The following is a 72,089-nucleotide window of genomic DNA, read 5'->3' as shown; positions in this document are numbered from 1 at the left end:
GTTGCTTCAATTTCCTTTTTCGGACATTAAAAATGTATATAAGAAATGGCTTCTCCACTGCAAGAAGATATGAAGCTATTTTAAAAAAGAAAAAGAAAAAAAGCCAGAATGTCAAGTTAACCAAAGTGTGCCTGAGTTCCTAAAAGTCACAAAGAGTTTGGGCTGCAATGCTACTTGCTTGCAAATGGAGTGAGGCTCCGAAATCCTTTGATAACGAAACCCGAGGTTCTTCGGAGAAAAACCTATCAACTTCGGAAAGAAATAACTCTGGGCAGGAGTCTCTTTTAAAAAAGGCAGGAATGACTTCCTTGATAAAGTCTAAATCATTCCTTAGGTTATGTAATAGAAACGGTTGTGGTTACAAAATTAATCAGTCCCTCCTATTACAGCAAATTGGTGAAGATTCTATTGACATGTCTTCATCTACATGTCTCATCGGAGGTGTCCGTGCCATTTAGCTACAAAGCCCCGGAGGGTTTATTCTTCACAGAATCTTATAATACTTCAATTAAGGGACACCAAGCTGCCAACCAGACAGCCGAGCGTTTATTTCTTGATGACTCCTTAAGTTGTGCCACAGGCCTATCATTAAGAGAATATTTTTCACAGCATGCCGCAAAGATCCTCGCGCCATTAAAAGGAATTGAAAAAGCATCCAATTTGTTGTTTCCACCTAACACAGATATTTTTCATTGCTGGAACAGCCATTAAAAACAATCTGTTTTATTGCCTTCTGAAAAGATCACAGGAAGTACACACAGTGATTTATTTCAGGGGTGACAATAGTATTAAAAGCACCATGAATCTGTAGGATTTGGAATAAATATTCAGAGAAAACAAAACATTACGGAAGTGTGGTTTTTATTGATATCCATTTATCATGTGCTGCACTTGGCCTGGCATTGCTGACACCCAGGACTGGTCCAAGATATGTCAGTGTCTGCCGTGAAAAAACCAAATGGTTACCCCATCCAGAATGTACACATTACCATAGGGTACAATTCACTGGCACAATCGACCGAGGGGAGATGGGAATCCTTTTTTGCAAGCCCTATGTGTCACGGGGGTTTATGTAGGTGTCCTTCCAACTGGATTATGTTCATACTTCAAATCAGCCTGGCTTGTATCCAGTGTAGCATTAAGTAACTTGTTCCGTTACCACAAGAATTTGCTTGCGCAATGTAACTTTAGCCCCTTCTCCTTCCACCGTGCACACTTTAAATCTGATCTAGGGCCTGATAGACCTGGAATGGTCCTTGTGCTCACACAGGTGGCCAGGAATGTGTTACAACCCAGGCAAAAACCATTGGGAAACAGTGGTTAGGCTCAAGTCTGGTGGCACAGGAGTGACTATGTCAAAACATGGCTGCTGGGACCCCTGCTTTGAGATCTCATGCACCTTACACTAGGCAAACCCGTAACACCAGCAGGGCATGTCTTCAATTGTTCTCTCCTCAAAACCCTTTAGTGCCGTGGATATTTTGCGTGGATATTTTCCTCCCCCGGTTGCTTCCATTTCCCCTCTTATGTGAAATTCCTATGGCTTTTGTAACGAATATGCCTTGTTTCAGCAAGATTGTGCTCACATACAAGTTTCAATCAACATTTGATTATCTCCTTCTACCGGCCAACAATAGAAAGTATCCTTTCATACTGCATCACGGTGTGATACACTAGTTTGACATCATCTGATAGGAAGTGCCTACAGAGGGTGGTGACTACAGCACAAGATATTTTGGGCTGTCCTGTGAATCTGCTGGATGAAATAGCAGAAGAACGTTGCCTCAGGAGAGTGAGGAAAATTCTCAGGGATGATTCACACCCTTGCCGGCACTTTCATGATCTCTGGCCCTCGGGCAGAAGATATAGAAGCATGATTAGTCACACCAACAGGGTAAAGAACAGCTTCTATCCGTGGGCTGTTAGGCTGCTGAATGAAAAGATAACAACAGGGCAACTGACTTTCGGGTTTGGTGGGTGTCAGTAATTTAAGACTAAGAGAGCTGAGTGGGGGGTGTTCGTGTAATCTCACTGTATACAAGTTGTACAAGTGACAATAAAGTATTTTAATTTCAGTTTCAATATTTCTTCTTCAGTAGCTTTTTACACAGTTGAGCTTGCATAATGTGGTCCAGGGATGGGGAACTTGTGGCCCTCCAGGAGTTGACCGACTCCAACTCCCGTCAGCCCCAAGCTGCACTGCCAATTCTCAGACCTTGTCAAACTTCTTCTTGTGCTGTGCCTAGAAAGCGTGGGTCAGAGTGGTTTTCCACTGGACCCATGCTTTCTAGGCATGGGTCAGAGTGGTTTCCCCCCAGCCCTGCTCCTTTCCAAGGGAAACCCCGGTCTTTAGTGATAGATCAGAACAATGGGAAATCCAGGAAAAACCGAAATTGCTGTTTGCTCTGATTGAACACTAAAGAGTAGTTTTCCCTGGGAGAAAGCAGCAGGAAGTGTGAATAAGGTGACAGGAATGCAGTTGAGAAACATCTGAAGGCACACAGCTTCTCCAACCCTGTAGCAGTCTGAACAAGAAAATCTTGATACTAATGAAATGGCTCTTACCTTAATTTAAGTTGCTGCTTTATTTCCCATACTAAACATGTGGGAATGTCAGCATTTATGGTATTTTTCCTGGGTATGTGCCAGCTTAACATTAATTAAATGTTATTGTGATATTTATGCCATCAGTGACATTTTAAAAGATGCTTGGAGGATGCTGTCAAATGGTACTTACTTCGGCTATCAATTAAAAACAAAAAAAGCTTCGGTTTTAGTCATCTTCAACAGGAAAGGGAATCTTCTTTCCCTGATACATTTAGGGTGTCAGTTTGCACCCTCTGAAAAGTCAGCCAATACAATTTTTAAGATATTTCCTAACATTAAGCAAAATTAAATATAGATTGAACATAAAACTGATATTTTAAATTACCTGGCTGACACAGAAGTAATCTCAGTTTTGCACTTCCGACAGTCATTTTGATATGTGAAACTACCCCCACCGCCATACACTTTTCATTGTATTTCATTCTGAACTTCACCCTGTCCAGTAAAGCAGCGCGAATGTATAGCCTTGTGGGAGTGGGAAAAAGTCATTCGTGTTGTAGGAGGAAAAATTAGATTACAGTGGTGCCCCGCAAGACGGATGCCTCGCAAGACGAAAAACTCGCTAGACGAAAGAGTTTTCCGTTTTTTGAGTCGTTCCGCAAGACGAATTTCCCTATGGGCTTGCTTCGCAAGACGAAACGTCTTGTGAGTTCTTGCGAGTTTGTTTCCTTTTTCTTAAAGCTGCTAAGCCGTTAATAGCCGCTAAGCCGCTAAGCCGTTAATAGCCGCTAAGCCGCTAATAGCCGCTAAGCCGCTAATAGCCGTGCTTCGCAAGACGAAAAAACCGCAAGACGAAGAGACTCGCGGAACGGATTAATTTCGTCTTGCGAGGCACCACTGTAATTTGTTTACATTTTTGAAACTGAGCACTTAATACCCTATATACCTGAAGGAGTGTCTCCATCCCCGTCATTCAGCCCGGACACTGAGGTCCAGCGCTGAGGGCCTTCTGGTGGTTTTCTCACTGTGAGAAGTGAGGTTACAGGGAACCAGGCAGAGGGCCTTCTCGGTAGTGGCGCCCGCCCTGTGGAACGCCTTCCCATCACATGTCAAGGAAATAAACAACCATCTGACTTTTAGAAAACATCTAAAGGCAGCCCTGTATAGGGAAGTTTTCAATGTTTGATGTTTTATTATGCTTTTATATTTGTTGAAAGTTGCCCAGAGTGGCTGGGGCAACCAAGTGAAATGGGCAGGGTACAAATAATAAAATATGCTTTACATGGATAGATCTCGTTGGGAAATATGAATTTACTATCATGTCTGATACCCTGAGGATATTTCGTGCAGCAAGCACACACATGGAATCTTTGTCATCTTCTGGTTAAAATCTCCCAGCAAAGAACAGAAATGCTTTGGCCACCCCACTAATGGTACAGTAAATTGCATTTTCTCATTTGGAACAATGTAATAGATTTCTCTACAGAGTGATTTATCATGCAACAATTAGGAGCCCTGGGGAATTAGATGACCATTTAAAATTTTATCAGCTTGTTTCAATAAACTGTTAATGTGACCCTAATGTTTGGGAAGCACTTTAATATAATCAGATTTTAGTTGTTCAATCTACTGACATTAATGGCTAACTCATTAATCACGGGATTCTCACAGAGACCTCTGAGTCTGTGCTAAGTTTAGTGGGCCAGTTCTTACAATAATAAAAACAACAGGCAATTTTCTAGACAGCTTTTTTCCTCACTTTCACAGTAGAATATTGTGTTTGTTAGCAGTTGAATGGGTCACTAAGTAATTCATTAGGGACTTGGAGTGGAAGGGGAATCCTTTAATGTTTGTAGCTCTCTTTTTTAAAAATAAAAAAGGCAACCTCCATTTTATTTAATCCAAAATGGTGCAATTAAATACATACTTCTAATAGATCAATTTCCAGTAATAAAATGAACATTGGGAGAGAAGACGGGAGGCAATTATGCCTTGGTGTTAGGATAGCCGCACATTGTCAAAAACCAAGAACTGAATCACCAAAAGAGGACAAAAGAGGATATAGATTTGCATAAAAATTGCACATTGCATATGCAAATTTAGAAATAATTACTATAATTGAAACATAATACAATACATTTTGCCATAGTGGGGAAGACTGTGACCAGATAAAAAACACAAGCTGTTCTTGGGGTGGCTAACCAAAAGCCTAGGAGAAGCCCATAAGTAGGACTTACAACAAAAGAGAACACTCCTTTTAATGATCTCCACCAATGGACTTTGGTTGTACATAATCATCATGACCAGTAGGATGCCAAGTCTGAGACAGATGACTCCTCCAAACTGGAGACTGTTGCTGCTAAAGTAGAATATGCAGCCACCACAACTGGTGCACATTTCTCTGTGACTACTATGAGCAAGCATGTGAAATGAAACAGCCACTCTGAGTAAGAGGGGGATGTGATTTCTCTAGTAAAAATGCTATTGTGGTGTTGGAGGAGAGCTGCACTGAGGAGGAATGGTGGGAGCCACCTCTTCCCCTGCTCCTGCTCCTGAATCTTCCCAGAAGCAGGAGGACAGTATAGATTTGGAACAGTGGCTTGCAGAGGGGCATAGTTCAGATGGCAGATGCTGGGAAATACTGGATGGGGAACAGCTGGATTAGAAACACTGGAAGAGAGAGGGTTAACAGATTCACAGTCATTGGACAGCATTCCTTCGCTCTCCCCAAAGTCAGGAAGAGCTCAGAAAGTCTCAGAATAGAGAGCACAGAGGGTACAAACTCAGATTACAAGACGTAGGAGTGACATAGATTAAGAGGGACGGAGGGGATGTGATCCTTAATTGGGAGCACCGCCGTTTCTATAAGATATGTTCTTTGTTCTCTTGCTGTGATTATTAAAGTTTCTAACTGGTAAGACGTTCCTTTCTTTGATCTTCTTATCTACTGCCATGGGGGGGAGGAAGCCTATTCCCCGAAGCCTGACAACTGAGCACAGAAGCACTGGCAGAGGAAGAGGCGTGGGGGGGGGGAGCGCACTGCTCCTGGCAGCACGATCCTGGCAGGGAGCTATCGCGGCTACCCCCCCGTCTGTGCTGGGCGCCACACCCCTACAGGTGGCATGCCACGCCCCCAGGATGTGTGTCATGCCCCCAGGACGTGCGCCAGCTCTGCCCCGCCCTGGTCTCTGCCCCTCAGTGCCAGAGCATGAAGCTCCGCCACTGCACAGAAGAGCAGATAGACAGCAATAGTTTGTAAAACATTATCAGGGACTAATTCAGCACGACAGAGGAAACCACATTTTGGCTCAAGTGTCTGCCTTGTTCAAGAGTGACACAGTAGCTTGCAAAGTTTCCCTAGGTAAGGAATTCCACAATGCAGTGACAGCACCAACAAGCAAAACCTGCTTCTTGTCCCTCCTCTTCTAATTTCAGAAGGCCAAGGAGCTTCTAGTAAGGAGCGAAGTGATCTAAGTGTAGATCAAAATTCACATGAAGACATTCTGTCACATATCTATTCTAGACCATTTGGTGACTAGGTTGATATTGCCAGGATGACATAGGCTGGAGTGTATTGGAAGGTAGAATTGAAGAACAGGTGCAAAACAAAGCCAATGTTATGAGCAAGGCCATGCACCAAGCTCATGTGCCACAAGCAAAATTTGCCACACTTTGTTGCCACTCAACCTATATGGAAGAGGTTTGCAGCGGAATGCTCAATGTATAGTTCAGGCATAGGCAACCTCGGCCCTCCAGATGTTTTGGGACTACAACTCCCATGATCTCTAGCTAACAGGACCAGTGGTCAGGGGTGATGGGAATTGTAGTCCCAAAACATCTGGAGGGTTGGGGTTGCCTATGCCTGGTATAGTTTATGCCCATAATGAATGACTCAACCAATCCATTTAGTCAAAGAGGGAGCAGCTGGGCAGAAAGCGAGACACACTCAGAGAGAGAAACAGTCACTGGAAGCAGAGTAAAGATGTGTAACAGTCCTTTCTTGTCTCTTATTGGTGTTAAGAGCTGTATCCATATACAGTGTAAGCAAACTTTTATTGACCTTATAAGCTCCATGGTTACATGATCTTACATGGTTTTATTGACAATTTCTTGGAGAGTGTATATGCCCATGGACCTCTCTTTTATAGACCACTCATGTTATGATTGCTAATATAATACACTAGTCAATTCAACTAGAGTGTCCACAAGAGTCTGTACCTGGTGTGCAATTGTGAAGATAAGACCACTGTCTTAGTTTCAAATGACAACATACAGGGTTAGCACACTGTGGCTTGATGGTCTCTCTGGCATTGCAATTAAAATCTTTGATTCATTTGTTTTGCAAGTTATGATCTTGCAGACTCCTTTTGTGGTCCGTGGATGGGAATACCCCAGTGTTGAACTGCTCCAAGGGCAGAGCTATGCATAAATTCAAGGCACGGTAAATAACAGGACTGTTGACTTTGTTCAAAAGTCAGACTTGGACTTAACGATTCGTATTGTAAAGAGAACAAGGCCAGTTTTTAAACTGTTCCAGTTTATTCATTGGTCGATGCTGTGGATGCTCAACTGAATGGTGATTAAATATTTATTTTTGTCAATAATTATATACCTTTTGTAAATGATACAAAATCATACTAACTTAGAGCATCTTATACTAATGGGATCTAGTTCACATTTCAAGCATCTCTGACAGCAATGAAGGATTCATTTTAAAAATTGATTTTTGATAGCTTTGGGTTTTCTATAATGATATTGCAATCTAAATTATGTAATGCAATATATAAATTATTCACGGTACTGTCAGCATTGCTTAATGCATATTAAGTTTATTTATAAAACCTGTCTGTGGGCTCAATATATTAAATAAGCAACCTGTCTTAGAGGGAATATGCAGTATTGACAAGTCACATGATATATAGGGTTCAATAAAATGAAAGTAAGTTAGGTCATTCTTAGTTTAATACATTACCAAAACCTGTGTGCACTTTGATAGTCATTTTGTTTGACTGCAAAACTGAACATTCTAAAATAATGGGTATTCCACCAATTAAAACTGATCTCGATCCTCATGTAGAGATCAGCAAATCAAAAATTGGGCTCAAACTGAAGTTGGGTTAACATGGGTCAGTTACTTCTCAGGGCTGATATTACTCAAGCTTGCAATCCACTGCTCTTTGCATGCAGATTTTAAATGCATTGAGTATGTTCAACATGTCAGCATCTAAAGGGGGGGGGGGACAAACTCAAAGAGATTATTGTACAGTAATTCAAACAAGATGGTGTAACTGACAGTTCAGGCTCAGTCCTGAATTAACCATGGTGTTGTCATATGCGGGTTGTATGTGAACATTTATATCCATGAAAAAAACCCATATCACAAGGGCAAGATGGTTCCACATCTGGGTGGCCAGAGCAAGAACAAGATATTATTATTACTATTTATTTATTAGATTTGTTAACCACCCTTCATCACAAGATCTTAGGGCAATTCACAGGATAAAAACACAAGGTAAAAACACAAGTAAATAGTTAAAACGAAAACAACAAAACAATTGCTCCCCTCTCACAAACACTTTTAAATGGCTGTAGACTATTACCCAGCCTTATAAAACCAACAAATACAAGTATAAATACAAAATACAAAATACCATATAACAATAACAAGTTGAAACAGCTCACCCTCCAAAAAACAACACCCACCTGCCCTTTTACCACTGAGAAGAGCTCTGCTAGAGGGTGTTTTGCTGGTGCAGTGCTGGCTAAGAAGAAAGAAACTATCCAGCCATTCAAGTAAGCTCTATGCTGTTCTTGAATTCCATAGCCTGTGTTTTGAGTATACAAGTACACTGGTGTTGTTGTACAGCTGAAGAGGCAGGGTGGTTAATGAGAAGATATATGTGAAAGCAGAGATGGACTGTGCTCTGGGGAGGAAGAGGAATTTTAATTTAACCTGTAAGGCTTCCTCGACTTTAAAAGAAAATCCTCCTCTGTAGCAATGGCTTGACTGGGTTTCCAACAGAGGACTGACATGATGAACGACTTCAGTGCAATACATGACAGTTTTAGTGTACATTATCTGCAGTCCATCATGGAATAATGTGTCACATTAGCCGCTGGAGCCTTCCTGGTTTGATTTAGGTGACTTCATTTGTAGTTAGTTGACTATTTTGAACTACTTTGGTCAAATGGCTCCAGGATTGCTCTGTGACGGGGCTTAGCTTGTTGCAGAGGCAGAACAAAGCCTTTTCTTCACGGGGCACAGGTGCTCCAGAGGTGCAATTTTCCTGCACTTACTGAAAATCATAATAAAAGCAAAGAAGAGCTAAATTGTAAGAGTAAAGACAGACAAACCTTTGCAATTACACATGTAAAAGAGTGACACTATTCTAACCATAGCTGTCAACTTTTCCCTTTTCTTGCGAGGAATCCTATTCGGAATAAGGGAATTTCCCTTAAAAAAGGGGAAACATTGACAGCTATGATTCTAACATTAGCATTATTAATGAAGATTGGCTTGGGGATGTACAGGAAATGCAAGAGCACGATGGCAAAGTTATATTTATTGTGTATATGTGTGAAATACAGTGGAACTTGGCTTTCGAGCATCTCGGAAGCCAAACATTTCGGAACCTGAACACTGAAAACCCAGAAGTAATTGCTTCTGTTTTCAAACGTGTCCCAGAAGTTGAACGGCTTCCACTGTGTGTTTTTCCATTTTCTCAATGGAAATTGCCAGCAGCCCTTTGCGCCTCAGTTGTCGAACGTTTCAGAAGTCAAACAGTCTTCTGGAATGGATTATGTTTGACAACCGAGGTTCCGCTGTATAGATGTTCTATCCAAATTTTGGATGCTGGAGAATTCTGGGAGAAACAGAAATGGGAGTGATAATTGCAGACATTCACTTATTCATTGTACGTCCAGAATGGATATTAATCCAGTGAATATGATCAGTATTCATTGTTTGTTTGTTTATTTATGCCATGTTTTTAAAATGTATACACTGCTTGTTTGTTAAAAAACCTCAAAGCTGCTTCCACAAATGATATGTAATTGATTTCATTCCCGGCACCCTGAAATTCACATTGCATTTTTTTGGCATTGAAATTAATGGGGCGGAATAACGTAATGACAATGTAACATGTGTAGTGTAGGTTGTTTTGACACCGCAGACAAATACTGTAATGTAGTTTTTGGGCGGAAGAGTAAACTGCAGAGAAATGGAAACATTGCTGCATGCGATGAATACAGGGCAGAATGGAAAATGATACTTACATCCAAGGTCTTAATACTCATTAGCTTTCACACAAAGCATGCACATAAATAATCCCCACAGCATCCACAGAGGAATGGATTCCATAATATCTCCAAAAGAAATGGATTGATATTGTCATAAAGCATTTATGAAGAGGAAAAGCTGGTTTAATAAAGCACGTTTACCAGGGGAGTTATACTATGGTTAAGTAGCATATACATTGCATGAACAGATATAAGAATAAAATAATTTCAGCACTGGATCAAAATGAGATCACAATCCAACGAAAGGTGCACAGTTGTGATCCTATACACCAGGAGTGGAGAACCTCTGATATGTCAGATGTTCTTCAAGTCTAGTTCTCACCATCCCTGACCATCGGCCATGATGGGTGGGGCTGATGATTTCAGTGTCCATTGATTTCAATGTCTTAAGCATGGCAAATCCTTCATTGGCTATGGATCCTAATTAATATATTAAGGTGTTAATAAGACATGCTAAATTATAAAAAAATGCTAATGTAAACAGATTAATTTAATTGTATTGCACTGTCGGTTATTGATTGATACAAAAATGCAAATCTATTTATTTAAGTACAAACTGCGTCACAAACTTCTTTCATCCTATGATGTCTAGCATGAAGTCAGCCCCATTGAATTCAATAGGAGCTACTCCCGGGTAAGTGTGCATATGTCAAAATGCATTTTTGCTTATGACATACCTTTCAGTGGTGGATAGTATCTTCAAGTCTTAAAAAAAAGCAATGAACAGTATGTACAAAACTCACATATCATGAGTACAATCAGCTCCACTTCTTGAGGAAATGTTAGAATGTTCAACATCCATGTTCTCAACAAGTAAATAACACATTCTTTGGCTACATTATGACCAGATTATATCTATTAGTTACTGCTGTGCACCATGTAAATCTCCAGATTCCCCTGGGAGATGAGAAAATCATTTCAGACTTCAATAACTAACAATCAGTTATTGCTCTGGGCAATAATAAAGCTGAATGCAATTACCTAAAGTGAAGTTAGCAGGGTAACAAATGAAATACAGATCTCTCTCTCTCTCTTAAAATAAATGTAGCATCTCCTCATCACACACTACCGCAGTGTACTAGTGGCTTTTTAAAATGCATTGCCTGAGCACTCTTTGAGGTTTGAAATATATGTGATTAAAACTTACCGAAAGTTACTTTTTATGATATCACTTGCATGATTAACACAGGGGTATGAAAGGCTATGGGCTATAAAACTGCAACAGTAAAAACATTCATTCTAGGAAAATAGACATCTTTAAAGGCTATGCACTTGGCCCATAGCATCGTCTCCTATGTATAAAGGCAATACACGCGCACGCACACGCGCGCACAAACACACACACACACACACACACACACACAAAATAAAAAAAAATTGGAAGAGGGTGGAGGGATCTGGTCAGGATCCAAAGGTTCATACAATGATTTCCACACAAAATGAAGGCATTTTGGGGTACTTTGCTTTTCAAATAGGAGCTCTGCCATGCCCTATGGCAAGCCACTTTTGGAACCAGGAAGAGTTTCTGCCATGCAGCTTGCAATATCACAGGATTCTCCCTTCCCAAGAGTGAATATATAGACCCACCAGGCATGTGTATAATTGCTGATTTTAAACAACATATTATAAGGCATTTCTTTAAAAAAGAAAAGAAAAAGAAAGCAGTATTTTTGTGCACATGCATTTTTCTCCTCACACTCCTAATTAAGAACTTTCACATTTCAGACTGTGACCAACAGAGCAATACTCTGTCTACACATGATTTTTTAATATGAGAGTCAGAAAATGTGAGTTGTTGCACCACCTTTTCCCCCTGGCAGGGCTCTTGCACTTTAAATAGCCACATAACAGGCAGACAGGGAAAAGCTTCAACTGTGGAATTTCCAAACGTCAGGAAGCTGTTTAATACAAAACCCACGGCAGGCGGAAGGAGGGGATGCCAACCCTGTACATGAGTAGTAGATGCTTGGATACTAGGGGTTTTATGGTCCGCATTAATATACACCGGTATACCAGGAGAAAAATGCATGTGCACAAAAATACTGCTCTCTTTTTCTTTCTTTCTTTCTTTCTTTTTCATACACATGCCTGGTAGGTCCGTTCTTAACCTGAAACTGTTCTTAACCTGAAGCACCACTTTAGCTAATGGGGCCTCCCGCTGCTGCTGCCGTGCTGCCGGAGCACGATTTCTGTTCTCATCCTGAAGCAAAGTTCTTAACCCGAGGTACTATTTCTGGGTTAGCGGAGTCTGTAACCTGAAGCGTATGTAACCTGAGGTACCACTGTATAGAATTCTATGATTCTGTGCATTCCATGCAAGATTGGCTCCCAAAGTAGCTTACAGTTAAAGTCTGCACAATCATGCAATATATTACAGATATGTGTGTGCGTGTGAAGCCCTTTCTTCTTGTCAGAACAGACAAGTCATTCCAGAAGAATGGAGCAGAAGGATTTGCAGATGAGCTCCAGATCTGGCTGACAGTAAAGTTGCCCTTCCGTTGATTTGCAGCATCTTCTGGTGTCTGGCTGTTGGTGATGCAGTCTGGCTTCCAGGCTTTTCCCTCCAGAGAAAGGGGGCAGAAGGCACTGCAGGGTCTGGCAGCTGGTAAAGATGCCAACCCACAAACACAGCCTTTCTGTTGAACTGCAATATTGGGATCTAGATGCAAGAATCACCTGGTTCAAACCCCTCTTCAGTCGAGAGGTACATGGGATAACCTTGGGCAGATAAGTCTCTCTCGGCCTAACCTATACTGTTTGCTGTGAGTCAAAAAAACCACTGCTCTAAACCTCCTTGGAAGACGTGTAAGATGTTAATTTATAGTAATGGAACACATTTCTGCCACAAATGTTTTCCAATCCAGCTAGACAATCAATGGGCACCTCCAGATGGTAGCTTATTATGGTTAACAGGTCATTGAGATATTGCAAATGGGCTATTGGCAACAAAGTTTTTTAACAATGGATTTTCCCAAGAAAGTGTAAATCTGGATTAAACTGGAAGGGGGGAATACAGGCTGGCATATTGATGAAAATTGTGTTGTGTAGACAGGTCAAAAACTTCAATGTGTGGGGAACACTGGTCACTTGATAAATAACCACCTAGAAGAACCCTAACGCTCTTAGCCATGCAGACAGGGAGGCAAAGTCTCTTTTGATAATGTTTGGGGAATGAAGAGATAAGCCTTTCCTTCCCATGTGCTGCTTTCCCAGTAAGAAACAGACACTCCTGCACTTATAATTATTTAAGGGAAAGCAGATACATAGCTGCATCCTACACAATGAAGCAAATGTCTAGTTTAACCCTAATTGTAGACTTTCATTGGTTGCATCCCAGTCTTCTAGAATTAGCTCTGGCCAAACCTTTGCTTCATAATCTTTCCACTGATACTGCAAGGCTTTGAATCCAGCTGTAAAACACAATTCTGTCAGTACTGGCATGAAGAAAGAAGAAGAAGAAAATAAATTAAATGCTTCTTCCAGTGACACAAGTCTCATGAAGAATTAACTAGGATAAGCACTTATTCTATCTGGTGCACTGACAATCTGAACAATGCAGACAAAAATAATAATTAAAACATAGCTTCATGCTGAGATGAAACTTTCAAGAGTCTCAACTGTGTTGAGCTTATGATTTTTCTGTTTTTGTATTTGTGAGCATAATTATGTCCCCGAGGCAGCAGGAGCTAGTGCTTGTCATCTCCCATTTCCCCCTCCAAAGGAAGATTAATTTCTTTACATAGGAATCCAAAAGTTGACGCCAGAGCAATAATAATAAATGTAAACAAAACCTTTTATTTTTTTATATTCTAAAACGCATAATTTAATGGCACAGTCACATAAATAATGAAAACACTACATATACTTTAGCCAATTAAGGGTAAAGCTGAAAGGTAACATTTAATGAAGTATTGACTCGCTATGTCAACAAAATGATGGCAGACATCTGTATGGATGATAGCATTTAGCAAAATGCTATAAAATCAATAGAGAGAAAGTGGGGAGTGGGCAGGAGCAGACTTGATGGCTCAGAGTCCGGGTAATGGAATACGGAGCCTTTTGTCCTTCCCTCACCAATGGAGAGAGGCCGAGGTGGCTGAACAGGACAAGTTTCCAATGCCTGGTTGGAAGCCTACATGGAATGAGCTTCCTTTCATAATAGACAGGTGTTTGCATCACAAAGTTAACTCATGCTTCTTCAAATTATCCAGAATCAGTAAAGATAGAAACCTTTTCACACAGTCGTTGAGGTCCAGCAGATACTCACGAAGATGTAAGGAATGGAATCACAGCAGTAGGTGCAATTTCAACGTCAACAGAACCTACACATGTACAGTGGTGCCTCGCAAGACGAAAAGAATTCGTTCTGCGAGTCTTTTCGTCTTGCGATGTTTTTCGTCTTGCGAAGCACGGTCCGTCGCAACTGCGCCTCTTCAAGCGGCTTTTAAAAAAAAGCGCAAGACGTTTTCATCTTGCAAAGCAAGCCCATAGGGAAATTCGTCTAGCGAAGCAACACAAAAACGGAAAACCCTTTCGTCTAGCGAGTTTTTCGTCTTGCGAGGCATTCATCTTGCGGGGCGCCACTGTACCACTGTACAGCATGCAAGGCTGTCTCCAAGAAAGCAGAAGCCCTGGGTTTTCCCCCACCTTGAAATAAACTTATGTAGGTCAACGTATATCCTCAACATGACTAATCAAAGTCAATGCATTTTAAAAAAAACCACCCCAAAAAACTTGTGGTGAACTCTACCCTGACACCAAACATGAAAAAATCACACTTTTGCACCTAGAAGAATAAGCATCAGGAGTGGCCAGTATTCACATATAGATTACAATGCTCATTCATTTAAAAGTTTACACTGAAGTTACAAGGAGCTCAGAGCTTTTGCCATCCAGTGGGTGACAGGGTGGTTAAAGGATGTTAAGCGGTAGCTAATTTCTCAGATGATCTTGAGTACTGAAACCAAAGGCTCATCCATACACTTCCACTTTCTTGCTGCTTCCCCCTGGGAAAACCTGCTCTTTACCACTGAATCAGAGCAAACGTCAGTCAGTCGGGTTTTCCATGGACTGATGTTTGCTCTGATTCAGCTGCAGATAGGAGGTTTTCCTGGAGAAGCAAGCAGAAAACTTATCGGACCCATGCTTTCTAGGCATCAGGCAAGAGAAGTGTGAATGAGCCCCCAAAACCGAGACAGCATCTTAAAAAGCAGAGACATCACCTTGCCGACAAAGGTCTGTATAGCTATGGTTTTCCCAGTAGTGATGTATGGAAGTGAGAGCTGGACCATAAAGAAGGCTGATCGCCGAAGAATTGATGCTTTTGAATTATGGTGCTGGAGGAGACTCTTGAGAGTCCCATGGACTGCAAGAAAAATAAACCTCTCCATTCTTAAGGAAATCAGCCCTGAGTGCTCACTGGAAGGACAGATCATGAAGCTGAAGCTCCAATACTTTGGCCACCTCATGAGAAGAGAAGACTCCTTGGAAAAGACCCTGATGTTGGGAACGATGGAGGGCACAAGGAGAAGGGAACGACAGAGGACGAGATGGTTGGATAGTGTTCTCGAAGTTACCAGCATGAGTTTGACCAAACTGTGGGAGGCAGTGGAAGACAGGAGTGCCTGGCGTGCTCTGGTCCATGGGGTCACGAATAGTTGGACACAGCTAAACGACTAAACAACAACAACAGGAATAATCTTGTATGGTGTTAAAAAAGAAAATTTTTGTTTCATGTATGCGTACTAATCAGGCATTGGAGAGTGTCTGTCTCCTAGTAATCACAAGTGAGCCCTCCAACAGAATGTGTGTTGCATCCTCCCTTCTAAAAGGATCGTTCCTGTTCAGGGTTCCGCCTATTTCCTACAAACACAGTCATTCTCTTCCATTTTCCTTTTCCAATTATTACTCATTTCTTGTTTTCGTCTTCCCCCTCCATCCTTTTTGCATTGTGTTTATCAAGTCTGCAAACCCATGGGTAGCGACTGTGTTGCTTTTCATCTCTCAACAGTACAAAGAAAATTTTAGGTATACTCTGTATAATAATAATTATGATGATGCAGCCATCATTATATAGACAGCTGTGTGTGGAGATATTGCACAAAAACATACCATTTGTATCTCTACACAAAGATGCACTGTGTACACCCTCATCGACATCTGTATTGGCAAGGACCAGACCATCGAGTGTCAGGGCTGGAGAACCATTTTTGCACCAAGGCATTTCCCCCCATAGGAATGAGAGGTAAATATTCACTGATATATGAGGGGAAATACATGGGGCACTTTGGGAAGGCTTCTGCATGGTGGCTGCGGTCATCTGGTGAGGTTTCCCCGATGTGGCTGCCCAGAGCAGGGTCTTTAGTGTAGTGGCACCTGGTACCTCCTCTAGAATACCATATCCAATATACAATATACAACGTACTTCCTCTAGAATACCATATCCAATATCCAATAATTAAAACCATACATTTAAAAATAATAATAAAAATTATTAAGTGGTTTTATTAATTACATGTTTATATTACATTGTTTCTAAATTACTATGTGCTGTGCAATATTTATTTTCATACCATATTGGCATCTTTTAGATTAAGTAGTTGATACATTTTTTTAAATAAACAGAACAAAAGCTCCCCCCACCCCGGGACTGTAGTGATCATAAAAACTCCAAAACACTGCTGGACACCACTTTATATTATAACGTTGATCATTATAACTTCCGGCTGTTTTCTACGCCCGCCAGCCTGCTCTCCCTCCAAATTACTTTTTGCCGACTTCAATTTTCAAAAACAGATGTCTGGCAGATATAATAGAAATTCTTCAAAACGTAAAACAGAAGTGAAATCTTACTAGATATTTATGGGACATGACCCAAGCTGATCTATGTGAACGCCCCCCCCCCCCGAAGCCTGAGCCCTGGGCGACTGCCTAACGATAGCACCGGCCCTGCCCGGGGCTCTCTTCTGGCGCCGGCGAAGTGCCTCTGAGCATGTGCTGAGGGCCGTTTTTCTTACAACGCTGCCCACATATTTGGGGAAGGTGTCTCCATGTCTTTGGACAAGAAATCAAGTTCTTTTGGGAGGCCGAGGGGGTGCTTAGAAGAAAACGGTTCGCAGTAGAGATGGAGTTGCATGTTTTATTTCTGTCCTCAACCTGCCCCGTTTCAGAGCAAAAGTCTGCCGCCTCCTCCATCGGGCTGGGTTGACACGAACGGGAGAGGCGGACCCGTCCCCGCCCGAACGAGGAGGGGGGCCTCCCTCGGACACGGAGAACCCGCCCGCCATTAGAGGAGGAGGAGGCGGAGCCGACACGTTCAGTAAAGGTATCGAGGCGGTGGCCGGTGTTTGGCGGGATCCGCGCGGGGTGGGGGGTGGGGAGGAGGGGACAGAACGGAGGGAGAATTGACAGCCGCGGCGCAGCCGGCCCCTCCCACACTCGAGCGCACGCGCCTGGCCAGCCCCCAGCTAACGGCCGACCTAGCAGGAATTCGCGCGCCCGCCCGCCAGGCTGGCGAAGGCCGGGGCTTGCTCAAGGGACGCTTTGCCCAGCTCGATTTCCTTGCTTCCCATTGGCCACAGCGGAACGGCTCGGCTTTGCGATTGGCTAGGCCCTGCTGCCAATCTTGGTTTGTTTCGAAGTCCACGCGTCCTTTTGTCTTCGGAGGGGAGGGCGTTGAAATGCGCCGCGGTGGCCATATTGCTTTAGGGTGGTGAGGTAGCCCGGGGGGTGGGGGGTGTTAGAGTGGAGAGGAAGAAATCTCAGCTGAGGAGGAAGAGCGACTAGCTGTAAGCCAGGGAAACAAAAAGGGGAAAGATGAGGGGATGTGTGTTGTTAACCTTGCCCTTCAGCATCATTTGTAAGGGTGCGCTTGTCCCTCCCCCCCCCCCGTTTAAAGTCATTACAGGTCCAGTTAGCTGCTTCTTGGACACCTAGCGCAGGTCTCTTTTGTCAGATCCCGTGGCCCATCATCGACCTGCTTAAGCCGTCCCTGCTTAGTTGCAGGCTTGCCTTTGACGCCAAGATTGTGGAGAGGGGAGGAAATGGGGACTGTATTTGGAGTGAAGGCTCTGGATCATAGCTGTCAACGTTTTCCTTTTTTAAAGGGAAAGTCCCTTATTCTGAATAGGATTCCTCGCAAGAAAAGGGAAAAGTTGACAGCTATGCTCTGGATGACAGGGACGCGGGTGGCGCTGTGGGTTAAACCACAGAGCCTAGGGCTTGCCGATCAGAAGGTCGGTGGTTTGAATCCCTGCGATGGGGTGAGCTCCCGTTGTTAGGTCCCTGCTCCTGCCAACCTAGCAGTTCAAAAGCACATCAAAGTGCAAGTAGATAAATAGGTACCGCTCCGGCGGGAAGGTAAACGGCATTTCCGTGCGCTACTCTGGTTCGCCAGAAGCGACTTAGTCATGCTGGCCACATGACCCAAAAGCCGTATGCCGGCTCCCTTGGCCAATAAAGCGAGATGAGCACCGCAACCCCAGAGTCGGCCACGACTGGACCTAATGGTCAGGGGTCCCTTTACCTTTATGCTCTGGATGATGATGGCTCTCTCCCTCCTGACCTAGAACCAGTGCTCCCCCCCAAAAAAAAATGTTTAGGGGTACTCTCATTTTCCTACTCATATTGAAATACTGCCCCTCAATGAGGCCAAACTCAGATTCACAAAATGTTTATGTGGATCCCATGAGCCCCCCCCCCCCAGAAAAAAGCACTGCCTAGAACCAGTTGGATCTCCCAGCCATGCTCATGTCACTCTGACAATGCAATTGACCTGTAGACCTGCCAAGTCTTTTGGCATAGTTAGTGCTCATGTACCTCTCACAATTTGAGGGAATGCTAAAAAAACAATACAGCTGAGCTGGAATGGGCTGATCTCTTCTGATTTGCTGCAGGGATGCACAGAGGTTCCACATACCTGCAGAAGATGCACATTGTCCACCCCACCTGATGGATCCCTGGAACCTAAGGGTGCTTTGCATTTATGTCCTAAAAACTGGTTGGTGGTGTATAAAAAGAAAGGCCAAGTTCCTCCTGGTGAATGACACTGACTAACCTTTTTTGATTGTGTGTGTGTGTTTGGCAGCTTTTTCTCACTGCAAGGAAATTATTAGATTTCCTGAGGCTAAAAGGCTTCTTTCAGCCACAAGATTGTCGTGGACCAAACTGGTCAAATATCAGTGGTGAACCACAAGAAATAAACTATATTCTAGTGACTTGTGTGCAGTATCATATTCCATACAAGGTGCCACATTTATTTATTTTTTCTACCTATCAATACGATGCCTCAGAAAGTGGCACATTCACACTTCTCACCCACAACACTCAGTCCTCTGCCATCTCCGTTGTGTAGGTGCACAGGAAGCTGCTTTCCTACCAAGTCAGACCACTGATCCATGTAGCTCAGTATTGCCAACACTGACTGGCAGTGACTGCAGGATTGTTGTTTTTAAGGCAGGAGTCTTTTCCAGCCACATCTGGAGATGACATGAGTTGAATATGGAACTCTTTGCATGCAAAACATGTGTTCCACTACTGAGCCTTGCCCTGTGGCCTTTCTTCCTCATCCACTGGTACTGGCCGGTGCTGCTGCTGTCAGTCTGCATGGTGTTGGCTTGGCAAAACCTCCACACTCCTATTGTTGGGTGGTAGCCCTTGATGTTGCTCCTGGACCAAGCTGGTGGTTAGGTTGTTGGGCTGGGCAATGCATGGCTAAGGATGGAGCGGTGTGCAAGTTCGCTGCTAGAAGCAAAGTGCTAATGTGTGATAAGTAGTTCCACACCCATTCTTTCCCTAAGATATTTGTCCATGCACCTGGAAATGAATTTTTCATAGGATTAAAGTTAAATTTTAATATTGTGCTGGTAGCTGGTCTGGCCATTAGAAAAACATGCAAACTTGTTTTTTTTTAAAAAGCCAGCCTGCTAGTAGTCCTAGAAGATGCTCCTCCCGCTCTGTGCAAATTGTGAACGTTCAGCTGGACGTCAATGAAAATAAGAATTTAAAACCAAAGTAGAATAAGAAGGCTTAACTTTATTACTCAGGATTAACACATGCAAAGATAAAAAAGCTTGTGTAGTGTGATCCTAAGTAGGTTTAGGTTCCATTGATTTCAGTGAAACTTACTGAATCAAACAATCCTTAGTATACTGTAAATAAGACTGCAGGCAGCTGTAGTGGGTTGTTTGTTTTTTTAAAAACAGAGAATGAAGTCAAATATTAATATAACTAAGCTGGTTTTGTTAACGTTACTTAAAACATAGGTCATCTTGGTTCTCCAAGGTATCAGATGGGGCATTCCCAGCCTTAACTGGAGATGCCGGGGATTGAACATGGGACTTTATGCATGCAAAGTAGATGCTCTACTGCTGAACTATAGCTTTACCCTGGGTTAAGGGCTGAGCATCATAGTGGCAATGAATTTCTAGGTTAAGGCAGCAATTTCTAAGAGGAGCCTTTCTCCACTTCTTTTCAGGTATGGGCATAAGCATACCACTCTGCATCCACCCTGATTTGTTTGTTTTAAGAAATACCTAGTTTGACCACACAAAGCAGTATTATTATTGGCCAAGTTTATTTGCTCTTGTGCTCATTCTGTATGATCTGCCTACGTGGAACTCTCTGAGATTAACATTGCACAGAAAACTCAGGTCAGTATCTTCAAATATAAAAACAGTTAAAAATGAAGAGTAAGGCAATGGTGCAGATACAGTATACAGTCCATCTCTTGTTCAGTGGCAAAATATAATCTTTTTATTTTGAGATTTTTTTACTTTGACATTAATGAGAACGTGCAGTACTAAAAGCACTTTGAGTGAATTTTTAGGGGTGGATATTTTTCAGAATCTGTGAATGAATGCCCATTCAAATTGAACATACTATAAGAGTATCAAGCTGTACTGTTTTGAAATGCTTTTGTAGCTGTGGAGGTAAAATATGTTGTGTTAGCTGGATTCCATGTAGTGCTGTAGAGAATGCCATTGGAACTGATAACCATAGATTATGATAAATTTGTGTCTATTCATTTCTGGGTTGTATGATGGAAATGCCCCAGGAGTCCGATCGTGGATTCAGTTACCAAACATTTAGTGTAGTGTTTTGGCTGTTCCTTGTTTCTCTTTACAAAGCCGATGATCTTGGCAAATTGTAAATAGAAACCTGAGCTGAAGCAATTTTTCAGCACATTAGCAGCAAATTTAGTGCTTATGAAGATGTGATAGCGAAAGCATTAGCTTTGACAAGGAAGGGGGATGGTATGAAGTTTAGAAGTTTTGCATGAACCTTTGCTATTTCATTTTAGCTCCAAGCGGTAACATTTGCCATTTTGCTCCTGGGTGTCCCAAGAAAAATATGCCAAGCTGTATGTGAGGTGGACCGGGAGGAGGCAATCATTAACTTTTACTGTTCTAGCTGCATCAGGATTTGAATACCTGCTTGTGCAATTTGTAGTACAGTAGACAGTTTCAACAGGGATCTTGGGTATGGTGATTGGTATAGGTGTTTGTTTGAGTTTAGATTTTATAAACAATGAATGAGACAATAACATTCATTGAACCAACTAGCCCTTAAAGTAATGTTAGTGAGCTCTTTGGTGTTCAGAAGTAAAAGAAGCCACATCCCTATTCCTCACCTTTCTGTCTAGAATTATCTAGAGGAATAGGAAGAAGAAACATTGATACAAATCAGACCTTGCTTGAAGGAAAGCATTCTGTGAGGTCCCAGAAAAAAAGAGTGCAAACATCTAATAAATGCAAAGCATTTCTTCAGTATCATCTTGCCTCACTGGGGTCTTGCAGGATAAACAGAGAAGACAAAACAAAACAAATCAGCAAATTGTTGCTGATCTAAATGTTGTCATTCAGGACCAAACAATGCACTACAGTGGTGCCCCGCAAGACGAATGCCTCACAAGACGGAAAACCCGCTAGACGAAAGGGTTTTCCGTTTTGGAGGTGCTTCGCAAAACGAATCTCCTATGGGCTTGCTTCGCAAGACGACAATGTCTTGCGAGTTCCAGATGGTTTCCCCCCCCTTTTTCTAAGCTGCTAAGCCGCTTATCAGCTGATCCGATCAGCAGATAAGCCGCTAAAAGCTGCTAATAGCGCTAATCCGCTAATCCGTCAATGGGCTTGCTTCGCAAGACAAAAAAACCGCTAGACGAAGAGAATCGCAGAACGGTTTCTTTTTGTCTTGCAAGGCACCACTGTACATAGAAACACATGTAATGGTATGGGGGTTTTTTTGGCCTAGAAGTTGCTTTGAGATGTGTGTCTTATTGAATCAGCCAAAGGCCTATCTAGCCTAGCTTCATATTTCCTGCAGTAGAAAACCAGATACCTATGGAAAACCCACAGGCAGGAGATGAGCACAGTAGTGATTATAAGCAGGGAGATGAGGGCCTGTACTTAATTATTTCTGCTCCCAATAGTGCCTTACTAAACAGCTCCCCCCTACCAAACTGGTATTCCCAGCAGGTGTTTGAAAACTTCAAGAATGGAGGGCTTTTGGGGGTGGGGAAAGGGTTAATCACGCCCTGTTTTTCAGTCTCCAGTGCTTCCCTCGTGAAATGGCTTTTACAGCAAAATAAGAGCAATAGCTATTAGGCGATCATCACACACGTTTTCAGGCAGCATGTAGTTTGGCTGTCATACATAAAATTAAAATGCTGTGTTTCTGCATCACTCTGGAGTGCAAACCAGTTTGTCTATAGTTAGGTTTGGCAGATCACAGTTTTAGTAACAAAACACTCTTGAGCTGTTGTGCCTGGAGTAAAGGATGTGTGTTGTTTTCTATAGGATTGTGATGTTTTGGAATAAGAGATAATCCTTCAGAATAAGGCACATCTGGCAGCCCAGTCTGTCGTCTGCAGCAAATCTATCAGCCTTGACTTGGAGAGCTGCCATGAGACTGTTGTGAACTGAAAAAGCATTCTGTGTACAGCTGTACTGGCACACCTGAGCTTCATCAACCTCCCCCCCTTTACATCAGAATGATTTCCCCCAAACACAGCAGTGCGCAGGCTTCCACTAATTGACTCACAAGTGGCAAGTGCCTTTTCTTGTGACTCCCCCAACACCCACACCTGGTGCAAAGGTGCCCTCTACTAAGTTCTTCATGATGCGTTCTGAAGTTGATGGAAGGAGTTCTTTCTGGCATCTGCAAGAGCCCAACGATATAAGTACCCCCGCTCTAATTCCCTCTGAATTCTAATCAGTTTATACAACAGTCAGGAATGGGTTGATGTCAGTTTCAGACTCCTGTATTGATTAGGAAGGAAAAAGTATTATAAATTTCACAGGTTCCAAATAGCTAAGTGGATTACTGTTTGGGATTTCCCCCTCTATGTCTTTTTTAAATACACATGTATCTTGGTTTACGATTAAGTTGTCCTGGTCAAAGAGTGCATTTTTTGTTTTTAAACAGAGATTGTATGGCCATCTGTCATGTATGATCTAGTTGAGATTCCTGCATTGCTGGTAGTTTGACTAGATGACCCTTGTGGTCCCTTCCAACTCTACAATTCTAAGATTTTTTGTTTCACTTTACTGTACCAGAAAAGGCATGAGAGCATGGGAACACTAGGAACAGGTTTACTTACATCCAATAAAATCACACAGCATTCCTTGAAGGGTATACGATCAAGTGTTGGCAGCATAAGATCAGTGCGTCCAACAATGTCCCCACCTGAGCATCCATGATGGGACTCCACATGTGTAGAATACTACTCATCTGTCATGGATGCTTTAGCTGTGATTCCTGCATTGCACGAGGTTGGGCAAGCCGACTCTCGGGGTCCCTTCCAACTCTACGATTCTTTGATTCTACACATGGTCCCATTAATTCATGCCTTCAAATGGGCTTGGGGACTTGGGCAGATAATGGTGCTATGACTTTTTAAAGTGTTTTATAGTTTAAACTGTTTTCATGTTATGCTGGTCTGCTATTGGTGTTGATAATTTTATTGTGGGATTTCAGTGTTGTACAGTGTTTTGATTCTGATATAGGAAGCTGCCTTAAGGGAACAAGCTCATCTTGCAGGGTGGCCATTTGGGTACACAAGTGTGAAAACTGTTCTGGTGCAAAAGCCTCAAGGGGTCAGATGAGGCCTTCTTCTGATTTAAATGGCAATCCATTACAGTGCTCTGCTGTGCTCATGGCAACGCCCACTAAACCACTCTTCTGCAGTTTAGTGAACAGGATGTCATATGAAACCTTGGGGAAAGTTTTATTAAAGTTAACTTCTTAATCTGTAAGGAAATCCCTTATCTGTCAAACACAAGTGGAAATGGATAACCACTTACCATGTGATTGGTGCTTAAAACATGCCACATGTTGTTTTTAGAAAGCTGCATGGGGGAAGGACTAACATGGGGGGCAGTCAGGAAGTCGGGCTTGTATATCTCATGATGCTGTCGCCAGAACTCAAGCATCGTCTTGCCTATAGTCTAAAGTGGCCAAGTCTCCTGTCCTCGATGTCTTCCACCTCCTTCTGCATATGTATACCATGCGCAGGGCAGGTGCAAAGTCACCATGAGTGACAAGGAAAGGACTGTAGCTCATTGGCAGAGCATTTGCTTTGCTTACAGAAGGTTCTGGGTTCAATGCTCATTTCCAGGTAGGGCTGGGAATGCCTCTTGTCTGAAATGCTAGACTACTGAGCCAAAGCTCAATAATTCAGTAGGAAACAACTTCCTATTTCTTTCCATGTAGTTAGAACTGTCACGGGAGGCTTTTAAAAATAACTACCTGGTAGTATGATGCCTTTGACTACCAATGGTGGTCAAAGAATGAACTGGATTGTTTCGGCCAGCTTTTTTAAAATAACAACAACAACAACAACAACAATAATAATAATAATAAAGCAAAGTTTTGTTAACATTCCACAGCATTGGTTAACAAACCATAAATTTCAACACAACCCACCTACCTTCCTCTTTTGACTCATCCCCTGATGTTAAGCAAAACAATAAGTGAAAAAGAAATGAAAACAAAAGAAGAAGAAGAAGAAGAAGAAGAAGAAGAGTTTGGATTTGATATCCCGCCTTTCACTCCCTTTAAGGAGTCTCAAAGCGGCTAACAATCTCCTTTCCCTTCCTCCCCCACAACAAACACTCTGTGAGGTGAGTGGGGCTGAGAGACTTCAAAGAAGTGTGACTGGCCCAAGATCACCAAGCAGCTGCATGTGGAGGAGCGGAGACGCGAACCTGGTTCCCCAGATTACGAGACTACCGCTCGAATATTGTGTGTGTGATGATATAATTTTAAAGCTGTGTTTGTTTAATTCATACAGTGGTGCCTCGCAAGACGAAATTAATCCGTTCCGCGAGTCTCTTCGTCTAGCGGTTTTTTCGTCTTGCGAAGCAACCCTATTAGCGGCTTAGCGCTATTAGCAGTTTAGCGGCTATTAAAGGCTTAGCGGCTATTAAAGGATTAGCGGATTAGCGGCTAAAAGGCTATTAGCGGCTTAGAAAAAGGGGGGGGGAAGCGAAAAAAAATTGGAACACTTGCAAGACGTTTTCGGCTTGCAAAGCAAGCCCATAGGGAAAATCGTCTTGCGAAGCAGCTCAAAAATGGAAAACCCTTTCGTCTAGCGGGTTTTCCGTCTTGCGAGGCATTCGTCTTGCGGGGCACCACTGTATGTAATTTTCCAATGTGGAATGAATGCCATGTGAAGAAAAAGACAAAGGGATTGTGTGTGTGTGTGTGTGAAAAAAAGTTATGCTATTCCCAGTGTGTAGTATACAACGAATCACAACTCAAAAGAGCTACAAAAATTTATCTTCTCTCCGTTAAATAACTTGAATGATTACACACTTTCTTTTTGATGTTTTAAACATGGTGCGATGTGTGCACCTTGGCAGCCTTGATGACCCATAGACTGGAACCCTGCAAAAATCATTATGATAACGGAACTGCTTTAGAAGCCTCAGATGATTTTGAAAACATGTGATCGATGACCTTTATTGCTATGGCTTTTATTTCAGTTATTTCCCCTCCTGCATCAAAGGAAATAAAATTCAAAAGGGGTTTGTGAGTGTTAAGGATAAAAGAGGGAATTAAACCGTTTCCATATCATGTTTGCTGCTGATCTCCTTAATCACTAGGGCAGAAGAAATAATTACCTCTAGTAGCTTTTATTTTTTTATGTATATACATGGAAGTGTGCTGTATTTTTATATTGCCTAACAGTGGCAGATTCCTGAACTCTGCCAGTTTAACTTTTAATAATACTCAACATGGCACAGTTTCTGTATTTGTGCTCAGGCTGTTTACATAATATGATCATCCTGCTGGATCTTCTGTCGCCTGGTATTTTTTCCACCAAAGCTGGCTGCATGTACTCCATCCCGTAAAACCCTGAGGGGAGCAGAACATGCAGAAGAGCTGATATCCCTCCTACCCCCACAATAGAAATTTAAGTTGCAGTAAGAGAACATGCAGTCCTTGGGTTGTCCCAAGGTTAAGAGTTCCCACAGCATAGCGATCTTCAAAACTATTTTGCTTAACATGCAGCCTTGCCCGGCAGAAGGGGGAAAACGGCATTGCTAACAAGTGGTGAATAGTCATTGCCTTTGTGACTGCTTGTAAGTTTCCCATTTGGTTGGCCAAGGTGGGAAGCAGGATGCCCGACAAGGTGGACCTTTACTTTGATCTAGCAAGACCCTTCCTACATTGTTATGAAAGCCAAAGGAACTGCAGGGTGTCCACAGAGCCCGTCACTCTGATCCTAAACAATTGCAGTGACATGTCTGGCAGCAATGCTGCGAGGCATGTTGTTCACAGATTTATACTGATGAAGCCTAAAGGTACATTCGCGTACACCTCCTGTAAGTCAATGCAAAACAGCAAAAAGAAAAAAGGAAAAAAGATCAATATGTTTATATTAGCAAATATGCTTGTCACCCATCCTAGTAACCCTTGCAGTTCTTTGCTCCAACACAGGGATTTGGGAGTGGGTTGTTTAATGCCGAACAGTTGGGTAGACTGCTGTTTGCACATTTTTCTTACTTTTTTTGTACAGACAATTGGAAAACTAACTTTTTTTGTGAGGAGGGGGATTAAAATGGAATCGTCATAGAAGGAGCTTTTAATATTGCTGAAGCCCCCCACAGCTGTCATTGCAATCCAGAATGTAAGTGTGGTAGATGAAATAATCTACAGTGAGACATATGCATGCATAGCAAGTCTTTGGATCAAGCCCTTCCTATTTCAATGTAGCAGATGTTGAAAACTCTAATATTGCTTTGCAAAGAGGAAACGACAGCTAAATAACATTTATGAATGCATCAACCATGCTTTTCCTGTTAATGGAAAAAGCATAATGTTTGTGTTGTTGGCGTGCAAGCTGTGTGTGTATATGTGATTGATATATAATTACACACAAAACACGCACACACACATTCTCCCTATTTATAACATTGTGGATGTTACCAAGAAAAAAACCCCCGTTGCTAAAATATTGTTTCTTCATTTTAGGCACATTGTTTCCTATTTTTTATCGATGCACTAGAACCTTATTAATTAAACTGTCTGGAAAAGGTTAGCTTTATTTACACTCAGGATTATTTGGTAATGCACAGCATCCTGCATATGCTGTGCCTACTTCTCATAGCTAGTTGTTTGTATATGACTGTTTCTCCTCCTCCACAAAAAAGCAATGCTCAGGATGGTAGTCTACTGTGAGGCTTATCGCTGATTTCCACATCATTGAATAATGGGGATTATCTCTGATTCCCACAGCCTAAATGGCATTCACACAGCATTCACATAATGCTCCACGGCTACTGTCTATCTTTTATATGGAGTCGAGGAAGATGTCTTACACCAGGTCAGACTCTTTGTCCATCGTGACCTATATATAGCTTACTTGGATTGGCAGTGGCTCTCCAGGCTCTTGGAAAAACAAACGAAAGCTCATACCAAGAACTAACTTAGTTGGTCTTTAAGGTGCTACTGGAAGGAATTTTTTTATTTTGACATCGCCCCTTTGTTCCTTAAAAAAAAGAAAACCGGAGACATTAAGAATTGAACTTGGTATCTTCTGTGCCCATGCTCTGTATCTAAGACGTGGTAGTTTCCCAGCAATATGTTCAAATTGCAACATGATATGCCTCACATTTGCCACTGTTGAGCTCCCACAGGCAGTCTTTTACCTATCTTACTGGTGTATTTAAATACACAGAGTTGGATACTCTACATGGACCACCAAACCCAACACTTTCCCTTGACAATGAAGTAAGAGCATAATAGTTGTGTCATGTGGTGTCAGGCTAAGACCCATCTAGTCCAGCACTTGTTTGTTTTGAAAAGTGTCTTTCCAGATGTTTCTGGGGGTTCCACAACCAGGACATGATAATGTTTTCCAACCCCTGCTACCGCTGCTATTGTTTTTCATTATATTTGTATACCGCTCTTCATCCGAAGATCACAGGAGGGTTCACAGCATAAAAATACAAAATGAGAACACAAAATACATGATAAACCGAAACCCATCCAAATAACCCCCATCCCACAAACACATTTAGAATGTTAATCAGCCAAATATCTGGTTATAGAGAATCATGTTTGCTTGGTGCCTAAAGATATGTAATGAAGGCGCCAGGCGAGCCTATCTGGAGAGAGCATTCCACAAACTGGGAGCCAGCACAGAAAAGACACATTCTTGTGTTGCCACCCTCTGGACCTCTCGTGGAGGTGGCACACAAAGAAAGGCCTCCAATGATTACTGCTGTTCATTTCTAGCATCTGATAATCAACAGGCCACTGCTTCTAAAAATGGAGGGTACACTTAGTTAAAATGACCAGTAATCATGGTTAGATTCCCATAAATAGGTCTAATTCTTTTTAAAGTATGCTAAGCTGTTGGCTACCATAATAGCTTGGAATAAGAATGATCTGAGTATGAATTTCATAAATTATTTTTTCTATGCTGTTCTAGAGGTTAATTACACATAGATGATAGCCCAACCTTCTTTTGAAATGATCGGAAGAAAGAAGCTCCATAGCTCACCAGGCAATTTATTCCCTTACTGACCTGCCATTGTGGTTAACTAAAATTGATCTTTCTGCAGAAGAGGGAACAATGGCTTGTTCTATTGCATGGGATAAGCTATTGTTCTCCCCTTATTTCTGCATTAGCTGCTGGGCCATAGCCTAAAAACTTAGCTCATTTGGTTAGCGCAAATTCTTAATTCATTTTCTATATAATGAAGGACTGCCTTCAAGATTTCATTATCTTTATGATCAAAAAAATATTTCGTATTAATATTTAAGTATCTTCCACTATTGAGGAACCCAAATCTATTATAAAAGATCTAGTCTAATTTTCATGAAATTTTGTGTGCCAGTAGATATTGCTATGTACACTGGAAGTCCCGTTGGACCTTATTATTCTTATTAATCATTTATATGGGACCATAAATGTGTAAAGCACAGTGCCATGTAGTTTATAGCTTTTATATTCATTTTTATTATATTACTCATTCACTGTATATATCTATATATATGAATGGGAATGTGTGATCCCTGAGATAGTGAGGAACAAGGTGATAAATTTCCTCAAAATGTAAAAATAATGGGTACTTCATGAGTGGCAAGCTCAAATATATTCTCCTAGAGGCTGTGCATAAATTATATAACTTTTTCTAAAGTGAACCAAACTCTATTCTTCCATTTGCAATGCTGGGGAAAAAACAATCTGCTGTGCAAAATTAAAGGGTCTCATCATTTCTGGACAGACTTGCATCACTCACACCTGATTGGACATTAAGATTTCACCAAGACTGTCCCAGGCTATTGAAATGAGAATCCCAATAGGCTGTCCCAGGCTATTGAAATGAGAATCCCAATAAGGTCAGAGATATATACTTGAAAAAGTACATAGGTCATGATTCAATGTATCCATGTCTAAGCTGGTTATAGAATTCACCATCTGACATATAGGTCCTTTAAAATAACCAAAGGGATTCAACAGTGAATTATGCGCTGCCACATGTTGAGGAAAGCACTTGGCTTTAAAGGAGTGTGTGATGTTTCAGAGCATGATTCATGGGGCGCAAGTAAGAGACAGTGCAGTTTTCCTTTTGTACCTGCTGCAGATTCTGTTGCTACCACCATAGGCAAAATGGCAGGCAGGGGTGGGAGATAAATTACTTGGAAGGTTAAGCCTGGGCTGCGGGTCAGCTGTTACCACTGCTGCTATAGTGTTTAAATGACTATGGTCCAGGTACAGTGGTACCTTGGTTCTCAAACGCCTTGATACTTAAATGCCTTGGTTCCCAAACGCCGAAAACCCAGAAGTAAGTGCTCTGGTTTTCAAACGTTTTTTGGAAGCCAAATGTTCGATGTGGTTGTTGGCTATTGTTTCTGGGCCACCTGCACCAATCAGAAGCTGCTGCTTGGTTTCTGAACATTTTGGAAGTCAAGCAGACTAACGGAACGGATTAAGTTTGGCGCTTTTGTTTTTTGCTATTTATTTTACGTTTTTGTTTTTGAGGCTTTTTCGGTTAATTTGTTTTTGTGACTGTGTGGAATTCAGTTCAGCTACTGATTGATTGATTGATTGATTGATTGTTTGTGTGACTGCAAAAATGGATAAAAGCCCCCCATCCAAACAATGACTATCAGTGCAGCTAAGAAAAAAATTAATTTTAATTTTTATCATCTACAATACAGTCTTACGTATTTTATAGTACAGTACATTGAATGTTGCTTTCGTTTTATGGCGCAGTGGTCTCGTTAGATAGTAAAATTGATGTTAAATTGCTGTTTTAGGGGTTGTTTGTAAAAGTCTGGAACGGATTAATCCATTTTACATTACTTTCTATGGGAAAGCATGCCTTGATTTTGGAGCGGACTTCCGGAACGGATTAAGTTTGAGAACCAAGGTACCACTGTACTGGATTATAAGGGGAACAGGCTTTCACAGCCATGTGACTTATCTCCAGTTAGGTCACCCCAGGAGGCGAAGAAGAAGAGTTTGGATTTGATATCCCGCTTTATCACTACCCTAAGGAGTCTCAAAGCGGCTAACAATCTCCTTTCCCTTCCTCCCCCACAACAAATACTCTGTGAGGTGAGTGAGGCCGAGAGACTTCAGAGAAGTGTGACTAGCCCAAGGTCACCTAGCAGCTGTGTGTGGAGGATTGGAGACATGAACCCGGTTCACCAGATTACAAGACTACCACTCTTAACCACTACACCACACCCAGGAGAAGCTTTTATGTGGGGAAAGCATTGGCAGGCGAGATTTAGTTTTTTGTCATATTTGTAGCCTTCCTTTCTTCCAGTGAGCTCATGCAGTGGTACTACGGGTTACAGACGCTTCAGATTACAGACTCCGCTAACCCAGAAATAGTACCTCGGGTTAAGAACTTTGCTTCAGGATGAGAACAGAAATTGCGCAACGGCGGTGCAGTGGCAGCGGGAGGCCCCCATTAGCTAAAGTGGTACTTCAGGTTAAGAACAGTTTCAGGTTAAGAACGGACTTCCAGAATGAATTAAGTTCTTAACCCAAGGTACTACTGTACATGGTTCCTTCTCTCCATTTTATCCTTGAAAAATAGTGACTTTCTCAAGGTCACCCAACAAGCTTCTTGGCTGAGTAGGGATTTGATGCTGGGTCTCCCCAATTATAGTCTGACATTAGTTCCCCCTGTGCTGATAATAGGACACTCAGGTTCAAGAACAGCATGTGAAGTTTTTCCTACATGACCCCACATCAATGTAAGAAAATCACATGTCTTCATGGGAAGAGTGATCTCTGCCAGTCAGGGATCATGTAAGTGAGAGTGATAACAGAACACTATACAACTGGTCAGATATAGCCATGTGACAACATCACCAAGCCTATTCAGAGGATAGTTATGTTTCCTGAACTGACATTGCCATCACTCTGAATGGGCAAGCCTTTTCATTCCCTATAGAGACCTTCAGGAAGCTTTTCATACCTGCATAAAGCTTTCACAAATAATGTTCCTATTATATTTTGACTCAGGCCTTCCTAAAGCTGCTTCTCAACTCTCCTTTGCTAGAAAAGAAAAAGAAAGATAATTATTGTTTCGGTTTCAATCATCATCTTTTTATTACTCTTTGGTAATAGTACAGCGGGGAAAGGATTGAACTCATTTCTTGTTTACTTAAAAAAACAACCCTCAGTGGTTTGCATCATTTTACGGAAACCATTTTAGTTTAATGAAAGGCTGACAGTTTTCTTTTCAAAGTATTTCATGAGGTGTAAAAAACTGATACAATGAAAACCATTCCTGAGCAGGATTCATAAATAATGAATATATTTTCTTATTAATCCATATTTTAGTTTAACTTGGGCTCATAGCAAGTTAGTTCCTCAGGGAATGCAGGTTTTAGTTTTTGGTGTGGTTTTTTTCTACAAGGGAAGGTGATGAGCTATGGTCCCCTGGGAATTAAATTGTGAAAACAATCTCGGTTTCGTACATGCTAATATAGATCTGTTATTCCCTTTCCACATCTATTGCAAGACATTTTAAATTGTGGCTGATCTTTTATGCAAATAGCTGTCTTATTAGACATTGTGGCTGTATGTGCTAATGTCTCTCTGGGTTTCTTGGGAGTTTGCTATCTAACCATCAAAGCAGTCGAAATGAATGATGATTACTGCACAGCTTTGAAGAACAAAGAAAAGTCACAGCAATTTTAGAGGTCTTGGTTACTGCAAAATCAGTGACAGCTTGAACCACACAGACATCCAGGAGGGTCTCTGTGGCTCATATTAACTAGGCCAAACTTTTTTGTTTTGTTTTGTTTTTTTAAGGAACAAAATAGATATTATTTTTTCGCTTCATAGTTTACTGGCAGCTGCAAAAAGTGCAGTCTTTTTTCAGTGCTGACATTTTGTTGCAAACGTTCCAAGGGTATTGAATTAGCAAAAGGCAAATAAAAAACCCTATTTCTTCAAGCAAATAAAGTAAGCTGCGAAGTGGATGTTGCACATAAAAGTTTGTGTATCATCAACTTTACTAGCCTTTGTTCCTGTTTTGTGTCATCTGGAATATGGCAGCATTGCAGATTCGACGGGGGGGGGGGGGGAGACAAACACATAGGTCTCTGTGTGAGGTGTAGGATGGGTGGGTGAGGAGGTTATCCTTATTGCCTTCATTTTATTACACGGGTCACATCTACATGATGAACCTGCATCAGTTTCATACCACTTTAACTATTATAACTTCCCATAAAGAATCCAGGGAATTGTGATTTGGCGGGGATTCTAGCAGTTCTGTAGCCCCCCCTCCCCTGACCGAACCACATTCTTAGGTTTTCCTGAGAAAAGGGGGAGGGAGAGACTGTTAAACCCGTTTTCATAGAACCGTAGGGTTGGATAATCTCGCCCAACTCCCTGCTATGCCAGACTCTTTCGCCCAACGTGGGACTCTAGCCCACAGCCCTGAGATTAAGAGTCTCTACAATTCTACCAACTGAACTATCTTCCAGTATCCTTTTAAGCCTGTAGTGTGCATTTATAGAGATCTGATGATGAATAGCCACGTAGTCTATAAAGTTATTGCGAAGGACTGTGTCACATTTGTTGATGGGAAACGCGTTGGGTTAGATCAAGAATGGGGAATTTCAGGCACCGTGAGGGGAAATGTCACCCTCTAAGCCTCTCTGACTGATCCTCTGGACTCTCCCCAGGCCAGATCCTCTCCCCAGCCACACCTACCTGCTGTCTCTCTCACACATCCTTTAGTGTTTTCCTCTAGGTGTGCCCCTGGACTCTGATAATGTCCCTTGCTTCCCCAATGGAGGACTGTGAGGGGTGTGTAGGAGCTAACGTACTGTACAAAGGTGAAATTTACATTAATTGCTCCACCCACCTGGAATCATAGAATCGTGTGTGCATCTGTGTAGTTATTTCTTGAGTCAATTATTAGATGTATTGGTATGCTGACCTTCTGCTGCAAGGACAGCATTCAGGATGACTCACACCACTTACAACCATAGATATTGATAAACTCTTTGCCTCTTTCCTTACAGAGTTCTGGGACACATAAAAATGGGTAGAAAAGATTCTTCTTCTGCAAGAGCTCCTGTTGAGCAGCACAGAAAACAAATAGGTAAAACATTTCCCTTTTAACTTAATATATTTGTTTCTCTTTTTAGTTTTTGTGAGTGCTACATTCATGTAGGAAAGATAGTGAGTTCTAAAGCTGATTACTTTAACTGCCTTCTAACAACAAGTTTTGAATGGATTCAACTTTCTAATGCATGTTGCTGGACTATCATTCTAGACTATTCGCCATTAGTCTCAAGCCGATTAGATTTGGAGACCACCAACATCTGGAGAGCCACAGGTTAACCACCCTTCTGTAATGGTTTCACTGGATATGATGTACTCTCAGATTAACTCAAAGTATTGGAGGCAAAGTGAAACTCAGTGTAATAACGTGCCTCTTTCGGTTAAAAGAAGAGTAGTTGGATATAGCACATACCAAATTGATTAATGGTGAGGGTGGCTTGAACTGTGGGTTGTTTGAATATAGAGAATCTGTTGCATTGAGGCTGCATTCACATTAAGTCTGGACCTGTGGTGAAGTGAACATGTGATTGCTTCACTGTGCATCCAATTCTCCAGTTTCCCATGTGGGCATTATCCTGCATTGCTACAGCACATTAGCCAGAGAATCATATGCTGCTGCTCTCGGTGAGCTGTACCACATTAGACTGAAAGCTGTAACTTGGATTATCATATAAAAAATGTACCTGCACATTTAAAAATAGTTGCCGGGAAAAAGACGGGGGATTGTTTTGCATTTGTAGAGAAGCCATTGTATATGATTGAGCATTCACAGTGTGATTCCCCACTTGCAGTCGGAAATGGTGCGACCCAGCATGAGCCGAATCAGCACAGTGAGTTGTTCAGCAAAGGTGTGCTGGGATGTGGACTATAACTGAAAAACAGAGGTTTGGGTGCAATTAATCACACATGTACTTCACTGCAGGCCCAAACTCTGACACTGTTTTTTCCATCTGCATCTGAATGAGAGTTGGCCTTCAGTCTGAAACCAAATAGCTTCTAGGCCATTCCAGAGGGTTGCCTTAGTTATTTGCTTTAGTTTGTTGCAGTGACGAACATCAATTACTAGATATTCTTCTTCTGCCTAACTTGCCCACACTTAAGGCAAGTCAAACTGCAAAAAGAAAAAAGAATGAATGTTCTGATTCAGATAGGGGGAAGACTTCTAGATCAGGGTAGATTTCATGTGGACCATTGCTTTTCCTTCTCCTGTATGGACTGTAGAGCTCTGCTTCAATTTTCTATCAGGAGAATTAAAATCTTTTTTTAAAAAAATGGACACAAAACTTTCCTTTGTTCTCACATTACAGTGGTACCTCGGGTTAAGTACTTAATTCATTCCAGAGGTCCGTTCTTAACCTGAAACTGTTCTTAACCTGAAGCATCACTTTAGCTAATGGAGCCTCCTGCTGCCGCCACTCCGCCAGAGCACGATTTCTGTGCTCACCCTGAAGCAAACTTCTTAACCTGAAGCACTATTTCTGGGTTAGCGGAGTCTGTAACCTGAAGCGTATGTAACCTGAAGCGTATGTAACCCGAGGTACCACTGTATCTGTTTAGGTACCTCAGTTACCATAGGTTTCATCTGATAGAGTTTATATGGCATGCACACACCACCACCTTGGCATTTTTTGTGTGTGGATAGCAGAGAGAAAGGGTTTCTGCACAACTACTCCAAATATCCAAACAGCATTTAGTCTCTGTGCATTAACTCCTGCAGGTACCTCTTCAGTTACAATAGTGGAATTTAGGGATATAGTAGAGACTGCAGAGTTTTCATTCCCATTGCATCATCTCCAATATGGAAGCTTTGTAGGGTGTTTCAGATTTCTGTGGAATTTACCAATGACTTCAAGTATTTTTCCTCCTCCCCACCCTCCCACTTGGTTGTGCAACGGTTTGCACAACCAGCAGTCAGTTCTGGAAAATTCAACCCTGATTGCTCCTTATCAGGTTTGCATACAATACTTGCTTCCTGCCTCTGCAATGAATGCAAGGGGTTGCCAAATTGGCTCAAGCTAGTTAATTTCACCTCTACTGTGAAATGACTTCTCTGAACTCAAGCATGTCAGTTTCAAACTGTCTCTTTGCAGCCCTTGTAGAACTTTTCTGGGTTGTTACATAGCCAGCTGCATCTATTTTTTCCTCTGTCTGAGCTGCATGCTCCAGAGCTTGCACATCCAGCCACTGATTATTTTTATTTCCTTGTGGGAATTATATTGAATAGAATTAGACACCACAAAGCATTAGGATACTTTCCCGTGCTAACAGAACAGCAGTACTTGCAATGGAGATTGAATCAGGAGAATTCATGTGTCATCCCTAAGTAGAATATCATGTTTGCACACAGTAGATTGGGGACAACCTGAAGCACAAAATTCCCATGAGCATCAAGCCCTAGTTTTCTGGGCATCTGATGGCCGAGCTAAGGACTCAGATACCTTGGGGGGGGGGGGATTTCTTAAGCTGAAATGCTGCTGTTGCAGTATTCATTACAATCTGAAATGGAGAAGAAATTTTTGGGGAAATAGGTGCTTGAATTGTCATTCTACCAAACATTACGAACAGTCCAGGTTCATATTCTGAGACAGGTAAGTATAATGATAATTTATTTAATCATGAACTTCACTGACGTAACTAACAGCAACACAAAAAAGGCTAACACAATAGTAAGGTATTGCTGTGGAGCACAGTAAGGCAGACTTGCTGGTTCTTAGTGAAGATGGCTGAATAAGTACTTTTGCACTGGAGTTGTATAGCAGAGGGATTTGCAGCCATTAATAATTTGAATTCAGAAAACATAAAAGAGGCTTACCAAATTAGTTTAGACTTTGGAGAGTGCGAAGTTGTGAATCATCGCAAAACACCACAAAAATAGTCTGTTAATTGCACAACACTTAAATGCACCACAAGGCATTCAGAATGGAACCAGTTGCCTGCTCTTACATTTTTGCACATATTAGATAATATCAAGGCATATTGTATGCTTGGGGAAAACCTTTGGATCAAAAGGGGGGATATATAGTATTAGTATCTCAATTTATCATTAATTGATGGGTTTTAGCAGTCACACCAAAGCAGAAAAACTACGTAAAGAGAACCAAAGCCTGTGCTGTCAGGTATTTATGTTAGGTAGCACAAATTCATATTCATTAACTACTGAGAATCAATTTACAGACAGCCGAGGCTTGTCTTTAATCCATTGTTTCAAATCAGGGAAGTTCTCTCCATGAACTCTTCTTCATTACAGTTGTTCTAGTTAAGCAAGTGTGTTATTTACTGGGATGCCGATTACGTTCTATGGTATATTATTATTAATCTGAAAACCACCACCGCCATCACCAGTGTAATGGGGATGCAAAATGTGGACTCCAACTGCTCTGAATACATAAATAGCTTCCTTTCTTTAAAAAAGAACTTCTGTTTAAATTAGAACACATATCCTCCTGAACAATCACTGTCATGTGGACTTTCTGCTTCTACCTTAGAAGAAGGAGAGAGCGATTGTGTCGACAGTGTTTTCTCCTCCCATTGGAGGTGGGCTGTCACATATTCCAACCAGCAGTAACTCCATGCTCCACTGGTAACATTCAGCTTCTCCAGAAAGATTAGATAAGAGCAGTGTGTACTTGGTCCCAACACCAATTAAGAGCATGACCCATGTAGGAAGCTGCCTTATACCAAATCAGATCATTGGTCCTACTAGCGCAGTACTGTTGACACTGATTGTCAGCGGTTCTCCAGAGTTTCAGAGAGGAGTCATTCTCAGCCCTTCCTGGAGAGGCAAGGGGTTGAACTTGATGCATTCTGCATGCAAGGCAACTGGTTTACCATTAATCTACAGCCATTCCTTGTAGACATACATTACCAACATGTGGAAGAATGAGCCATGGAGCTCCTGCTCCCTTCCCTTCCTTTGTGTACAGTTGTGCATGAAAGCAGCACATTGGGGCATTGTGAGGATTGGGGTGACATGAAAAAGAGGGTGCTTACTGCCCCTTCCTGATTCCTTCTGCTCCTCAGTGTTCAGTTTTGAAAATTCGTAAAAGCGAAAAAGGGCCATGTCTTCCACAAACCTGGACTATATTCCTTGCGCTGCAAATGAACACATCCGAAGTTCCGAGGTATTTCTGCCATGTGTGTTATTCTAGTTTATTTTAAAGAGAATGGATGCTATTTCCATCACAGCCAACTGTACAATTCAAAAGAATGGAAGAATACGATCATGAATTAAACAGGTTGTTTCCTTTTGTTGAAGTGAATAGGAAATTCATGCTGAGTGACTGTAGTAACTATTAACCTTTGTCATGCATCCCTTGAGCTCCCAGCACAAAACAGTAAAACCATCAAAGTGACACAGGTTAAAGAAGCAGAAATGTGCTTGTTTCCAGCACGGCACTTTTTAACAGTACAGTATTTTTAACCTGTCAAATAAATACCTGATTGTCACTGATGTATCTTACAGTCATATAAAACTTATGAACCACAATATATATACTTTGAGCTTTTTTGTTTTTTGTTCGTTTTTTAAGTGCCTGATGCCTCTTGCTAGTTTCCCACTCTCACATTGGCTGAAGCTGCTGTGATGTCACAAATGATCCTGACTGCTGTGGGGGAAGGACTAGTTTATAGAATGCTGGAAATCAGTAAAATTTGGAGAGAAAATGGAGCATTAGTTTGGCTTGGCATGTGTGCATCCTTCACACGTGTAATACACACTTTTTACTGCATGGGGGTTAGAGAGATGGATTAGTGGGTTGCATGCAGGGGCTTGAAGGATAATGTGGGACATTAAGAAGGCAGGGATATATAATCCGCACAAAAAGGTTATAGACAAACGGGGTGTGTTGTTACTGGGAAGAAGTACTGAGTATGTACTACCTGCACCTTGTGACTAGTGGTCGTATGACAAAACAATAAGAAAGTCAACATGTGACATTCATAGAGCACAATTTCAGTCTCATCACTGTAATAATAGATTCTTTATTGTGCCTTGGGATGAACAGCTAGGTGGAGGGTCTGTTTTCTCTATCTTGACTGTCATGATCACAAGCCTATTCTCCATGAATTCATCTGACTGGCTTTGAAGATTTTGAAAGCTGACCATTTTTTATTTTTTATTAATAAGGCTTTTGTGCATGTGCCCTGCCATGGCCTGTGTTTAATTCCAGAAAGTGAAATCGTTATGCATTTGTCTATAAATATTTAATACTAATTTTTTATAAATGAGAAATTGATTTTGAAGTCCGGTAATAGCAAGAGTCAATTTGAAAGAGGTTCTTTTGCAATTGTTTTCCATACTAGTAGTAAATATAATTTATGAGCCTTTTTATAACATGCCATCAGGGAGATGGCTCTTGCAATACATTATGATATTGAACCAATAATTACACTTAATACTTTTTCATATGTGTAGCACCTTGTATCCAACAAAGTCCAAATGCTTTACAAGGACTACTTGACTGTTTGATTACCTGGTTACATTTCAGAAATTAGACAGTTGATGCAACTTGGATTAATTTTAATTGGGCGAGTCAGCCGGACTACTTTTGTCCTGGTTTTTTTTTTTTTTTTAAAGACGGTGAGCCTGGTCCACCTAAATTGGGAGTTGCGAAGAGTAGGTATATACTCAGAAGTGTTCTCCCCAACTCTGAATTGGTTAGTTGTCACATGATGGTTTGATGAAAGGTTTCTGGAATCACTGGTCTGAAAAGGCAAAGGAAGAACAGGCAGCCTTAAAGGAGTCTCCTCTCTTTCAGTTTCTGGCTTGTGCACTGCATGCAGTGGCATTCAGGAACTGGTTCCTTGGGGGATCTGGCTCAAGGGGTGCTGTCTCCAGGGTTTTTTAATTTAGGCTTCTCTGGCCCAAGGGGTCCTGACTGACAGGCTCTGGATTGCCCCCACAGTTTGCACTGTCTCCTCAATTCAGCTGATTCCTTATTTGTCAAGAGTCCGGGCCGCTGATCAGGGTTGGAGGCCATGGCAGCCTCTTTTCTGTGTTTTACGGCCGAGAAGAATTCTAGTGGATCTTTTACTCCTGCATTTATTATTTATTTCTAGAGCAACACAGTAGCTATCTGTGCTGCACGTGGATCCAAAGAAAAGCTACAGATCCCAGCCTCAAGCTTATGCTCTAGAAATGATAATAATCAACAAACACAGCAAATCAACAGAAAGGTAGAGGGGGGAGATGAGTTTGAGAATGCCAGAGTTGAAAAAGGTGAGTTTTTAATTGGTGTTTCTACACACATGAGTTGAAGGAGCCAGATGGCAGGAAGAAGTTCCAAATGTCAGGAAGTAGCAGGAAAAAAATGTACTTTGGGGGGTTCATGGAAGAGGAAGAAAAGAGAGAAGGGATATGGAGAGAGGGAGGAGTTGGCAGAAGAGGAAGAAAGAGACTGAAGACCTCTGGAAGGCAATAGAAGTCTTAAAAGAATGTGAGAGGAGGGAAGAAGGGAGCCCAGTGTAGAGGAGTAATGTAACAGTGAGCAGAATAGATAGAGAACTCAAGACTGAAGATTTGAAGGAAGAGGCAAAAGAAGTTTGTAGCAGCCAATGCAAAAAAATCACGGAGAGTGAACATAAGCATTAGTTCATCATTCTGTTTTAAAACTCCAGTGTGGTACATGTAGAAACTGCAAAGAAGAGAGCCACAAGGCCCGGCAGTTGAGGGAAGGCATGGGGAACGGAGATGGAGAGGAAACAAAGACCAGACCAACAGCCTCCGAGTAAGATTGTCCAGAAACCAGCCTGCTTCAGAGTTGTCTCCCTAGCTCATTGACGCTGTGTCCTCTACACTCATATGGTGACATAGGTGCCCTAAGACAGCACCCAAGGCTTAAAAACCTCTATCCCAGTGTGTGGTTGGGAAGGATCTCCCGATTACTTCTCAAAGTCACCGAGCACTTGATTGAAAAAGCCACAAATTCCACAAACTGCATGTTGATTTCTGCTTTTGTGCCCCACTGCAAGAGAACAGGAAGTTTTGAAACCATTGCAAGCAAATCCAGAGAGCCCGTCCTATATGGGTGAAGCAATGTTTTGTGCAGTTTAGAAGTACTTTGGAAGGTTAAGGACCAATAATAATTTTATAAGGGGTGTCGTAAAATCTCTTTGAAACAATCATTAAGCCTTCAAACATGATTGCTTTTTAAAAGCTTAGTAAATAAAGCCAATGAAATTCGCCCCCATGTAAAATGGGAAACGTGTTAATGGGGAAGTTAATAAATACGAACTGAATTAAAATTGCAAGTGGGCAAGCTAAAAATGTCCTCATTATAAGCAAAAGGCTTAGGCAAGGTGTGGGTCCTCCTGTTACAATAGACAGAGATTGTTTCTCTCCTTTGATCCTTTACTCCTTCACTATAGCATCTGTGCAGCTACTTCAAACAGAAATGGTGTGCAGGGAGACAGTTCCCAGTGGCTCCCTTGCAAGACCCTTTTTCTGTTCTGACTGTGCAAATGGCCCAAAGAAATACCCACCTCAACAATATTGGAAAATGAACGCAAATAAAGTCAATGCACAGCTGAATTGCAAGTCCTGCCTTATAGCTAGTTAAAGTCTCAAGCTTCAAGATGAAATTGCAACCCACAAATGTTATGCATGCACTTGCAAAATGTATGGACCACTTTTTGCATATTTGCAAGGAATGCAAGTCTGCTGAGACATTTCCCACTCTGCTTTGATCTTCCTGCAGAGAAAGGAGTTGCAGTCCTGTGCTTTGCACCACATCAAAGCCCTTTCCCCTCCCTGCTGAACAGCTGATGGTGAGGAGGGGACCCAGAAGACTTGATGAAATTTGGCTACCATATCTGGCCTGTGGGTTGGGGTTCCCTACCTCTGCTCTAAAGTGTTCTATTTAAATCAGTTCGTCTGCTGTTGAGTTAAGTGGCTTGGGAATTCCAGTCCCCCTTCTTGACATCAACACGGATACCTTTGAATCTAGCTGGTTGCTAATATTTCCTGGTATAACTGTTGTTCATTATTTCATTTCACCTGAGGTCCAATGCTCCAGTTGCTCATAAATATGTACAGCCTCTACTCTTTAGTGTAAGCTGTTATTGATGTCATTCATCTTTTCGTTAAGACCTGTCAGGTGGCATTTATGTTGAAGCGAAGTAGTGTGGAATTACAAGTGCCCTGAAGACTTTGGAGTGCTAAAATTATGAGTGATTTGGGAAGATTATTCCTCACAAGTAAATTTAGTGGGAGATAATACCGCTACATACAAGAAGAGATCTCTTTCCTGTCAATTCTGTTAAATGTTTCCGTTTTTGAATAAATCTTTAAAGAACATGATGGGCTTTTTCGTCATTTCCCACACTATTTTCCACATCTAATATCTTCCTATCACGGTCAGTGCATTAACACATGCAATGCTGTGCTGCTCTTAGAATATACTTAATTAGCATGGCATGTGCAGACAATGATGATATAGTTGGAGAAGCATGTTCCTTCTAACGTATCAATGCATCAGGCTGGCATATTTTATTTAAAAAATAAAAAGAAAGACTACTGCTATAAGGTGGTCAACTTTAGTTGGGAAGTCAAATTTTCCCGCCAGTTGTTTCCTGAATAGCTCTGAGATGCAACCGTTCTGAGCTGAATATCTCAGAAGACCAAGCCCTTCCAGTTTATAGGAGCTGAGTTCCTCTCAGTTTTAACTTGTTCTGTTTTGTGTTTCAATCTTTATACTTGCATCCTTGTCATTTGAAACATGGAGAAAGCTCCATGTTACATTCCTGTACCAACTGTGCACTCCACTCACATTTCTTCAGCTTAGTACTACAGAAACATTATCTGAAATGTATTACAGCTTCTCTGCAGTCCAGCTGAATGTGGATGACTGGACTGTTGGTCCCAGGGCACCATGGCAAATTATTCCTTGCATGAAGTGATTTCCAGGGACCTCTCTTTGGAGAGCTGAAATGATGGAACAGGCCCTTAGGACCTGCCCATGAACTAGTGAATGTAGGTTTGAAAGCAACACAAAAGTAAAAGCTTGATCTTTAAAAGCTACGTGGATATGGAACATTAAATTACTTAGTGTCCCAATGCCAGTAGCAGCTATGGTGAAGAACATTGAGATTTCTGATGAAAAACCATTCCCTTAGTCTGATCAAGCTGGCTTGGACATGCTTTCAATGCTGCAGAAAGCATGCATATCTACTGCCTTGATTGGTTTGCAGAGTCTCCCACCACCTTTCTGGCACTCAGTAAGTTTTACAAACGCTCTGGTCCACTATGCATATTAGTGGTTTGGGCGGCCTCCCTACAGAGGCTGCAGCATATGAAGTCGCTCTTCATTTCCCACCTCCTTGTATCACTTCTGCCTCCCGTGTTCATTCAGCCTGCGTGAGATGGCTGCTTTATGGGTTTAAAATTGTAGCTTAACTTATACAAGCAGAATTCTGAGTCGAAACTGCAGGGAGAGTGGAAATAATTGAAGGTATAGATACTGGTATACTCAAGAAAGTCTTTTATTCAGGCTAAAGAAACCCTTGCTGATAGCATAAAATAAACTTATTCACTTTAATGCATCCTTCTTGTTGGCTTAAAGCTGAAATACAGTTGCTTGAAAATTAATTTACCTCTCATGAATGGCTGGCTGGATTATCTTTGTAGCATAAAATGTAATGATATGTCAACCCTGAGCTCAGAACACGTTGTGTCTATTGTAAAAAAAAGTTGTTCCTGAGCACTTAATGTTGTGTTAAATGATGATGTGTCCTTTGCAAATGTATTATTAGTGTCAAGCTGTTCCATCTCTCAAGATTGAAAAATGGCCAGTGATTTGAGCTACCATTAAACCTGAATAAAAAAAAAAGAGAGAAGAGCTGTGGGGGGTTCCCGTGCTCTCTCTTTTGAGTACTAACACTTTGACTATATTCAATATATATCAAAATGTTTCCGTTAGCTGAAGACTCCTAAAACATCTTTAATCGCAGCAATTGAAATGGTATTAAAGCAAACCTCTCTTCCTCTTCCCGCCCCCCCGCGTGTGCCAGGGGTGGGGGTGGGGAGAGCTCTCTATACCAGGGATGTTCATCGTAAGATGTTGCAGAAGACCGCTATGAATGCTGCTTATGTTGCAGTCAATTGGCTTGCTATTAACTTGAGCGATGATGAAATGGGAGCCCTTTTATTTGAAGCAGCACTTTTTTTACAATTGAAATTTTCAATTAATATTCTAAATATCCCAGCTCCCCGTGTGATAGAGCCTTTCGTATCACTTTGTATTAGTTGGAGGGAAATGAGCGCCCTTATTTCCTATTATGCAAAGGAGGGATTTATGGCGCGATAGCGAGCAAACCACTTAACGGCGTCTGGTTGCATGCATGGCCAAACGATTTCTGAAATGCTTTCACTACAAAATGTACATTTTCTACATTCCTACTACTTCCTGGACAACTCTCTCGTTTTAATGCAAAGGTATCAGCGTTATTTATCGTACCAGCTTGGGAATTAGATTGTGGCTCTTTTGCTGGCTGATTGAATGCAAAATAGCTTTCGCGCTTTCTTGCTTGAGGGACGGCTGGAATTGGCAGGGCCGCGGCAGCACAGTTTAGCTTAGCCCAGGCATTGTGGCTAGAGAAAGCAACAGACAGGGTTGCTGGAACAACACCTGTGAAGGCCCTGCAGCTTTTGAATTCCCCTTCCGTGTAGCTTAAATTTATCTCTTTCATACCACATGTTTAAATGGCTGTAATGGAGGATTAGAAAAGAGGGAGAAGTACGTGTGAGCTTGGCAGTGGGTGATATTGAATCCACTCAACACTTCCGTAATGCTGTCAATGTTTCCTTCCCCCTCTATCATTTTAAAATGTATGTCAAGGTTTAAGGATAGCTGATTCAAAATAAAGGACACTGTGGACATCTAATCTTTCTCTTCTAAGGTTTCAAGGTATTCTGCATGTGGGGGTATTTTTTAAAGGTCAGTTTCTGCTCCTGATGCAGAGATATGCCATCCAGCTTCTGTCTGTGTCTATAAGGCTATAGGATGGGGGACCTGTCATCTCTTATCATTAGCCATGCTGGCTGGGCATTGGAGTCCAACATCTGGAGAGTCATAGATTGTCCATCCCTACTATACCGGAGTCTTTTGAAAGTCCTGATAAGTGGGAAGGTGGCCAGCCACACCTGGATTGGGAAGTGGGTTGCTGTAGATTCTAGTAACAAGGATATTTGAGTTCAGTGTTTTTGATGCTGCATTTCCTTGCATTTCAGTACCATTTATTATTGTGATGGTACTGAACTATGGGAAAGATATAATGTTTTTGTTTTAGTTATTATTGTGGTACCAGCACAAAAATATTCAGGGCAGCAGTTTCTTGGCAGTTACAAATTGGAGAGAAAGCGCTGAAATGGATTTTAAATCTGTAATGTTGATTTCTTTTACTATCTGTCAGTTTTTGGCATGCAGTAAATAACTCATTTTCAAATAATTTGCCTGTGTAATTAAATTTAGATTGCACACTTCTCCTTTCAAATATTTTGACTCTTCCTTGTCTGCCATTCAATTGTGGCATAATTGGTGCGGTCTATATAAATGGGCAATAAATTTATGGACTTTTGTTTGACGATCAGGCAGTGAATAGAACTTGGTAATCATCCCAGGAGGAATTATGATTGAACATGTTTGCGAGAGTTAAAGAACGGAATTTACTTTTGTTTTTGAATTAAAGACAATTAAAGATTTGCAGGCACCCATGAAAGACAATGAATCGAGGAACAAGTTAGAAGCAAGTCCATTTGCAGGTGAAAAGAAACGCCTTTGAATCAGAACCAGCTGTATTTTCTATGAAAGAATGTGCTTGCTTGATAGCATAATGTGCTCCTAAGCAGCTTACGCTTCACAGTATTCAGAAAATCGGAGTGCATTAATTTTTAAAGTTGCAAATGCAGGCGAAGAGCAACATTGCCTCATGATGATAATGAGGGTGGATATTGGAAAGTCTGTGGGTGGGTGGGGGTGGGACATAGAAGGAGCTTCTGAAATGTGAACATTCATAAAACAATAGCCAGGCATACAAATGATAATGAGCTTGGACAGCAAAACAAACAAAGGGCAAAGATGAAGACCCCATTATTAACTAAAAAGAAGCCCTATACTCTTAGTTGGTTAAGCCCAGTAGTAAACTTGCTGAAACACTTGCATAGTTCAAGGTTCAAATATTGATATCCCCGCAGCGTTGTTAGCGAGAGTTTGGCAAAAATGAATTCACCTGCTACCGAGAACCGGCACTAATGGGAGTTGTAGCTGTACTAGTGGGAGTAAGTGTAATACCCTTAGGCAGTAAAGTATTGGGAGTGGACTCCAGGTAGACACAGAATTATAGAATGGTAGAGCTGGAGGAGACCACAAGGGTCATCTAGCCCAACCCCTTGCAATGCAGGAATCTTTTGCCCAACGTGGGGCTCGAACGCACAACCCTGAGATTCAAGAGTCTCACGTTCTACTGATGGTCATTCTGATGTATTCTCAAGCAGCCTTCCATAACCTGGAACCCTCTAGTTGTTTTAGGCTCCAGCTCCCATCATCAGTGACACTTAACCATGCCAGATGATACTGATGAGAGTTAAATTCCCACGCAGGACATAAAAGTGCATGCAGAAGTTTCCAGGTTATATCCCTGGCATTGGTCCATCTTTGGATGCGAAGAAGAGAGGAATGCAGTCTTCGCAGCCCCGCGAGATGTAGGAAATCTGTTACGGAGGAAAGTGTTCATAGTAAACTTAAAGATTCTGTAAATCCGGGGTGTCCCACTCAAAGCGGGGTGGTTGCGCCATATGCACCAACAGGTCTCACTGCAAAACAGGGATAAGTATACATATGTACCACGAACAGCAGCCAGCACCCCTTTCATGCCACCTTAAGCTCTGAAAATATCCTCCACTATAATTGATGCTAGTTTAAATTAATGTGAATTTACATTCCAGCTAGCAACAGTCAAAGGTGTTTGCATTGCTTATATAAACTAGATATTTCAGGTGGCAACTTCTGGGGCGCATATGCCATTTTTGCAGTACAGGTGGTTATCTTGGGATTTTTTTTGGGGGGGGGAGGGGAGTTCAGCTGTTTAAAGAGGTGTTTTTAAAAAGTCCAATACTAAAATGTGGTTTTCATTACCAAGGACTTAACAGATGTCCTTTGTAAATTTTTACACACAGTTGATTCAGACTTGTATTCTCTGGTATGTACTTTCTCTTCTGGCTATAGCATTTAGCAAGGAGAGTGGTAAATTAATCACAGATGCTTTGTTTTGGAGACTTACCAGCTGTAGAGTCATTATTAAAATAGATTGTTTGCAATAAAGAGAGTTTCAGTTGTTAATATCGACTTCAATTTCAGCCTGCAAATATTGTCACTGTTAACTTGCACCAAGGTAAGTTTTAGGGAAACAGTCATATAGATCATCGAATTCAATTCATTTGAAATCTTAAAGCCACTTTCTCAGACGCAGTCCTATTTCTGCTCATGGTTCTCCTCTGGAATGGGTAGTTGCTAGAATATAATCTTGAAGAGGATCAATAAACTTTCTTTGTTGAGAAATAACTAGTTATTCTTAGGGCATAATGATGCAAAAATATTAATAATCCATTATTGCCTCTACCTTTGATGCACTCTGATGTGCACTTAATCTATGTCATCTTTACTATGACACAGGTCACATGCCACTCCACTTTAACTGCACTTACAGTCATGGGTTTGGTGGAGTTTACATGGTTGCAGAAATGGTAAGGTAAAGGTAAAGGGACCCCTGACCATTAGGTCCAGTCGTGGCCGACTCTGGGGTTGCGCCGCTTATCTCGCTTTATTGGCCGAGGCAGCCGGTGTACATCTACCGGGTCATGTGGCCAGCATGACTAAGCCGCTTCTGGCAAACCAGAGCAGCGCACGGAAACAGCGTTTACCTTTCCGCCGGAGCGGTACCTATTTATCTACTTGCACTTTGACATGCTTTTGAACTGCTAGGTTGGCAGGAGCAGGGACCGAGCAACAGGAGCTCAAACTGGCGACCTTCTGATTGGCAAGTCCTAGGCTCTGTGGTTTAACCCACAGCGCCACCTGCGTCCCTCCTGGAAATGGTACCTGCATACAATTGCTCTGCACCACACATTTGCCTCAAAGACGAGTGGCTCATTGAGACGGCAAGGATGCCTGGCTCTCCATGTTTATGCTTAGTGGGCAAGGGGGATGCTCGGTCCATTCCCAAAACTGGTCAAAGCCAAAATTGGCTCTGCCCATCCACTGCACTTTGTAGTTGGCTGCATGGCAAAGCCAGATGAAGTGAATGGTAAAAGTTATTCAGGCAACCTAGGCATAAAATTAGATATGGCTTCCAAGACAGGACAATCAGGTGGTCACTTCACCATCTAGCTAGTTGTAGCGCACATTGGTCTAAAGCCAGAGTGAATTGTTGGTTATGTATATTAGTTCATTGTCTATAAAACCCACAAGATAAATTAGATCCTAAACCCAGGGGAAAGGGAAGATGAACAAATCCCCTTCTAACATTTTATCAACATCTATATCATCTATATACTTGAGCTCTTCTGCTTTTCACCCATTGCATCTTGCACCGCTGTACTTCCAAAATATCTACAGTAAGGTTGTACTCAAATTTACTCTGAGGAAATGCCAAGCACATAGGATAGCTCATCTACACCATTCCCTCTGCTTTCCCAAAGCTGCACCTACTGGATTTAATTTTGGCTGCTCTCTAGAAACAGCAGGTCTCTGTGATGTAAATGTCTTAGTTGTCCCACCTTTCATTTTCAGTGTAGACATGAGGGTATATTTCAGACTTTCTGAGATCTTGAAGTGAAACAATTATTTTCCCCTTGTTTTCTTCTTAAAGTCTTATAAATCTGTGTTCAAAGCCCCATGTGAATAAATGTCTGCAGTTTGTTCGCAAGTAAAAGTTTTTAGCAGCTGCATGTCTTAGTTGAAATTGGCTCCAAACAGTATTACAGGTTCAGATATATTTTTAAGCCAAGTTTCACCCTGGAGTGAATTTTTACGAGCATATAAACTCAGTCAATTCATAATGGAAATTCTGACAGGCCCTTTACTGTTGCATAACACATGGTAATATCATAATGACTGGCGGGGAGCTCTAGTCATGTAAACTCTTTCCCCCTTATTCCACGATGACCATACTTTCCTCGGAGAAAAGAAGAATTTTTCCCATGCATTAGACTTTAAAATCTCCACCACTCCTCTGGTATAGTACAGATCACCAGAGAAATCCATCTTAGTCTTCTCAGTAAGGAAAATGTTTCCCCTAATCGTAGATTTTTTTTTTTTTTAAGGACTGGGAGTCGCTTAAAGACAACAACAACAATAACAACTTGCACCTCCAATGACCAGAGAGAAAACATAAGCCCTGTTTATGTGTTACTCACATGTAGGGCATGTGTTTGTGCAGCGAGGGGTGAGGCCATGGTTTTATTCCTGCTCCCAGTGTCATAAGGACATAAGAGGAGTCTGCTGGATTCACTCAATGGCCCGTCTAGTCCATCATCCTGTTCTCACAGTGGCCAACCAGATGCCTGTGGTGAACCCTCAAGCGAGATCCAAGCGCAAAGCACTCTCCCCTCCTGTGGTCTCCAGCAGCCGGTATTGAAGTTGTCCAGCCCTCTTTTATGGCCATCCAAGTTGGTGACCTCCTGCGGGAGTTCCATAGTTCACCTATGCATTGTCCCATCTCTTCCCCATCCCCTGCCGAAGCAACCATATGTTGGGCACAGTTGTAGGACAAGAAAGCTCTTGCGCAGGAAGAGTAGGAGCACAGTGCAACTGGGAGACCAAAGCATCATCCAGGCATTTCCCTGAATGGACACTGGGATTGGGGTGTGGCGCACATCTTTTGTAGATTCATCCACATTCTGCCCCAAGTCATCTGTAAGCATGTACAACTGGAGGGGCAAGGCAAGGAGCGTCAACTCAGTTGTCTCGGTTGGGCAAAGAGGATAAGTTCCTTCTTTGCCCTCTCACCGAAAATGGTGGTGGGGCTTCATTTGCCCTCAGTGACATCATCCTATAGCCATGTCTAATTAGCTATATGGCTATATGGCTACATGGCTTTATAATGTTCACCACATGCTCCCTGATGGTCACACCACACATAGCTGCTCTCCCCTCCAGCAAAGAAAGCTGGGAAGTGTAGTTTCCCCTTCATAGAGCTATAATTATCATCACCCTTACAGTTCCCAGGATTCTAGATTCATGTAGGTAGCCGTGTTGGTCTAACACAGTAGAAATATATAAATAAAATTTAAAAAATTGTCCAATAGCACCTTAGAGACCAACTAAGTTTGTTCTTGGTATGAACTTTTGTGTGCATGCACACTTCTTCAGATACACTGTTTCAGTGTATTTGAAGAAGTGTGCATGCACATGAAAGCTCATACCGAGAACAAACTTAGTTGGTCCCTAAGTTCCCAGGATTCTTTGGGGTAGTCATGTGCTTTAAATCTAAGGTGTGGATCTGCCCACAAGAGTGAAAAAGCCATTTCGAGGTTGGTTGGTCTGTTTTGGCACTCAGGCCACAGCAGAGTAGGAAAACTAAAAAGGCAGTAAAAATGTGCGTAAGTATGGAAGGTAAGTTTCCCCCCACCCTTCCTGAAACAGTAACTTTAGCAGCAGAAACCAAACCTCTCAAGCATTGGCCTAGTCCTGAATGCATTTGCTTAAGATCAGAGCCCTTAATGACTACAAGGCTGCAAAGTATAGCTTTCAGCTAATCTAACACTGATCGGCCAGCCAGCCGCCATAATGCAGTCTTGTGACATGAGGCATGAAAAGGGATACTGTGAAAACAATTTCAACATGGTCAAAACCTGTTATTACTAGGCAGGAAGTGCTTTTTATTTTTTCTAGAACTGAATTTGGGTGTAGGCCTAATAACCTTCCAATTTACAAGTGGAGTGGTTACGAACTCTTGAAAATTGTCTCGGAAAAAGTAAGAGTTTTATCTTATGCCTAATTAACCCCACAACCCATGCAAATACTATGCACAATTGTTCTCAATTGCGTCAAACTTTTCTCATCATGGGCTTTCCCTTTTTAATTTTCTACATTGGATGTGGCATGATGTGGCGTAGCATCAGTCTTTTAGGATGCCCGTTTGTAAATAATAAATTGCTCAAATTATACTGTCATATGTATTCCCTATTAGAGCAAACATTTCAAAGTTTGTCACTCTACAAGCAGCTCTAACATACAGTGGTCTTTTTGTGCTCTGTAAAGGAAAATTTGGATATGCTGCAGACATTAAAATAATTGTCCCTCATTTAGCATGGAGTGTTTTCAGTAACTGTTTTTTCTCTCTCCCCCCGTCAATAGGAAAACAAGATTACAAGAAAACCAGGCCAATGTTAAAAGCAACAAGATTAAAAGCAGAGGCCAAGAAAACTGCGCCAGGCATGAAGGTATATCTAACTGATAGCTTACACCAACATCCTAGAGATGTTGAGTTTCTTTTCCCCATAGATGTCCTGTGTGAATATTGATCTTTGAAAGATATTGTTTATGACACTTCAAAACCCTAAGTGGAATGCCAGGATCTAAAATATTCATGACTGATTTCTTTTGCGTTAACCTACAGCCAAGCAGGAACAACTGAAACTCGGAGGCTGCAATCTGACACGGCTCTGCTTGGGAATCAGTCCCATTTTGTTATTTATGAATTAAGCTTCATTTTACCTATTTTACAGATCTCTTGCCCCTACGCCACCATAAAGTCCCAGGGCGAGTTGCAACGATGAAATATGCAATTGTAAAACCATTCCAATTATAAAACATGGAAAGCCATTCCAAAGGCAACAGATGGGTATAAATTCAACAAAAGAGGTGGGTCCCACCAAACAAAATACCTTCATTGTCAAAGGCCAGGGCAAAGAGGTCTCTCTTCAGCATACAGTGAAATCTGTGCAGTGAAGATGCTACTTAGGGTCTGCTACGAAAATCCCCTTCTTCGGTGATGCCATCCTCTCCTTGTCTATGCAGGGTGCATAGAATAAAGCTGCAAAGTAATTTTGATAGGCAGCATTTTATTTTTTTTAAAGCTTCTTGTCAACTACTGTGTGTCATGGAATAATTTTTTAAAACAACTCCCATAGGCAGACAGTGAATGTTTTACAGCATAGAATAATAGACTTGGAGAACTGGAAGGGAGCAAGAGGGTCAGGCTGGTCCAACCCCCTGCAATGCAGGGATCTTCTGCCCAACGTGGGGCTCAAACCCACGACTCTGAGGTGAAGACTCTCATGCTCTACCAAATGAACTATCCCAGTTTGGTTCATATCTATTCAACAGTAAGTCCCAGCAGGCCATAATCCCAAAGAACCGTGTGTAGGATTGTAGCCCTCATTATTATTGCACATCAGTGCTTTCTTTGGTTAAAAACCCCACAATGTACTGGTACCCATGCTTTGATAAAAGTGGGGGTCAGCACAAAATGGCTTCTGCAAGGCAGCAAAATATGTGGTGCCAGAACTCCTAACTAGTGAGTACCAGAAGCTCCATCTTCTGAACCACATTGAGGGACCCTCATGCAGCGTTCTGACCTCGCTTGTGTGATGTTGCACAATGTACTGACGCCACATGAGCTACATTGCGTGATGTCCTAATGTCCCTCTGTGTCCAGTTTTTATAATGGGAGGGACTATCCCCCTCAAAAAACCCATAGAGGGGGTCAATAGCGCCTTAGCCCCCTGGAGCCAGCATGTATGGCAAGTACTGTTACCTACACACACACACAGAGAGAGAGAGAGAGAGAGAGGGGGGGGGGGAGAGAGAGAGAACCCTGACTGTTGACCATGATGGAATTTTTTGTCTAGATGTTACTGTAAACGGTTACAGTTTTGTCATAAATGCATACAGTGGTACCTCGGGTTAAGTACTTAATTCGTTCTGGAGGTCCGTTCTTAACCTGAAACTGTTCTTAACCTGAAGCACCACTTTAGCTAATGGGGCCTCCTGCTGCTGCTGCGCTGCCAGGGCACGATTTCTGTTCTCATCCTGAAGCAAAGTTCTTAACCCGAGGTAATAAACCCGAGGTAATAAACCCGAGTCTGTAACCTGAAATGTGTGTAACCTGAAGCGTATGCAACCCGAGGTACCACTGTATAACTGATATCCAGCCTACAGTTTTCATCTTTATGTCCAGCATGGAAAACGATTGCCTTCTCTTATGACCCAGCAAGGAAGCTGGTGGACTCAATTATTTTGGAACTTCTGTTTTTAAAGCTTAAAGAAAGGAAGGAGAACAAGTGAAGGTAATAAATAATAATATGAAGGATATTTATAATATTTTCACACCCACACATGACCCTGTCGTAGAGTTTGGCTAAACATATGTAGTTTGTTTAAATTGCTTCCAATACTTTCCTCTCGATTTATTTTTGGTTCAAAATAAATTAACATAAAATCAGCTTAGCAACCCATGCTGAGGGAAAGATGCAGATCAGGAAAAATAGATGCAAAAATGAGCTATTCCTAATGAGAAGAATGTCAGTAATGTTCAAAGAAGTACATTTCCTTGTTTCTGGCAGATGAGAAATCAATTCCCCCCTCCCCAAGTTATAGCTTACAGCAAATGGCAAGGTATTACTACCATGCTGTAACAGCTGTTGAGCCGCCAGATGATGTATTTGGTTGTCTTCCAAAATTTGCTATTATAATCACGAAACAGTGGTTTCTTTTCGCTCTCTGATAGCTGATCTCGATCAAGCATTGCCACGCAATGTGGTCTGCTTTCACAACATCGTCTCCTCAGTTAGTGCAGTGCGTCAGGTTTTAATGGGGAAAAAATAGATTGCCGTTTTTGTTGTTTGTTTAAAAGGCAGATTATTAACCTATCAAGTTACGCAATTTTCTCTGTCCCTTTCTGATTTAATTTTACCTTTCTGATTTAATTTTACATCGTAGAAGGGGCCAAAGGGTAATCTAGTTCAACCCCCTGCAATGCAGAAATCTTTTGTCGAATATGGGGCTTGAACCCACAACCCTGAGATTAAGAGTCTCATGATCCACCAACTGAGCTATCCGGACAAGTGGCCTCACAGCATAGGGTTGAGGATAGCCTCAAACAATGCATATATTGGAGGCTTGAATACATTTGTTCATTCTTTAGATTTGTATAGCGCTTTTCCACACAAAAAAATCATGCTCAAAGTGGTTTACAAAACAACAACAACACAGGAACACATTTCAAATGCTACAAAAACAATTTCATAATAACACAGCCAAGTAACATAGTAACAGTTTCATACTAACATAGCCAAACAATAGCATAGTAACAATTTCATAATTACAAAGCAGAACAATAGCAAATATAACGTAAGAAACATATGAAGAATTCCCAGCAGAGCTGCTGGGAAAGAACTATTTTTCAGCTTCAGTTGCCATCTGTAAAATAGGTGTGCCTTACCCTGGCTGGATGATGGTAGTTAAAGAAGATAAAGATTGTGCAGTATGTGGCATGTGAAAAGTACTATGCAAATTGATAATGAGAGTAAAAGGAAATCTTGCAGAAGCAGAATTATACTTCAGTGTTGTGTTTTCAGTGTTGAAGCATAGGGTTGAGTCACATATGCACACTCCTCACACGATTTCTGGACACTTGATTGTACAACTTGGTTGGCAACTGAATGAGAAGCAAGCTTCTTGAAGTATTGATGTAAAGTCAAACCATTGTTTAGTGTTGCATGAGCAAGCCATTTCCTTATGTCTCTCTGCCCTCATGTCCTCAGGTTCAGTTAGTTGTGTCCAGATGAGAGCAAAATATAAGTTACCTTCTGCCAACCTAGCAGTTCGAAAGCATACCAGTGCAGGTAGAGAAATAGGTACCACTGTGGTGGTAAGGTAAATGGTGTTTCTGTGAACTCTGGCTTAAGTCACGGTGTCTCGTTGCACCAGAAGTGGTTCAGTCATGCTGGCCACAAGACCTGGAAAACTATCTGCAGATGAATGCCGGCTCCCTGGGCTTGAAAAGCGAGCTGAGTGCTGCACCCCATAGTCACCTTTGAGTAGACTTAACTGCCCACGGGTGCTTTACCTTTACCTTTACCTTTACTTTTACCTTTACCTATAAGTTACCTTGACATCAAAACCTGGAAAATAATGGTTTATACTTGCCCTCTAAACCAGAATTGCAAAGCATGGCTTGGTTATGTTTTAGCTCTTTGGCGTATAAGGAAGGAAAAATAGCTTATTAGTTTGGATATTGTAGCAAAGTATGGTTTGTGTTAAAGAGGAAATTATTGGATATGAGTAACTGAAAAGAGGAGGAAGTAGAAGGAGGGCGGATGTAAGCCTGTAGCATGTTCTTGGTTATTGAAACTTCGCTTTGGGAGACTGGGAATGTTGCATTTGAACCAACTTGCTGTGATATGAAAGTCTAGCCAATGGGTTAATCCAAACAGTCTCTAAATTCAGCAGTCCCTTGTACCTTAATTTCAACTCCCACAATGCACATTAGCTCATACAACCTGTGCAACGACCTGGGTATCCTTGCACCTAAATACAGTGGTATCTCGGGTTAAGAACTTAATTTGTTCTGGAGGTCCGTTCTTAACCTGAAACTGTTCTTAACCTGAGGTACCACTTTAGCTAATGGGGCCTCCTGCTGCCGCTGCGCCGCCACGGCACAATTTCTGTTCTCATCCTGAAGCAAAGTTCTTAACCCGAGGTACTATTTCTGGGTTAGCAGAGTCTGTAACCTGAAGCGTATGTAACCTGAAGCGTATGTAATCCGAGGTATCACTGTAATACTACTACTACTACTACTACTACTACTACTACTACTACTACTACAAATAATAATAATAATAATTTATAGCCAGCCCATCTGGCTGGGTTTCTCCAGCCACTCTGGGCGGCTTACAGCACATTAAAAATTGTAAAACATCAGACATAAAAAAATTTCCTGATATAGGGCTGCCTTCAGATGTCTTCTAAAAGTCAGATAGTTGTTTATTTCCTTGACATCTGATGGGAGGGTGTTCCATAGGGCAGGCACCACTACCGAGAAGGCCCTCTGCCTGGTTGCCTTTAACTTCACTTCTTGCAGGGAGGGAACTGCCAGAAGGCCCTCGGAGCTGGACCTCAGTGTCCGGGCTGAACAACGGTGTGAAATCGAATGCCAGTTTCAGGGTTTTGCATTCTCTGCCAGCATGCCGGTACAATATTTCCATGGGCTATATTTATAAGCAAGCTGTGGTAACATATACACAATTTGCATTCATTTTCCTATCTATACTGAAGGAAATAGCCATACTGAAGATTCATCACATTTTAGGCAGCAGTAAGTTGGAGCAGTAGGAACTGGACATATTAAAAATAAGGTAGATTATTTAGGAGCTTAATACGAAGTTTTTTTGATTTGGGGGCTACAAAAGATCAATTCAGCTTAGAACGACATTTTGATTTCATGGAGTTTCAGAAACACTAATTTAATTAAACATTATTCTAAAACAATAATAATCTTGATTATTGCTTATTTTTCTATGATTTACCCAGGTAGACAGGTTGAGCTTTCACCAGGGATGCAACTTTGCTCTTTTAAAAAAATGTATGGTTCCCCCCTTACTTCAAAACGGGCCCTAAACTTTTCTAAACCAACCCCAGTAGGGTACTTTTAATTTCAAAACTGGCATGCTAATTAGTCTATCCTGTCACATTTTGATTGCCTATCATTTTTATGCTGGATTGAAAGTAACAAACTTTCATTTAGTCATTGCCATTTAATACTTTTTTAATTTCCCCAATGAGTGATTTTTATCTTTTGTTGATAATGTCAACACAGTAACTTGTGGGCAATAAATATCCAGTGTTTTTGACTCTGTGTTGTTGAAGCAGGATGACTGTGGTAGACGGCAAAATTTATGTGCTTTCCTATGTCTATTAAAACCTCTCCATGCGTAAATAGTTTTCCTGTTAAAAGAAAGGCATTAGGCCAATGGCCTGTCAAGTCCAGATGTCTGTGGGAAGCCCACAAACAGAAACTGAGTGCAGCAGCACCCTCCTCACTTCTGATTCCAAGCAAACTGGTATTCAGAGGCTTACTGCCTCCAGCAGCGAAGGTAGAACACAGCCATCTCCTCTAACTCCCATTTCCCTCAGTTCCTTGGTCTTCCGTCCGATAAAAGTTGGAGCAAAGGGATCTGCCCTATCTGCAAAGACAGGTGCAAAGGATTCATCCAGCTACTCTGCAAACTCCTTGTCTTATGCTGAAAATCAGAAACGATTTTCTGCTACTCAACAAAAAATTAAGAGTCACTATCCTTACTGTGAATTTCTTCAGTTCTATCGTAAAGGTAAAGGTAAAGGGACCCATGACCATTAGGTCTGTTCGTGGCTGACTCTGGGGTTGCGGCGCTCATCTCGCTTTATTGGCCGAGGGAGCCGGCGTACAGCTTCCAGGTCATGTGGCCAGCATGACTAAGCCGCTTCTGGTGAACCAGAGCAGCGCCCGGAAACACCATTTACCTTCCCGCTGAAGCGGTACCTGTTTATCTACTTGCACTTTGACGTGCTTTCGAACTGCTAGGTTGGCAGAAGCAGGGACCGAGCAATGGGAGCTCACCCCGTCGCGGGGATTCGAACCGCCGACCTTCTGATTGGCAAGCCCTAGGCTCTGTGGTTTAACCCACAGTGCCACCTACGTCCCTTATAGTTCTATCATACAGTTCTATCATACTTTCCCCTTAAAAACAAGCAGTGCTGGTTACATACACCATCCAATGGTGATTGTCAGCTGCCAGAAGGGAATTTGTCAGCAGAAAAATGAGGGAAGCCATCTATGGCAATAACTTCCTTCCTCCTGCAATGACCTGCATGCCCTGCCTCACTAAGTGTGTTCTGGATTATCCTCTAACCTTCTGGGGTGTAGCAAATCCCCCCCCCTTTTTTGACAAGGTAAAGAGAAGGGGACTCCTTCCATCTCTATTGCCCCTAACTATCAGATTGCAGGAAAGAAGAAGCTGAGGAGGAGAGCAAGCAATGATAGAAGAAATCAGAAGACTAGAAACGACCCAGAGAGTGGAGAACCACCTGAGGTCATCCTGCCCAGGACCCCCTTAAGCAGTATTGCTGGGCCCAGATAGGTCTAGGAGCACAACTGTAGTAGATACAAGAAAATGAGTGAATTCTGCCTTATATGACCATTGCATTTTGACATAGAGAAGATGTGTGCATGAAGTCCCCCATCTCTTGCTTTTTTTTTTATTCCCATCGCTTTCTGAAAACAAATTTTACATAGCTCTTTTCTTTGAAATTCCGTTAGATAAAACCAAAAGAGGATCCCAAAGTTTAGACTAACCTGACGATCCTTATAATTATGGGTTGGGAACAAAAGCACACCAACAGTTTTTAAATGGCGTTGTTGTTGTCTCAAACCTGTGAGTCGCATTATTTGTGTGGAAAAGGAAATTTGTGCTACCTGCAGAATGACAATCCACTGAGAAATCTTCGCCCCAAGAAGCGATAATATTTGAAAAGTGTATGCGGTGGCATATACTGAATTATGGATATGAAATTCTGATAAAATATAAAGCGGATTCATGTAAATGCAAATGAAGTGTGTTCCAGAGGAGTTTGCGATGGGGGAGAGAATTGACAGAGGAACGTTAACTCTTTCTCGGGATGACACTGTTTTGCTTTCTCTCTGACGTGAGTACTTTCAGAAGTGCTTGCAGAGAGAGAACTTGCATGCTACGTGAAAATCATTAAATCCAGCTCAAAGATATAAAGTCGGCTCGAGTTTTACACAATGTGCAAACACATGTGTGTGAGAAAGGCCTTAATTATGTATGCCGTTCAAATGAGGAAGACGGCCTCCCAAAGGCCTCATTTATGCATGTCAACCCTAGAGCCAGTCCTCGTTGTGTCAGGTCACAGCCTTCCAGCATTAGATGAAACTGCCTGGTGAAATGGCTCTTAGCTTTAAATAGTATTTTCAGAAGGTGGAAGAGCCCTGGTCTTTGTCCACCTGCCCCACGTTCTTCCTGCAGTAAGTTTGAGACACGAGCTATAATTTAGAGAGCTGTAAAGCTCATTTTACAGAATAAGTTCCAAGTGCCTGGGGGGTTTCCTTAACATTTTTTTTTTAATCGGTATGGTAGGTTGCTTCCCAGCTCCCAGAAAGATAGGGAACTTTCAAAGTTCACATATATTGCCTAGGAAGAGGGTGCTGTTAAAAATGTGTGATGCTGCTGGTGGGAAGTACTCTGTGAATTCTGTCCCTCTTCAGAGTCCTGGGCAAAACGCTTGCTAAGCCTGTTATACAGTAATCTTTCTTCTTTAGCCGCATGGTGACCAGATTCAGTTCTGATAACCAGACTAGAAGCGACATTAAATGCACTTTTTAAAAATGTGCAGTTTAAAAAAAGGGGGGGAGATTTGAAGAAGATTAGGACCACAGTGGGTGAAGAGAGAGAAATGAAGCCTTTGCTTCTGCTGTGATTCCAGTGAAAAGCCCCAGCCCCACCCCAGTGATTGGTCCTGTTGGCCTTAATAGAAGTTGTTGGCCAAAGCAGTAGCTTGAGGGGTGGAGATTGTCATCAGATTTGTGCCAGGGGGAAAGGAATTGAATTCCTCACCTACAAAAATCCCGTGCTGTTCTTCATCCCCACAGCTATTTACACTAATAAAGATGTGTGTGTTAAACGTAAGAAATGCATTGATATCACATCTGCTTTAGCCCTTACTGTTAATGCATGTTAACCACCAAATCATAGAATTGTAGAGTTGGAAGGCATGACAGATGGCCATCCAACTTCTGCTGAAAAACCTCCAAGGAAGGCGAGTGCAGGGAGACTTGTTCCACTCTTGCTGTCAGAAAGTTATTCCTGACGTTTAGTCGGAATCTCCTTTCTTGTAGCTTGATGCCTCCAGAGCGGGAGAAAACAAGTTTGCTCCATCTTCCATGTGAAAGCCCTTTAGAAATTTGAAGATCATGAGGAAGGTTAGGTTTGCTCATGTGGTAAAACAAACCAACAAACCAAAAGTGGCCTTCAGTTTAGATTCTATCATTATTTGGTCAGGGTGTTTGTTCACGGTTATTGTTTTTTAAAGTGTATTTTGACATTGGTTAAGTAAACTGTGTAGCTCATTGCTGTGGGGCCTTGCATGAGGAGGGTCATCAGACTGCGCTTGAGTAAATTACAGGGTAAGTTTCCTACCATGATAATTTACAATGTGTTGAGTAAATTGCATACAGTGTTAATGTATTTATGAATGAAAAATGTCATTTGTTCTTAATTAAACTGAAATGATGACTTGTCTAACTTTTTTTCTTTTCAACCCCGATCTTATCATTGCTACAGGAAGTCAGCCTCATCCTTGGAGCTATATTGGTATTTCTGGTAGCATGTTATGCTTTCTTTTATCTTAACCTGTCCGAAGAGGTTGACCTTGAACTGGATCAAGATGAAAACTAGCAGATGTCTTTTTTGCAAGCTTTTTTTCCTAGAAAAGATGATGATGAAGAACAAGCCGTCTCTTCACAGAGGTGGCCATAACTTGAACAAGTTCCTGCACTTTGGAAACTTTTGAAATATTGTAGCAAGGCTTACGGGTTTTAATGATGAAGCCCACTGACCAAACCTCTGTTATTCAACCTGGCTTATTCAATGATATAGAGCCTTTTCATAGTTTGTTTCATAATTTGAGCTGGAAAATATTTGATTCCGGAATACAATTTCCTACATTTATGAGCATTACCATGTTGGAGGGCAGACTCTGATTTCTCTGGACTCATCTTGGAATTAATTTGTTATTTTCAAAGGATGACAAACCGAAACCAAACAGGATGGAACTGGATGAAGTTACATTGTCTGTGCTGTCTGTGGGCATGCTTCCATTATTAAGAATGTTAAGTTGCATTAAAGGCAGTAGGAAAGGTTCAAGCATATGTTTAATTCTTAGACTAATACCAGTGAGAATTTAAATGTGCTTAACTATAGCTGGATCATACCCAGTAATTAGTGAGAGCAAGTATTAGTATGCCAAGGTTTACTTTGACTTTGCGAGCAAAAAGTGTAGACAAGCTGGAGAAGAGGGATTCGACCACACCAGCACAGTCTTCTCTGTATCAATGCATCAAGTGTACCCTCTTGCACCATTCGCCACGATGCTGCAAAAACACACATAGGTTGCATTGATTTCAGTGAGAGAGTAAAACGTGCTTAAATCCCATTCAGAATAAGGAGATTGTAAAATGCTGAATGTTGGCTGGAAGATGGTCATTGTTATTAACTGCAAAACAGCCCAATGCCAAGATCCAGAGCTCAAAAGAGTCCAGAGGATGCTAACCAGGACAGCACAATTTATGGACAATTCACGAATAGGTAAGGCCTATTGAGTTCAATTGGACTTGTTCCCAGATAGGTGTGTATAGGATTGCAGCCTAGGTTGGTTGCAACCTCTGCAAGTGTCGATATCAAACAAGCAGTCTTAATTCATGGGGATTTTTAAAAACTAATTTGCAAAGATCACCTTGAGTTAACCACCTTGCGTTTCCATTTGCAATGAAAGCAGATTTTAACCGAGAAAATAATTAAAGGTAATTTATGGTATTGGCCTACAAGTTGATATACTTGGATTTATTTCCTAACAGCAAATTAAACTGTGCTCAAGTATAGCCATCAGTGAGAGAAGCAAGAACCAGACGAGAGAAGTGTAATCAAATATTTTAAGATTGGAGCTAATGGAAACAGACGGGTCACTACACTGCTCTTCCCTCTCCCAATGGGACCTATGTCTACCATCAAAGCATTTTCTGCTGTGGCTTTCAATGGATGTTTGTATAGAATATGGAGAGCCTCGACTCAGTAAAAGCTACTTGGAGTCAACTCAGATCAAACTCTACGATCCAAAGCTTCCAAATTATCAAGAGTTGCCAGAAGAAACACTTCCCAAATAAGCATGCTTTAATAATTTGTAATTGTAGCACATCTATACATAGAATCACACGGCAAACCTCTCTGTTTAGAAGAACCCTTCTATTCCTTTTTTAAAAAAATATTTTTTGGTGCATGCTTATTTTCAGTGTCACCCTGGCTCCTTTGTGCATATACATCAGCAGTCATCTTTTTCATTCATTGCCAACTGTTCAAGGCACATGTGTTCTGTCAGAAATGGCACCTGGATGACAGAAGCTCAAGCATTCACATATGCCTCTGAAGCAGAGTTCCTTGCCTCTTGGGCTATCTTAACGAATGTAAATAGAAAGTTCAGTCGATGTTGATTTTAATTAGCGCATTGCTTCATTAATATAAAGTTGAAATTCTGTTTTAATTATACCATTGCTGCTCCTGCAATATCAACATGGAAGATACATGGTTGCTGGTTGTTTTTTTAAAAATCTCTTTGGCAATTAGGCAGTCATTTTTCATAAGTTCAAATAACGGTTAACAAACCTTTTCCATACAAATTCCCAGTAAATTTGAAACATCCTGGCTCCTTAATACTTTCTTGTATGATACAATTCTAAATATAATGTATATGGGTTTTTTCCCCTAACCTCAGTTCCAAGGAAAAATAGATAATACAAAAAATGCATCTGAGTATATGATAAGGTCTGCAATTTTTTTTTTACTCGTGATGAATTTGTGCAGATTTGATGGTTGGGAAATTTATGATGCTGTTCACATGGTTCGTTCATTTTAATGGGGCATCAGAGAAGCCCTAGTGCTGATTAGGATATGGAAGCTTAATAGAGAATTATTTGGTATGTTTATTGAAGCCTTGAAATTCATTTTAACATCCTGACCATAAAGCTACTCTGCTCAGTCTGTGGACCAAATCATAGGTGTTTCTTTCGCTGTTGTTTGTCATAAAGATTTTGAAAGTCAGCTATTATAATGCATCCAAGTTGAAAGACACAACATGAAAACATTCCAAAAACAGGAAACATAATGCAGACCAATCCAAACTGAAAAATTGGTCACTTTACATGTAAAGTTTTACTTCTTTTGGCAGGATAATTCAGGTTTTTTATGACTAAAGAAATGATAATATGGTACTTGACTGAAATTGCAAAAAGAGAGAGAGAGGTAGTGTTGGAATTGCTTCCTGGCATTTTTTTGTAGTGAATTCTGCTTGTAATTGTGAGAATGAAATTGGCAAATGAATAAACTGGCTATGATTATTTGTGTACTTTCCCCTCTCAACGGAACAATAAACAAACCAGGGTCTGGTTCATGCAACTTAGAGAACTGGCACCATCATTGCACTTTGGCACCCAGCATGCATGATTTCTCCTGTCTGTGGAGGAAGAATTATGAGATCAAGTGTTTGCACAGTGCACTAGTGATGCTCTCTGTATGGTTGAGGCATTGTTGTCTCTTGAGTTGGCACCCCTTTCTCTATGGTCCTTCCTTTTCCTCTCCAATGCACCACTGCCCACTCACTTTTCGGCACACCAGCCTGACAGTGAGCCCAAGGGAAATGGATGTTGCTTCTCCATCTCCTCCCTTTTCTCATTGCTTGCATGCCAGAGAGGGCAGGTGAACAGGCAGGACTAGCAAGGAGGAAGAGAGCAGAACCAAGCAGTTTCAGAGCATAATAGTTCTCCAAGGGGTGTGGGCCATGACAAATGCCTAGCAATTCCCACCCCTGGCACCAGCTTTCTTTGGAATGGGAGTGGAGGGGTGTTTGCTTGTTCCTTTACCCAGTGCTTTTTTTCTTAAAAAATGTTTAGGAGTACCCTCATTTTGACTCAAGAAAATCACCATTTTATAGTTCAAGTCAGGAAAAATAAATATAGCAAATGGACAAAAGTACAAAGATTCACAAAATATTTAGGGGTCTGCGTCCCCCAGAAAAAAGCATGGCCTTTACCACATACCACTGGTCTGTTAAGTTGTGTGAACTGTACTTAAATCAGAAAAAAAGAATATTGTGAATGCATATCCTTTTATGTGACCGTTTAACTTAACCTCAGTGTGCCATGTTTTATATAATAACATATAGATTTAAAATGTTTCCAAGAAGGGGAAAAGGAACTTTATATGGCATGTCAATGCCCTTAACCAGTACCATTCTCTGCTAATGTTTACTGAATCCCAAATTTGTGAAGAGACAGCCAAAACGTTAGGTTCCAGTGTCTCTCAAACAGATGCCTCAGCATTATTTTGTAGCTTGTTTGGATGAACAAACATGCACAACTGTGAAATGTTACATTGTAGGAGCCTTTTTATTTTTTAAAAGTGGGCCAATCTGTTTACTGTCCCCAGTTGAGACAACAGTATCGGTTATTGCCAGTTTGGGCGGCACTGCAATTACCAGTACCAGACAAGTACCAGGGAGCTGCAATAGCCTGTAAATAAGGTTACGAGTTGTTGTTTTTTAAATGAACCTGGGGACACTTTTCAACTTCAGTCAGAATGGATGGATTTTGTCAGGGGACTGATTTGTAAATCCAGGGATTGTCCCCGGGAAACGGGGACATCTGGTAACCTTACCGTAAAACTTGTAACTTTCGGGACTATTGTATAATTGTATTCAGTTTGTTTTGCATGTTAAATCAAAGACAAACATATAATTATTAAAATACTGTCCTATTTTCCCCCTCTCTGTGTTTACCTCACACACCCTAAATAATTTTTAACTTGGTGAAATTGTGGAGGTGAATTCATGTATCAACATTCCACTTTACTCCCCCCCCCCCCAAAATAGGGATTGCTAGGGCTTCAGTCCGAAGGACACATATCAGGAAGAAAGTTGAACTGAACTTGGTGGAACATACCTCTAGTAAACATGCTTGGAGGGTCAAAGTGTTTAGACTATATACCAGCCAACAGCCAGTTATGGTTGGATCTACAGATATCTGGAAAAGAACTTAGGAAGGGAAACTTGCATTTTGGTTTTAGACAGAAGCCTTGTAAATAAGTCCAGAAGTTTCTTGACCAAAAAATAATAGATAAACCATTTCACCTATTTGAACTTGACTCTATTAAGTCATTTGTAATATACAGTACCTGTAGTGTTAAAAGGGAGGGGACATAGGACACTGCCTTACACTGAGTCAGATCATTGGTCCATATTGTCAGTATTGCCTGTGTTGATTGGCAGAGGTTCTCCAGGGTTTCAGGTAGAAGTCTCTCAACCCTACTCTTATCTGAATCTGGGTCATTCTGCATGCAGTACAGATGTTCTACCACAGATCTCCGGCCCTTCCTCCTGAAAAGAGACACCTCTGCTAATTTTCAAATGGTCCCTAGCATCTCACCTGAGGGTAACGAATGATCCACTGAGTGATTGTTTACACATCTCTGAATATTAGCATTTGGGATGTTTATTTCCTAGACAATTTGAAGTGGTGCCTCTCTCACTGAATGGAGGATAAACCTTTTAATGTAATTGTAAGTGTTATTCCTAAGACCTTAATGGCTCAAGAGCTTGTGACTTCATCTCAGCATTCCTGGGGGGCAACGGCGGTCAGCACCCACACTTTGAGAAATCACATGTGTTAACAAATACTGGGAAGGCCTGCCAAACTCTGCCCCCAACTGGTACAACAATACTCCCCAAAGAGAGTGCATTCTCCTAGTACTTCGAGAAACCCTTTTCTGGGACCACTGCTGCAACCAAGTATTTCTTTGGAAACATTTAATGAGTTCTTAACAGACATCCTGGAGCCCAGTAAGGAAATGGATTTATTCATTTATGGATTCAAGCAATGAAACAGTGGTTAATAGACATGTTAGAGCTGAAGTTCTCGAGCCATTTATCCTGGAGTACTCTTTATCCCAGAGTACATTTATCCTGGAGTACTCTGTACTCTACAGTGTGACACCTGCACATTGAGTTTCCATGTTTACAAAATTGATTTCTTCATGAATTCTGAAGCCAAACACTCAGTTTACCACGGCATCTCTTTGCAGCGCAATAGGGGACCTGCTGGAAGTTGCACTTAAATTAGTGTGCCTTGCGTTCCTGGAGTAAGCTCTCGATGACAAATAGATTGTCAGATTGAGATACACCTCTATAGATCAGCTTTCTGAAGGCATTAGCTCCTGAAATGACACCGGGCAGAGGCAAAAAACAACAATATCCAATTATAAGGAAATCTCCTCTCAGGATAGGTTGCCAACATTTTGGGTTCATTATTAGATTTAATAATGCTACGAAAGAGCCCTGGAACTCTTGACTTTTATTTATCACAACTCGGTGGCATTTGAGGGAGAGGCGATGCGGCACAAAGGTAAAGAATTGCCAGAGAAGAGCAGCTTGAGTATGGCTAAGATTAATGAACAGATAAAGACACATATGATTGCCTGCCTTTCCAGAACAAGCAGCTACCAGCTCATTAAGCCGGTGAGAACTCTTGAGACAGTTGTTACAAACAGCCTTGCTTTGAGCAGGAAATAGTGGCATCTCAGTTCACATTTATAAAGGCTTCTGGCATGACAGCAAGGGAAAAGCCTTAAAGGATGGCACATTTCTGCCAGAATGCGTGTGCTTGAAGGTGAGCCTAAGGAATGGTTGTTTCAAATGCCTTTTCTAGCAAACTTGTTCCAATAATCACCATAACAACATAATTTTGTATATATAGTAACCAATTACAAACAGATTCCACAGTAAATTAACCGTATCAGATAAACGCACAATCCCTCCCAACAATTTATTACAGTACTTTTTTAAAAAAAAAGTATGTATTTTGTTATTACCTTCCTATACTGTAGTTAAAATCACTTAACCCCCTTGATTAACGTTTAACTCATTTACACTCTTTAGCATGAACAAGGCGTAGTGCAGCTGATGTGTTTTCTTGAGGCAATGTTGGTGTCAGCTTTTAGACTACAGAACTTTTCACAAACAGAGCAGAAATGTGCATAACTCTCAGGCATGTGAGTAGTGAGGTGGGTGACCTGAAGGGTTTGGAGGAAGAGTGTGATACAGATGTGAGAGATTCAAAAATAGATGCATGTACATAAATTTGTCACAGTGAGTCCATAGCTAAGATAGGATGAGAACTCTGGATTCCTTAGGTCTGGTCATCTTTCCACTGTACGAATGTGGGTCTTTTTCAGTAAAAGGCGAAAGATTTATACGATCTGAAGAGAGCCCAGAGTGGGTCTTTTTCTATGGGAATGATATGCATCGCATGCATGTATATACTTGGAACACTCAGGGCCAAACAAGATGACATGTGCTAGTAACATGGAAAACGCCACATGATCAGGTTTTACTGCCTTGCAACTCCTCTGCAGCAAAGTGAAAATTGACCTTGCAATTGGCTTACGCTGAAGCTGGCAGGGTGAATGGAACTGGTTGCAGCTGCTGACAAAGAGAACCAGTCAAATGAAACAGGAGCAGGAGACACAGAGACTGAGTATAATAGCCCACAAGCACCTGCATTTCTGTGGGAATATCCAGGTTGCCTGCATCTAAGGAATTTGGATTCTGCTCTGTTACTGCATCAAGGAGCGTGAACACTCTAGGGTTTGTTGAAGCTGTGTATATTCCATGGATATGTAGAAGCACAGGATTTGTTACACAGCACAGTAACAAATCTGGAGAAACTCAGTGACTTAAAACTGGGCTGTACCTGGAGAAACTCAGAAGTCACTAGGGCAACTGAGCAGGTAGGTTGAAGTGGCATGTGGAGCTACTTTCCTCCCATGTCTAGCCGAAGAACAAATTATGCAAACAATAAAAATATGCAAGTTTGCATTCATGTTGGTTGCAAAATTACATTTCCCTTGGCAAATAACACGGAATTTATTCTTTAGTAGGTAGCTCTGAAGGTCAAACTCTACAAACAGAACTTTGGGGTTATATCAAGCTAAGTCATTCTCTGAGTGGATCTATTAAAATCAAAGGACTTCCCCATCTGTACTACACATTTAAAGCAGTATCACACCACTTTAAACACTTTAAACAGTCAGTGCTTCCCCCAAAGAATCATAGAATCATAGAGTTGGAATAGACCACAAGGGCCATCGAGTCCAACCCCCTGCCAAGCAGGAAACACCATCAGAGCACTCCTGACATATGGTTGTCAAGCTCTGCTTAAAGACCTCCAAAGAAGGAGACTCCACCACACTCCTTGGCAGCAAATTCCACTGTCGAACAGCTCTTACTGTCAGGAAGTTCTTCCTAATGTTTAGGTGGAATCTTCTTTCTTGTAGTTTGGATCCATTGCTCCGTGTCTGCTTCTCTGGAGCAGCAGAAAACAACCTTTCTCCCTCCTCTATGTGACATCCTTTTATATATTTGAACATGGCTATCATATCACCCCTTAACCTCCTCTTCTCCAGGCTAAACATGCCCAGCTCCCTTAGCCGTTCCTCATAAGGCATCGTTTCCAGGCCTTTGACCATTTTGGTTGCCCTCCTCTGGACACGTTCCAGTTTGTCAGTGTCCTTCTTGAACTGTGGTGCCCAGAACTGGACACAGTACTCCAGGTGAGGTCTGACCAGAGCAGAATACAGTGGCACTATTACTTCCCTTGATCTAGATGCTATACTCCTATTGATGCAGCCCAGAATTGCATTGGCTTTTTTAGCTGCCGCGTCACACTATTGGCTCATGTCAAGTTTGTGGTCAACCAAGACTCCTAGATCCTTTTCACGTGTACTGCTCTCAAGCCAGGTGTCATGGGAATCATGGGAGCTGCATTTTGTTATGGGTGCTGAGAGTTCTTAGTAGACCTCTTTTCCCGCCACAGTCCTACAATTTGTAAAGCTTTTTGAGAAGGAGGATTGATTTTTTAAAATTGGGTTTTTTTTAAAAAAATATATGTTTTTATTGGGAATGGTAGCTCTGTGATGATTAAGTTAAGCCCACTGGGTCTACTCAGAGCAGGACATAGAGGCAAATCTATATTATCTAGAATGGCCTGTGCTTTTGTTGCTTGGTATAAATAACCCATTTTCCAGACTCATTCGAGTTGCTGAGAAACGAGAAACTAAATGTTACTGCCACACACATACATTTCCTTGCATGGATGGCTGGTGGGCACCTAGAGGAAAACTCCAAAGGTGAGGATTACACACGTTTTCACTTAAATTGTTCTGTAACGTAAATGTAAACTCTACATTGGCAAACACGTTCATCTGATTTCTCTCCTTCCTGTTCCTCCTTGTTAGCACTCACACATGTTACAAATAGTGAGAGAGCTGCTGAATGCTGAAAGGCACTCAAGATGTAAATTGGAAACCACTGGAATTAGACAACAAAAAAGTGTTTTGTTCCTGGGGTGGGCAACCAATTCTGAGCTCACCCATGCCCACGTCATATATATATATATATATATATATATATATATATATATATATATATATATATGCTTTCGTAGATTTTCACGGGTACAGGAATGCAGGTTTTGGTGTCTTCGGGTATCTTCCCGTGTAAGAGTTGGGGTGTCTAGGCGACGTTTCGACGAGGTCTCACTCGTCATCTTCAGGCTGGTGCTTTCGGCTTCTTGTTACTAGAACAGAGCAGGATCTCAGTGTTTGAGTTCCTATAAATACTGTTGAGGGGTGTGGTGTATAGCCTCCAACGTTCTGGGCAGAGAGGAAGTTCCCAGGTTATTGTGCCTTTTCTTCTTTTGTTCATTAATTACTTGAGGGATATCTTGAGTGATTTCTTGAGTGATATTCTGAGTACCACTTAGGAGGGTCATTAGGTGTGGATTAGTTGCTAAAGCTTTCGTGTCTTGACCTCTTGAGCTAGTGAAGAGTTTTTCTGAGAAGATGGCTGTACTGCACTTAGTTGTGCTCTGGCTTGGCTTCGTGTATAGGGGCGAGCTGTGGTTTTGTGCCCTGTGCCAGCCAGATCTGTGTAGGGATTGCAGGGGGGTGCAGCATCCGGAGGTGCCACTATGGTTTGGCTACTGGATGGTGTCTGTAATTTATCTGTGGAGAGGGTCTGGGTTTGGGTCTGGTGTGGTTGATTGGAGATGGCGTTCTGTGTGCCTCTGGTTCTGGTGTCGGTTTTTGTGGGGAGGGCTAATTTCCAGATGTCTGGCAGGCGGGACGTGTCGTCACGCTTGTTCATGTTGTGAGGGTGTTTCTCTATCTCGATGGCTTCCATGATTATTCTCTTGTGGTGATGTTCCATGTTAAAGAGCAATTTGGAATCTGCAAAATTAATTTCGTGTCCTGTTTCTTTCATGTGTTGGTAAAGAGAGGAAGTTTTTTCTTCTTTTTTGACGGCATTCTTGTGTTCTGCGATACGTGCATTTATTCGTCTGTTTGTTTGTCCAATGTACGTGGCTGGGCAGACTTTGCAGGGTATTTCATAGACCCCTTGGTTTTCTAACTGGATTTTATCTTTTGGGTTTCTGAGGATATTGGCTATTTTTTGGTTGGTGCAAAAGGCTGTTTTGATATTGTGTTTATGGAGGATTTTGCTAATTTTATCTGTAGTGCCCTTGATATAAGGAAGGAGGGCCATGCCATTGTTTTCTTCTGTGTCTTGCTTTTTGGGGGGTGTTTCTTTTTGGATTAGCTTCGTAACCCTGTTTTGCTGGTATCCGTTGGCGATTAACACATTTGAGAGATTCTGTAACTCAGTTGTCAAGTGGTCTTTGTCAGCCAGGCGTTTGGTTCTGGAGATGAGAGTCTTGGCTACGGAGTTTATTTGTGCAGGGTGGTGGTGTGATTGTGCATGTAAGTAGCGGTTGGTGTGTGTTTTTTTCCGGTAGATAGTGTGTCCTAGGGAGCCATCAGGTTTTTTGTAGATTAGGACGTCAAGGAAGGGAAGTTGGTTGTTGGCTTCTATTTCCATAGTGAATTGTATTTTGGGGTGTAGGCTGTTGAGATGTGTGAGGAAGCTATCTAGTTTTTTCTTCCCGTGTGGCCAAATTACAAAGGTGTCGTCAACATATCTGAGCCAAAGTTTGGGTTTGTGTTCTGACTTGTCTAAAGCATTGGTTTCAAAGTGTTCCATGTACAGATTTGCGATGACCGGTGAGAGGGGTGATCCCATAGGTGCTCCTTCTATCTGTTTGTATCTTTGTCCATTGTGGATGAAGTACGTGTTGGTTAGGCAGTGGTTGGTCAGGTCTAGGATGTATTCGGGGGGATTGTATTTGTTTTGAATGGCTGTCAAGGCTTCATTAATGGGCACTTGTGTGAAGAGAGATACAACATCGAAGCTCACAAGTAGGTCATCGGGATGTAGGTTTTGCTTCTTTATTGTTTCTATGAACTGGAAGGAGTTTGTAACGTGTGAAGCGATAGATTCTGCATAGGGCTGAAGTTGCTTAGCGAGAAATTTAGCGAGATTTTGTAGAGGTGAGCCTATGGAGCTGACTATTGGTCTGAGTGGTGTTCCTTCTTTGTGTATCTTGGGGAGACCGTAGAGTTTGGGGCATCTGGATGATTTTTCTCTGGGGATGATTCTTAGCTGGATTTCTTCACTGATAGGAGAGGCTTTTATTTTGGATTTGGTGGTTTTTTCCAGATAGGTGGTGGGATCTGTTTTTATAGGTTGGTAGGTAGGGTCTTGGAGTAGATTTGATAGTTTTGCTTGGTAGTCCGATGTGTTCATCACAACAGTGGCATTACCTTTGTCTGCTGGGAGAATGATTATGTTGTTGTCTTTCCTCAGGTTGGTGAGTGCTTTCTGTTCTTCTTTGTGTAAATTGCTTCTGGGTGGTTTGCTGGAGCAGAGGATGTTGGTGACTTCGAGTCTGATTTTATTGGCTTCATCTGGGTTGATTTTGGTTAGGCTAGCTTCGACTCCGCATATGATGTTTTCCGTGGGGATGCGTCTCGGGGCGACTGCAAAGTTGAAACCTTTGGAGAGTACTTTGGTTTCAGTTGAGGTGAGGATCCTGTCTGATATGTTATGTACTGTTTGTTTCATGGGTTGTTGTGGAGGGTGGCTGGGCTTCTGGCGTTTCTCTAGTTTGTGGAGTTTGTTGGTGTGTGTGTCTGTCTTATGTGAGGACTCTGTTTCAGCTCTCCAAACGGCTAGTTGTTTGCATTTGTCCCAGAGTGCAGGGTGGATTTTGTTACAGAGTTTGAGGTGAAGAGTGAGCAGATCTTTGTTGGTTTGGTTTAGTAGGTATCTTTTCCTATGTAGTTCGTTTCTGATTAGGGATAGTTCAGTTCGTTTCAGGATCCTTTCGGTAGCTGGGGTTTTAGAGTGGAATTTAAGTTGGAAGCATGTGGGAATTAAGTTGTTGTCTCGGCAGTTGCGTAGGAACAAGAGATCACATAAGATGG

General features: G+C 41.7%; 1 protein-coding gene across 4 annotated transcripts; it reads left to right on the top strand.

Annotated features, from left to right (window-relative positions):
* The first annotated feature begins 16,595 nt into the window (after nucleotides 1-16,595).
* Nucleotides 16,596-64,081, top strand: TRIQK (triple QxxK/R motif containing). 4 transcript variants are annotated; one of them, XM_081205321.1, is made up of 5 exons: nucleotides 17,512-17,633; nucleotides 20,321-20,495; nucleotides 33,856-33,935; nucleotides 51,247-51,332; nucleotides 60,231-64,081. In XM_081205321.1, exons 3-5 carry the CDS (start codon nucleotides 33,875-33,877, stop codon nucleotides 60,342-60,344), a joined length of 261 nt encoding a protein of 86 aa, XP_081061447.1. In that variant the 5' UTR covers nucleotides 17,512-17,633; nucleotides 20,321-20,495; nucleotides 33,856-33,874; the 3' UTR covers nucleotides 60,345-64,081. The 4 variants fall into 4 exon arrangements, with proteins under 4 accessions (XP_081061446.1, XP_081061448.1, XP_081061447.1 ...); XM_081205320.1 differs by lacking the exons at nucleotides 17,512-17,633; nucleotides 20,321-20,495 and adding an exon at nucleotides 16,596-17,170; XM_081205322.1 differs by lacking the exons at nucleotides 17,512-17,633; nucleotides 20,321-20,495 and adding an exon at nucleotides 17,283-17,473.
* The last annotated feature ends 8,008 nt before the right edge of the window (nucleotides 64,082-72,089 follow it).

Source organism: Podarcis bocagei, assembly GCF_964188305.1.
Source record: "Podarcis bocagei genome assembly, chromosome: 8".
Lineage (NCBI taxonomy): Eukaryota > Metazoa > Chordata > Lepidosauria > Squamata > Lacertidae > Podarcis > Podarcis bocagei.
The sequence above is the reverse complement of the archived record's forward strand: the minus strand, read 5'-3'. Positions and strand labels throughout refer to the sequence as shown.

Coding starts and splice junctions, on each gene's coding strand:
- TRIQK (XM_081205320.1), top strand. CDS start 33,875: ATGGGTAGAAAAGATTCTTCTTCTGCAAGAGCTCCTGTTGAGCAGCAC. Junction 33,936..51,246: donor GCAGCACAGAAAACAAATAG/GTAAAACATTTC, acceptor CCCCGTCAATAG/GAAAACAAGATTACAAGAAA. Junction 51,333..60,230: donor AAACTGCGCCAGGCATGAAG/GTATATCTAACT, acceptor TCATTGCTACAG/GAAGTCAGCCTCATCCTTGG.